Source organism: Salvia splendens, chromosome 19, assembly GCF_004379255.2.
Source record: "Salvia splendens isolate huo1 chromosome 19, SspV2, whole genome shotgun sequence".
Classification (NCBI taxonomy): domain Eukaryota; kingdom Viridiplantae; phylum Streptophyta; class Magnoliopsida; order Lamiales; family Lamiaceae; genus Salvia; species Salvia splendens.
In genome coordinates, this window is record NC_056050.1 from 543,447 (window position 1) to 601,956 (window position 58,510).

At 38.9% G+C, this 58,510-nt stretch overlaps 4 protein-coding genes and 1 pseudogene across 10 annotated transcripts; 1 reads left to right on the forward strand and 4 right to left on the reverse strand.

The window, feature by feature from the left end:
- Positions 1 to 18,372: 18,372 nt before the first annotated feature.
- Positions 18,373 to 25,221, forward strand: LOC121780074 (annotated as a pseudogene).
- A 3,928-nt stretch (positions 25,222 to 29,149) lies between these two features.
- On the reverse strand, positions 29,150 to 31,023 carry LOC121779680 (transcription factor TCP23-like). The gene has a single exon (XM_042177051.1). It carries the CDS (start codon positions 30,686 to 30,688, stop codon positions 29,450 to 29,452), a length of 1,239 nt encoding a protein of 412 aa, XP_042032985.1. The 5' UTR covers positions 30,689 to 31,023; the 3' UTR covers positions 29,150 to 29,449.
- Positions 31,024 to 35,691: 4,668 nt separating this feature from the next.
- LOC121778234 (probable alkaline/neutral invertase D) lies at positions 35,692 to 39,313 on the reverse strand. Of its 3 annotated transcripts, none has more exons than XM_042175549.1 (5): positions 39,168 to 39,313; positions 37,819 to 38,264; positions 37,313 to 37,744; positions 36,653 to 37,211; positions 35,692 to 36,190 (listed from the first exon to the last, which is right to left on the reverse strand). In XM_042175549.1, the coding sequence occupies exons 2-5, from the start codon at positions 38,227 to 38,229 to the stop codon at positions 35,895 to 35,897; spliced, it is 1,698 nt and encodes a 565-aa protein (XP_042031483.1). In that variant the 5' UTR covers positions 38,230 to 38,264; positions 39,168 to 39,313; the 3' UTR covers positions 35,692 to 35,894. The 3 variants fall into 3 exon arrangements, with proteins under 3 accessions (XP_042031483.1, XP_042031485.1, XP_042031484.1); XM_042175551.1 differs by lacking the exon at positions 39,168 to 39,313 and adding an exon at positions 39,024 to 39,044; XM_042175550.1 differs by lacking the exon at positions 39,168 to 39,313 and adding an exon at positions 38,769 to 38,889.
- Positions 39,314 to 47,510: 8,197 nt separating this feature from the next.
- Positions 47,511 to 51,027, reverse strand: LOC121779969. Of its 5 annotated transcripts, none has more exons than XM_042177462.1 (7): positions 50,886 to 51,027; positions 49,899 to 50,806; positions 49,412 to 49,499; positions 48,887 to 48,960; positions 48,714 to 48,817; positions 48,546 to 48,611; positions 47,511 to 48,128 (listed from the first exon to the last, which is right to left on the reverse strand). In XM_042177462.1, the coding sequence occupies exons 3-7, from the start codon at positions 49,474 to 49,476 to the stop codon at positions 47,838 to 47,840; spliced, it is 600 nt and encodes a 199-aa protein (XP_042033396.1). In that variant the 5' UTR covers positions 49,477 to 49,499; positions 49,899 to 50,806; positions 50,886 to 51,027; the 3' UTR covers positions 47,511 to 47,837. The 5 variants fall into 5 exon arrangements, with proteins under 5 accessions (XP_042033396.1, XP_042033395.1, XP_042033397.1 ...); XM_042177461.1 differs by having other exon boundaries at positions 49,412 to 49,508; XM_042177463.1 differs by having other exon boundaries at positions 47,511 to 48,095; positions 49,412 to 49,618.
- Positions 51,028 to 51,375: 348 nt separating this feature from the next.
- LOC121780075 lies at positions 51,376 to 52,914 on the reverse strand. Its single transcript, XM_042177599.1, has 3 exons — positions 52,779 to 52,914; positions 52,350 to 52,553; positions 51,376 to 52,181 (listed from the first exon to the last, which is right to left on the reverse strand). Exons 1-3 carry the CDS (start codon positions 52,912 to 52,914, stop codon positions 51,376 to 51,378), a joined length of 1,146 nt encoding a protein of 381 aa, XP_042033533.1.
- Between the last annotated feature and the right edge of the window lie 5,596 nt (positions 52,915 to 58,510).

A 58,510-nucleotide genomic window follows, 5' to 3' on the forward strand; every position in this document is an offset into this window, starting at 1 on the left:
TCATAGAGATTTTAGTTTCTATAATCCATGCACATGTAAGTTAATTGGTGGAATTTTTCAGGAATCATTGCGTATATTTTGTCTCAGAAAAAGTATATATTCCCCAACATATATATACTATCTACTTTAACCAAATCCAGAAAATGAAAATCTTGGACTATTCAGGCCAATAATTTGAACAAGAAAATCGAAAAATGGACTGTCAAAATTATATTCACTCGTCGTTCATGTGATTGATCATGGAAAAATTGAAATTTGTAATAGTGGAATATATATACAATATATGCTGTGGGACATGACTGTGGCTAAATCCAAAATGTTTCCACGAGGGGTGTCTTTTAATGATTAATTATAGAAGACAAAAAACCTGGATATAGTAGTTATTGGGTCGTGTTAAATAACTTTCAATTTTGTATGTTAAAATTATCAATACAAAATTATAGTTTTATCAATCAACATATAAATTTAAATATCAACAGAGATATAAGTTTTTATCAAGAAGGTTGATAAAATTATGTCTTTGGATCTTATTAACCAAATTGTTGCATTTTGTGATGTTATATTTTGTCCTCGAAAAATACTTTTTAAATTTCTAAAGTCTGAAAATATTAACATGACTTTCATAAAAAGCCTCTCACATTTCAGGTCATTTTTCTTATTGAATAATTTTTCTTTTGATTTTACCTCTGAATCCTTTATGGCATAATGTTTTTTTACACTAATTTTCCTAATTTTTGTATAATAATGATTAAAGTTTATTTTATGTTTGCATCTCACACTTTTTACCTGAATATATTATTTTCTATTCACACTCTTGCATTTAAATTCTCTAACATGAGACTTTCCAAATTTCATGCCATTTTCACAAACAAACTTCATCAATCTTTCGAAATGAGTATGAATTATGGAGTAGTAGTAACTTTCTGCATATTAGGGGTTGGCGCCCGAGGGGCAAAAATAACAAGAAAGATCAAATTAGTGAAAATGACTTAAAATGAGATTATTACTTTTTTCCGAAGATCTGTGATAGTAATATTTATCAATTGCAGAGATCTAGGAAGTGCAAAATGCATTTTTTAAATACGAAATTTGAAGTTCATTTTTTCTATTTTACGGTCATTATACAAATCTATGTTACAAACTAGAATATGTCAAAAGTAACAAATCAAGCGTACCAAATCAAGCATGATTAGAGGAGAATATATTTGATTGATATGAAATAAATGTGTAATACATAGTCTAGAATTAGATTGATCTATTACCTTATTTACATTGTACAATCTCCCTATAAATTGGGGAGAGAACCGAGAGCTAATCAATGAAGATATACAATTCTCTTCTCTCAAAAGCTTCTAATATGCATCGCCTTTTCAAGTCTCTCGATTACCATCGTTAAGATGGTATCAGAGCGGGGCCAAGTCGATGATGGATTATATCTCTTTATCTCTTCTCTTGCCTACCCACGTGATGGAAGTCCGATGTGTCATTCCGGCCCACACGTGAGGGGGCGTGTTAAAATCCATAATTCTTATCCCACATCGACTTAGTAACGATCCTAGCTCACCTATATAAGTGTGGATAACCCTCCCCCTTATGAGGCCTTTTAAGGGGTGAGTGGCCCATTTCTAATATGTTCGGGACTCATAACAGATTCATCATTGTCCCAGGCATACCTTTCCCGATCCTTCCCAAAACCACCAAGATGTCAAAATTTGACAAAACCATAACCAAACCCATAAAAAACATCCAACTATCCAATATGACTTCAAACACATATCTTGCTGCACAATTTGCAGAATTTGTGAAATGGCAGAGGGCAAGGCAAACCCGGAGTGGAGGCCGAAACGACGGAGGCCGAGGAGGCGGGAGAGCCACAGCGGCCGCCGCACATCACCACTCCACCAACACCGATCCTCCGGCGGGCGGCAGCAGTGGCGGCGCTAACGAAAATGGCAGCCATGGATCCTTGTTAATCCAGCCATGGCAGCAACGTGAAGCTCGTCGGAGGCGGCGCTGCAGTGGGAGCAGCGTCTGCAATGCCGGAGGTCTTCGTTGCTGGACAGCAGTTGCTGCTGACGGAGACAGCAGCCGTGGATCCATGTCGATCCAGCAACGGCAGCGATATCTTCAGGAAGTCAGCGTTAGAGACCACTCCGATCCAGTGGGAGCGACTGCCGGAGGGCGCGCGATTGAGGGCAGTAGCGACGGCGCTGGTAGCGGCGGCGAAGGGGCACACAGCGAAGGGGCAGCTCCGATCGAGGGCACCATGGCAGAATTGAGGGAGGCGGCTAAGGAAAATCCCAAATTGACTAAATCCCAGATACTCCAAATTAAACCCCACCCAAAAGTTATCTATCCAATTACACCCCTAAAGTCCCGAAAATCTCAGTTTCACCCCCACCGAAAGAAAAACACAAAAAACACCCCCCAAACTTCCGAAAAAATCCAAACTGACCCCCCACTTGCAAAAACTTTGCAAATTGCACCCCAACTTTCCGAACAAGTCAACTATCAGCCAACCATATCCTGCCGGAACTCCTTTGACGCCTTAGCCTGTTCTTCTACATCTGTTTTCGGCCCAAAAGACCCTCAATGGATTTTCGACTGTGGGGCAACAGACACGATATCATTTGAAGCCTCAGATTTTGTGTCCATATCCAAATCAAAAAAATCCTATGTCCAAACTGCTAGTGGGGACCTAGCACAAGTTATGGGGGCAGGCACAATCAATATCTCGCCGAACTCTATGCCTCTCTAATTGTCTTTTTGTTCCGTCTTTATCACACAAACTGTTATCAATAAGTCACGTGACTAGAGAACTGAACTGCAAATTACTGATGCAACCCCGCTTCTGCATGCTACAGGATATCAAGACGGGGACGATAGTTGGGCGTGGCACTGAGCGAGACGGACTGTACTATGTGGACGAGATAGCCCAACAGAGTGCTGCAATGATGCTGACTCCCGGACCGACAGATAGACAGGCTTGGCTTTGGCACCGTCGGTTAGGTCACCCATCTTTGGGATACTTTCGTCTTCTTTTTCCTGAATTAGCTAAATCCTTGAAGTCCTTTCATTGTGATACTTGTGTGTTGGCTAAGAACCATAGACATTCCTTCAAATTGAACAATACGAGAGTAAAATCTCCTTTTGCTTTAATACATTCGGATGTTTGGGGTCCCGCTCCTATCCCGGGGGGACAAGGTTTTCGGTATTTTGTGCTCTTTGTTGATGACTACTCCCGCATGACCTGGATTTATTTCTTAAAAAATAAACATGACGTGTTTGATAAGTTTGTAGACTTCTGTAACCTTATTCAAACCCAATATAAACACACCATCCAGATCCTTAGATCCGATAATGGGGGGGAATTTGTCAATCATAAAATGCAAGAATTTTTTAGGAATACAGGGCTAGTCCACCAAACCTCATGCGCTTACACTCCAGAACAAAATGGGGTTGCGGAACGGAAAAACCGTTACATCTTAGAAATCACACGAGCTCTTTTAATTGAGTCCAAAATACCAAAATCCTTCTGGCCCGAAGCTGTCGCCACTGCCGTATACCTCATAAACCGTCTTCCAACCGGAATACTCAACTTTAAAACGCCCCTCGATACCCTTTCCCAACATTTTGAAATCCCATCATCCCTATCTCTTGAACCTAGAGTGTTCGGGTGCTCGGTCTTTGTTCATATTCCCAAGCAAGACCGTTCCAAATTCGACCCTTGTGCCCTTAAATGTGTATTCCTTGGCTACGGTAAAAATCAAAAAGGCTATAGATGCTATGACCCAAAAACCCGTAGGATACACACCACCATGAATTGCGATTTTGTGGAAGGGGAATATTTCTACACCCAATCTAGCAGTCAGGGGGAGACACAACATTCAGACCATAGTCCTCACAACGACCTCCTAGATTGGCTGCCAAGTATCCAAAATAACCAGTTAGGGGGAGAGCCTCAGACAAAGGAACCACAGATAGGGGGAGAACCTCAGACGAGGGAACCACAGATAGGGGGAGAACCACAGCCAAGTCCTGTCTCAAACGTTGGTCCAACTGAGGAAGCTAGCAACACCGCCGGGCCGTCAAGTCCTGTAATACAAAATGAGGAACAAAGTGACACTACCCGACCATCAACCCCGCCTTCGATTCCCGAGGTAATCAGTTCAGATGTTGATACTAATCTTGACAGGAACAGTGACGACCGTGAAACTAGTGGAGACATACATGATCCATACGAACTGCCCCCACGGAGAACAAGAGGGGTACCTCCTAGACGATACTCACCAGATTGGAAAGGGAGAAAGGCAAAATACGCAGTTTCCAATATTGCGCAGGGTCACTTATCAGAAATGGCCCGGGCCTTCGAGATGGCTTTATATGAGGAATAAGACATCCCACAATCATTTGAGGAGGCAAGCAAACACAAACACTGGAGAGAAGCTATGAAGAAAGAAATAGACGCTCTAGTCAAGAATGGCACATGGGAGAAATGTACGCTGCCCAAAGGAAAAAAACCAGTTGGATGCCGGTGGATATTCACCATAAAAAGAAGAGCAGATGGTTCAATCGAGAGATACAAGGCGAGACTCGTGGCAAAAGGATACACCCAAGTATATGGGGTAGATTATGAAGAGACATTCTCTCCTGTGGCTAAAATGGAGACTGTGCGAACACTGCTATCGGTTGCGGCATGCAAAGACTGGAATCTACACCAGTTTGATGTGACTAACGCCTTCCTCCATGGAGAACTGGAAGAGAACAAGGAAGTATACATGGAGGTTCCACCAGGTTTTTCTGGAGAATTTGGAGATGGAGAGATATGTCGGCTGCGGAAGACCTTGTATGGGTTGAAACAGTCCCCACGGGTCTGGTTCGGCAGGTTCTGCCAAGCCATGCTCAAGCATGGATTTCAACAAAGTCAGTCTGATCACACACTCTTCACAAAAAGAAGAGACAACAAGGTAACTTGTCTGCTTATCTACGTTGATGATATGATTATCACAGGAGATGACATAGAAGAGATCCAGAGGTTGAAGGAGAATTTGTTCAAAGAATTCGCGATGAAAGATTTAGGAGCACTAAAATACTTCTTGGGGATAGAAGTGTTGCGATCTAAACACGGAATATTCCTAAGGCAGAAAAAATATGTTCTAGATCTATTGGCGGAAATAGGTCTCCTTGAATGTAAGCCCGCAGACACTCCAATGGTCCCTAACCATGGTCTGAAGATAGAGGAAGGAGCAGAGCTCGCTGACAGAGAGAGATATCAACGGCTTGTCGGAAAACTTATCTATCTCTCACACACCAGACCCGACATTGCATACGCCGTGGGTATTGTAAGTCAGTTCATGCACCTACCTCAAGCGAGTCACATGGAAGCTGCATTGAGGATCGTGCGGTATTTAAAAGGAACTGTAGGATATGGGGTGTTCCTAGCAAAGAGAGAAGACTTGGAGATTGATGGATACACCGATGCTGACTGGGCAAGCAACCCGGTGGATAGAAAATCTACTGGAGGCTACTTTACTTTCATAGGGGGAAACTTGGTTACTTGGAGGAGTAAGAAACAGAAGGTTGTAGCTCTATCTAGTGCCGAGGCAGAGTTCCGAGGAATGAAGAGTGGATTCATGGAAATCCTGTGGCTCAGGAGACTGCTCACAGAAATTGGCTTCCCACCTACTCGGAAGAGTCAGTTGTTCTGTGACAACAAAGCTGCCATTAGCATCTCAGAAAATCCAGTCCAACACGATAGAACAAAACATGTGGAAGTTGATCGACATTTCATCAAAGAGAAACTAGACGGAGGCATCATTGAATTCCCGTTCATCCGCTCAGAAGAACAATTGGCAGACATACTCACCAAAGCTGTTAACCCAAGTTTGTTCAAAGAAGTGTTGACCAAGTTAAGCATTGGAGATACCCTTGCTCAACTTGAGGGGGAGTGTCAAAAGTAACAAATCAAGCGTACCAAATCAAGCATGATTAGAGGAGAATATATTTGATTGATATGAAATAAATGTGTAATACATAGTCTAGAATTAGATTGATCTATTACCTTATTTACATTGTACAATCTCCCTATAAATTGGGGAGAGAACCGAGAGCTAATCAATGAAGATATACAATTCTCTTCTCTCAAAAGCTTCTAATATGCATCGCCTTTTCAAGTCTCTCGATTACCATCGTTAAGAGAATATATATACAGATATCACTAGTATTAGTTAATGGCATTGAGATGCAATATCATAGTACATTGGAAATATATAAAATTAGATATCTCATGAAGTGTGTGCATACATATGCTATATATTGGTGTAATGTTTAAATCTATTGAACCATCGTTTAAGCCCAATAAACCCCTCTTGGGCTAATTTTAAGTTACGTTTGTTGGGGTTAATTTGTGTGATACTAAGTGTTAAGCCCAATGGGTCCAATAGAAATCAAGTACTATAAGCTATCATAACTAATCCAAGAAAATAAAATACTTTTGAGAACATTATTGAGGTTCTCTGTTAGGGTTAGGGTAGGGGAACCGATAACCGAGCCCGACGAGATCCATTAACCGTAACCGAGCTTGTACCCGATACTACGGTTGCGATAATCAACTTTAATAAATTCGGGTATCGATTAACCAAGATAATGGATGACACATTTAAGCACCCTATTCTGGCGTGGTTGGCTTCAAATTGCCGATGATTATTTAAAATTAGTATTTTAAGTAATACTAATTCTGTCCTTTAAAAATAGAAAAGAAAAATAGGTAAATTAAGAGAGAGGAAGAGAAAAGTCAATGGAAATAGTATTAATAGATTGTGGAGTTCACAGCCTAAAATAGAAAAATTCAAAAGTTTCAATTTTTAAGCAATGGTCTAAAATAAAAGTAGTTTCTATATTAAAGTAGTAGTAGTAATTAATTTAAGAGTGTAATGCTATTCTAGTTAGGTAATCGATTGGGTTGTTTAAAATGCAATGAAATAGTATAATTTAGAAAGCCCAATGGATCCACTAAAAAGCAAGTTTGAGGATTCAGATGGGATGCATAGTGATGATTTAGCGAATTTTTGATGGGAATAAATGCAAGTAATAAATGAAGATCACAACACTGAAAATTACGTGGTTCGATTTACTGAGGTAAATCTACGTCCACGGGAAGAATAGAGGGCAAATTTGTATTGCTTGATCTAGCTTACAGATTACAATACTGATTTGCTATATGAGATTCAGGATCTAGAGAACTTAACCCTGGTCTATCTGATCTAAGTTCTATTTATACATTCGAAATAAGATCGTGGTTTGCAGCCCTGGTAGGGGGGTTGATAACTGCTTAATACCACTAAATAGATCGTGGGTGTAATGGAGGTCGTGGAGATCCTGCATGGGTCCACTATCTCCTTGTTCGGTCGAATACTGAGACCGAACTGCTGAACTTTGCCGATCAGCTTTTGCCGATCTGAGAGTTGAGCTCGATTGGTCGGCTTTTACCGAGCTATAGGCTGTGACCGTTTTGCCGATCTGAGAGTTGAGCTCGATTGGTCGGCTTTTACCGAGCTATAGGCTGTGACCAAACTCTTTGGTTGTGCCGAACTGATACTCTTTCTTGGGTTTTGGGCTGATGGGCCGTCACTGCTATTGGGCTCGCAATTATTGTTTAGTTGTTTAGTTCGTATCCCATCACCACCCCCCCCGAAAAGCGAAGTGAATCACTTCGGCATTTTGGATAAGTGTAAGGGGGAGGCTAACGTCAGGGGACGTGCTCTGCACGTGTCTGCATTAAATGTGACAGCAAATCCGGCCAGAGAATCCAGAAAAAGTGGGATTTGAAACGGTGCGACGAATTTGAAACTCCTCTGCGAATCTGATAAATATTTCCTTTCTTCATCATTGGAACACTTTTGCGATTATTTCTTCTGCATTCTCTCTCTTTTTCGTAAAATTTTCTTCCGCTTCTTCAAGAATTTCTTCAGAGACTTTCGACCATCAAAGAGTAAGAATCATGTCTTCTTCTTCTGAAACTGTTTCTGAATCAGGTAGTGGTAGAAAGGGGGGGTAAGGGATCTTCTGGCCGGAAAAAGTCCGGGGAGAAGACGGTAGAATATTTTCACAGCATTTTGAGTAAGGATACTGTGATATCCTTACACAGAAAATATTTTCTTCCTGGGGGGTTAGTGGTGATTCCCGACGACACTCATAGGGCTAACTCGCCGCCGGAGGGTTATGCCACCGTTTACGAAGCCTGCTTAGAATGCGGGCTTCGTTTCCCTCTTCCCCCCGCCTTTGTAGAGCTTCTTGATTTTTTCCAACTTCCTTTAGGTCAGGTGACTCCAAATTCTTGGAGGCACTTATCGGCCTTTGCTGCCGAGCTGCGTAGACTAGAAAAGGATCTGTCTCTGAGGGCAATCCTTAATTTCTTTCAGTTTAAGAGAAAGGGATCCTGGTTTTACTTGATCCCTTTACAGCCCTTTAGAGCCTTCTGTAAAACCAAATGGCCGATGTGGAAAAATCGCTTCTTTTTTTACAATAGGACAGCGGCTCCGGACTTTTCCTGGAGAGGGCCGAAGTCCGTAATTCCTCATCCTCGGGTAGAACCGTTGGACGAGCTCGAGGGCGGGCTCAATAAGATTCCCATGATTAGGAAACAATATTTGGAATCTGAGCTCGTCAAGGGTGACTTCGTGTTCGACTCCTCGTCTTCGGACGAAGAGACTGAGGGTGAGGATTTCTTTTTTATGCTTTACTGCTTTAGCGGCGAAAACTAACTTTGTTTTCTTGCTTTTTGGCAGTGAACATGCTATGCAAGCTTGGTCGCAAATCCTCCGATTCAAAGGAGCCGGAGAAACAGAAAACCACCAGCTCGGCGTCTGATGCCGAGAAGAATCTGAAGAGGCAGAAGACCTCTTCGAGTCAGTCTTCGGATCCAAAAAAGCCGGGATCGACCTCGGCAAGGGGGAAGGCGAAGACTCAGAAACCCCCAAAAGCGCCAGAGAGAGACATTGTCCAGGGGGGTTATGGATCAGGAGTGGTTACGGCCACTTCGGAACATATCTCTGAGCCCTTTTTATGGCTAAAGGACTTTGTAGAGGTGAATTTTCTTCTTGATTTTCTGGCTTTGCTTCTTTCCTATATTTTTTTTGTGGCCCCTCTGTTGACTTTTTCCTTTTTCCATTTTCAGAGGAACAATATGCTCTGCAAACTCGTCACAGTTGAACTCTCTAAAGCGTCCAGCGATTATGATGAGATGCAGAGGAATTTGAATGCTGCTCGTCACCAGGCCGAACAGGCTCGGGCAGACTTTGAGAGGGCAAGGGCCGCTATGATCTCGGCTCAAGATGAAGCCCAGCGTGCCAAAGACCAGCTCATCATCCAGAGAGAGCGGTCGAAACAGAGGGAGGCGGCTGCCGTGGTTGCTCAGGGGGAGGCTCTCCGTGTTTACACGGAGAAACTCTTTTTGAGCAATCAATTTTCGGCCCTTATCGGTGATCTGCTGAAATTGATGACCGATAATGTTGAGCAGGAACCCGAAGTCGTCTTGCCGCTGTATGGCCGAGAGATTGCAGCGCGTCTCCAGAGTCTGCCGCTCCTTGAGGAGCTTGCGTCTTCATCGGTCCTGCTTTCTGCTGAACGAGTCCGTAATTGCCGTGCTGACCGTGACGAGAACATGGAGGCCATCTTTGCCTCCTTGGGGCCTGTTTCACCCGCTTCAATTTTCAAAGAAGAGGGTGAGCAGGAAAATGAGGCCGGCAAGGAGACCGAGCAGAAGGATCAGCAGACCGGCGACGGGCACGCCGAGCAAGAGGTGCAGCAGATCGGCGATGGGGGCGCCGAGGGAGGAGGGAGGCCGAGGCTGAGACCGAGGTCGATAAGGAGAAAGAAGCTGAAACCCACAGGGAAGCCGGAGACGAAACTGGCGGAGTATGATTTCGTCTCCCTTTTCTTAGTTTAGTTTCTTTCTTTCTATTTGTAAAATGGCCTTGAAGCCCTCCTTGTGTAAATTTTTTCTTGTGAATAAAAAAAATTCTTCTTTCTACACTCGTGTCTTCCTTATAGCTTTTCTTAATCTCTTTTACTCCTATTGTGGTTTACTGCCTGCTCGGTAAACTGAAATGCCGAACTGACATAGCTGCTTCGTATTCTTAACTCTAAGGAGCTGGAGGTACTTCACTGGAAGCGGCTATACTCTTTGGCTTTAAATGAAGCTGAGAAAAAAGCTATAGATGACCAGATGAAGTATGATGAACTCTTGGCTCGTTTAGTGGAGCTGGAGTCCAACAATAAGGACTTAGAGTCCATAAAGAAAGATCTGGAGGCCGAGCTGAATACTGTCATCGCTGAGAGGACTGCATATGAAGATTTCATCTGCGGACGCGGGGGGAATGACTATATCTGAAGTTCAGAATCAAGTTGATGAACTGTGGGAGAAGCTTCATGTACTCCGGAAGAACAATGTGCTGGAGAGCTCGGCTTGCCAACAAGTTGTGAAATCATTGCGGCGCTTGGCTTCTCTGTACGACATCATTCTTTCCCGGCGTCCCTCAATCGAGAGATTCCTTAGCCGTTTCCCGCTAACAGATGCTCACACTCCAACTCAAACCTCTAATCCACTTACTCAAAATTCTACTCCAAATCAGCAACGGACTCAGGAGCAACCGGAAACGTCAAGACAAGAACGCCCTGAAGTTCGTAGAGGAGTTGTGAATATGAGTGAGCAAGATCAGCGAATGCTTCGTGAAGAGACTCTTCGCCGCCGAGGTGCTAGAACTTCCCGGACTCAGGGAAGAGGCGGTAGGTCGATCAGAGCATCTCGTCCACCTACTTATTCTTCAACTGCTCGGAACGCCCGAACTCAGCATCATGAGGATTTTTCGGATAGGTGGCTCAACTTTAGCAATCGTAGACAGTAGAATAGTCCTTTGTAATGGTGTAACGCATTCTCGTAGGGCAGCGGAATTGTATGCCCCACAAGACTTAGTAAATGAAATTTTTTCATCTCGCTTCTATCACTGCGTATTTACAGTTCAGCGATTTTTTATTTCATTTATTGTACTCGTCCTCGGTCTTATGAAGTAAACTCTTCTTTGACCGGACTTAGTTAGTGTCCTTATTTGGCGAGTTTTATCGCTTGGATTGGACTTTCCCTAGTTAACCGGAGTGGTTTTCGGCTTATTGCAGTTCGTTTCAGACGAATTGCTTGTTTCTTAAGCTGAATTGTGGAATCTTGTATCTTCCTTAGAAGCTTGGACTCACAATTGTCTTTAATACATGATCTAAAAAAAGGGGATCAGCCTTTAAGGAACAATATACCTCAGTAACATTTATAAGAGACAAAACGCACATAACCTTAGGACCGAACTAGACACAAGAACAATAAAAATAAGAAAGCACATAACCCTAGGACCGAACTAGACACAAGAACAATAAAAATAAGAAAGCACATAACCCTAGGACCGAACTAGACACAAGACTGACCGGACCTTGTCTCTTACAAATAGAACTTCTTGAGGTTGGAAATATGCCATGTTCGGGGTACTTGTTCTCCTGACATGTGAGTTAATTTATAAGACCCTTTTCCCAGGACTTCTGACACCCGATACGGACCTTCCCATGTGGGTTCAAGTTTGCCCAGCTTTTCTGCTCGGCTTACTTCATTGTTTCTCAATACGAGATCTCCCACTTGAAACTGCAGCTTTTTCACCCTTTGGTTATAATACCGGGTTACTTGCTCCTTGTACTTGGCTTCTTTTATGAAGGCCAATTCTCTTCTTTCTTCGGCAAGATCTAGTTCGGCTCTCAGTCCGTCGTCATTCAGTTCTGTTGAGAAATTAAGGGTTCGGGGGCTGGGTATGCCGATCTCAACCGGAATTACGGCTTCAGTGCCGTACACTAGACTGTACGGAGTTTCACCGTTGGAGGTTTTTGGTGTAGTTCGGTAAGACCATAGGACTTGAGGAAGATTTTCTACCCATTGTCCTTTGGCTTGTTCTAACCGAGTTTTTAATCCTTTCACCAAAGTACGGTTTGTTACTTCCGTTTGTCCGTTTGCTTGTGGGTGAGAGACTGAAGTGAACCGCTGTTGAATATTCAACTCTTGGCACCAATTCTTGAATGTTTTGTCAGTAAACTGAGTCCCATTATCTGAAATGAGGATATGGGGTATGCCAAATCGGCAAACTATGTTCTTCCAGACAAAATCTAATGCCTTTGAGCTTGTTATCGTAGCTAATGGTTCAGCCTCCACCCACTTTGTGAAGTAATCCACGGCAACGATCAAGAATTTCATTTGCCGGGGAGCTTGTGGTAGTGGTCCTACTATGTCTATGCCCCATTGCATAAAAGGCCAAGGGCTTTGCATAGCACATAGATCAGTCTGCGGCGTCCTTGGGATATTTGCATGGATTTGGCATTTCGTACATTTCTTAACTAGCTGTACTGCTTCTTGTACCAAAGTTGGCCAATAATATCCCCATCTCAGAACTTTTTTAGCTAATGCTCTAGCTCCGATGTGGCTACCGCAAGATCCTTCATGAACTTCTCTAAGGATGTAATCCGTCTCTTCTGGTCCTACACATCGCAATAACGGTTGAAGGTAGGACTTTCTATATAGGACTCCTTCATGAAGTTCATACCGACGTGCTCGGCATGTGATTTTCCTTGCTTCTCTCTTATCCTCGGGCAGTTGTCCTTGATCTAGATACTTTAATATTGGCGTCATCCAGTTTGGTGAACTGGTTACTGAGTGTACTTCAGCTTCATCAATGCTTCTGTGCGGTAATTCCTCCACCTTTGAGCTCGGATATGAGGCCAACTTACTTAAAGTATCTGCTCGGCTATTTCCCGCTCTGGGAATGCGGATTATCCGAAAATAAGAGAAATTTCGGCTAATACTTTGCGCTTTGTCCAAGTATTTTTTCATCCTTTCACCACGGGCTTCACTTGTACCCAGCATGTGATTCACTATGACTTGTGAATCACAATGAATTTTGAGAGATTTGACAAGTAGACGTTGCGCTAACTGAAGTCCGGCAAGAAGGGCTTCGTATTCGGCTTCGTTATTAGTGGTTGGGAATAAGAACCGAAGTGAATAAGTTACTTCGTGTCCGTCGGGAGCGATAAGTAGAATACCAGCTCCACTTCCTGTCTTATTCGAAGCTCCATCTACGAATCCAATCCAACAGTCCGGCGGCTCTACTTCGGGTTTCTGGGGCTGTGTTAGTTCATCATTGGTAGGATTTTTCTGTTCGGCAATAATAGGGATTGCCTGATCGAACTTTGCCTCTACAAGAAAATCTGCCAAGGCTTGTCCCTTGATGGCTTTCCGAGGTAGATATTCTATTGAATGTTCTCCCAACTCTATGGCCCACTTGGCAATTCTGCCTGATGCTTCTGGCTTAGTCAAAACTTGCCGAAGTGGAAGATCGGTTAAGACGCATACTTTGTGAGCATAGAAATATGGCCGCAGTCTCCTTGCTGCATTTACTAATGCCAGAGCAATTTTTTCCAGAGGTTGATACCTTGTTTCGGGACCTCTTAATGCTCGGCTTGTAAAGTAGATAGGACGCTGTTTTAGGCCTTCTTCTCGTACAAGCACCGCGCTAATGGTTTGATCTGATGCTGCTAAATATAAGAATATCACTTCGGCATCTGTTGGAGCAGAGAGAGTAGGAAGTTCGGTTAAATAACTTTTGAGTTCGTCAAAAGCCTTTTTCTGTTCGGCTCCCCACTCAAACTTTGGTGCCTTCTTCAAAACATTGAAGAACGGCATTTGCTTTTCGGCTGCTTGGGAAAGGAATCTATTCAGTGCGGCTAGACATCCAGTTAGCCTTTGCACATCATGTATGGACTTCGGCATTGCCATGTTCTGAACAACTTGAACCTTTAGGGGATTTGCCTTGAGTCCTTCCTTTGAAACCCAACAACCCAGAAATTTTCCCGAATCTACCAAAAGGTACATTTTTGGGGATTGAGTTTGAGGTTGGCTTTTTTGAGCACGTCGAGAGTGGATTTGAGATTGTTTTCGTACTCCGAAGTGCTTCTGCTTTTAACAACTATGTCGTCAACATATACTTCAACCTCTTTTCCGATCAGGTGCCGAAATAGCTTATCTACCATCCTTTGATATGTGGCTCCGGCATTCTTTAAACCAAATGGCATCTTTTTATAAGCAAAAATACCGAAGTCAGTAATGAAAGCCGTTTTTGAAGCATCATTCTCATCCATTAAAACTTGGTGGTATCCTTTATACAAATCAAGAAAACAGAAAATTTCGAAGCCTATCAGAGCTTCTACTTTTTTATCTATGTTGGGAAGGGGGGTAGCAATCTTTAGGACAGTGCTTATTTAGATCCGTAAAATCTATGCACATCCGCCATCCTCCTTCTTTTTTCTTGATCATCACAGGATTGGCCACCCAAGAAGGATATTTTACTTCAAATAATACATCCGCTTTCAGTAATTGGCGGACTTCGTCATGGATGACTTGATTTCTTTCTGCCGCAAAGAGTCTTTGCTTCTGTTTTATAGGCCGGACTGAAGGATCAATATTTAACCGATGTGTAATTACCTCGGGAGACACTCCAGTCATGTCCAACGGAGACCACGCAAAGACATCTTTGTACTCTTTGAGGAGCTGGATGGTCTTTTCCCGGAGTAGAGGTGTTCCCGCGAAACCGATCTTGACCGTTCTGGATGGATCATCTTCGTATAACTGAACTTTCATCGAGTTCGGCTCCGGTGTGACTTCGTTCATTTCGCCTGCCTCTGACTCCGGCTGCTGTGATTGCTATGCTTGATGGTGCCGATCTGATTGTTCGGCACTTTTAAGCGCAATCTGCAAACATTCTTTTGCTCTCTTTTGATCACCTCGGATGACTGCTATCCCTCCTTTAGTGGGGATCTTGATTGTGAGGTGATAAGTAGAGCAAATGGCCCGAACTGTGTTGAGCCAGTCTCTTCCCAGTATAATGTTATACGGGGATCGAGCTTTTACCACAAAAAACTCGATCACCGTACTGGAGCTAGTAGGCGCTCTTCCTACCGTAATCGGAAGGCTGATAATACCTTCAGGGCGGGTGTCCTCCTGGGCGAAACTTTTCAGATGAAGTGGGGCCGGACTGAGCCGAGCTGGATCCACTTCCAGTTTATCAAAACATTCTTTAAAAACAATGCTAACCGACGCTCCTGTATCCACAAACACTCTGTGGATCAGTTTGTTTGCCACTCCAGCTTGAATGACAATAGCGTCTTGATGAGGAGAAATGGCCGGGACGGGATCTGCATCTGAAAATGTAATTACTTCCTCCTTCTTCAGCCTTTTATGTGTTGGCTCCTCTCGATTGAAGCCTCTGCGCTCTGATTTTAGAGACGATTTAGTCTTCCCGGCTGGGAGAGCGTCAATAGTCTGGATTACTCCATCATATTGGGCTCGTCATCGTCTTCGGGATCCTGTTGCCTTTTAGGATCCTGAGGAGCGCAGTTCGCACTTCTCTGTTTCTTATTCTTTTTCGGCGGCTTGCTTTGGTATTTTTTTAACGTCCCTGCTTTCACAAGAACATCAATATCTGCTGCCAAATTTCGGCACTCCTCGGTATCGTGACCGTGGTCTTGATGGAAGGAGCAATATTTATCCTGACTTCGGCGCGTGGCCGATTTCGTCATCGGCTTTGGTTTTTCGAACATATCAGAATGCAGTTCGAAAATTTCCGCTCTCGACTTGTTCAATGGTACGAACTGAGCGGGTGGTTTCTCAGGATTGAGACGTGGTCCCAATCTGTCTTGTACCGGTGCCCTTTGAATTCTTTCAAAAGGAGTTCGGCGAGGATGTCCCTGATCGCTATGATCGGGCTTCCTCTTGTCTCCTCTGGAAGAGCTGTCTAAAGACCGTTTTCGACGGTCTGCCTCATCAGCACGAGAAAACTGGTCCGCAATGTCCCACATCTCTTGAGCTGTTTGCGGACTGCATTCAACGAGCTTTCTGTAGAGAGCTCCTGGCAGAATTCCATTTTGGAATGCCGAAATGACAAGTAGATCATTGAGATCATCTACTTGTAGGCATTCCTTGTGGAATCTTGTCATGAAGTCGCTAATCTTTTCATCGCGACCTTGACGTATAGAAAGCAGCTGAGCCGAAGTGATTCGGGTTTCAGCTTTCTGGAAGAACCTCCTATGAAAAGCATCCATTAGATCTCTGTAAGATCTAATGCTGCCTTGAGGGAGGCTATCAAACCACCTTCTTGCGTTCCCGATGAGCAACTCGGGAAACAGCTTACACATATGAACCTCATTGAGACCTTGGTTCGCCATATTATACTGATAGCGTCCCAGGAAATCATGAGGATCCACTAACCCGTCATAAGTCACTGACGGAGTTCGGTAATTCTGTGGCAACGGAGTTCTGGTGATATCATCCGAAAATGGAGTCTTCAGCGCTCCATACATAGCGAATCCGACATCTCTACGGTATGGTGGAGATGGAGTTCTCCTGTGATTTCGGTAACAAGGAGGAGAAGGAACATATCGGTGGTGAGGATTCTTTCTCCTGGAAGATACGACACTACTGCGGTAGTGACTTTCATGTCTGGAGGGGGAGGGAGAATCCGCCGTTTTCTTCTCCGGCTTCTGGCTCTTTTGCAGGAATGTTAAGAACTCATCCTGCTTCTCAGCCAAGAACAACTTGACAGCCTCATTCAAATCGAGCTGCTTGGGAGGCTCGGTGCGATGACTTTTTGAGTGGTTTGTTCTTTCACCGTGAGAACTGGAGGCAGATTTCTCCCGAGGCTGTTTTCCAGACCTACGGGCTGGACTAGCTTCCCCACGTTCATCACGGACGGAAGTATGGGTATTATGTGATCTGGTACGCATTTTTTGGTGGAAGAGGATCAAAAACTCGCTTTTATCACAGTTTTGGTTTTCTGTTTTCCCACAGACGGCGCCAGTGATGATTTAGCGAATTTTTTATGGGAATAAACGCAAGTAATAAATGAAGATCACAACACTGAAAATTACGTGGTTCGATTTACTGAGGTAAATCTACGTCCACGGGAAGAATAGAGGGCAAATTTGTATTGCTTGATCTAGCTTACAGATTACAATACTGATTTGCTATATGAGATTCAGGATCTAGAGAACTTAACCCTGGTCTATCTGATCTAAGTTCTATTTATACATTCGAAATAAGATCGTGGTTTGCAGCCCTGGTAGGGGGGTTGATAACTGCTTAATACCACTAAATAGATCGTGGGTGTAATGGAGGTCGTGGAGATCCTGCATGGGTCCACTATCTCCTTGTTCGGTCGAATACTGAGACCGAACTGCTGAACTTTGCCGATCAGCTTTTGCCGATCTGAGAGTTGAGCTCGATTGGTCGGCTTTTACCGAGCTATAGGCTGTGACCGTTTTGCCGATCTGAGAGTTGAGCTCGATTGGTCGGCTTTTACCGAGCTATAGGCTGTGACCGAACTCTTTGGTTGTGCCGAACTGATACTCTTTCTTGGGTTTTGGGCTGATGGGCCGTCACTGCTATTGGGCTCGCAATTATTGTTTAGTTGTTTAGTTCGTATCCCATCACATAGCCTCTCCACCCAGTGCTAGATGAATTTATTTTCTGATTAATATAACCGAACTAATATTTTCTGATTCATATAGTTAATGTTTTTGTACTCCCAACAAGCAATCCCTTCCAAATTAAAATAAACCTAGCTTAATTATACACAGAATATTATTTAAATAGCACTAAATGTGTATATATTTAGAGGAATTCAGATCGAATTTGATAGTAGGAAAATATTAATGCTTGATCAAAAGACACACTATAAAAGATGTATTAAAAGTTGATGCTGCCGGCAGCTCCGCCACAGTCCGCCGTAGTGATTACTAAAACTACGGCTGAGTTATCAATGCGGCGGTGAATTTAAAGTCCCCATTTTATTTAATTTTCACTGGTTGCATGCCGGCTTCATATCTATATTACTACTATTCATTTAATTCCATCTCGAATTTAATTTGAAAAAAGCAAAAAATCATGTCATCTCATACTCCAGTCATATTCGTGCTCGTTTTTGTGTTCGTGTCCGTGTCAGTACCATCGCACACCTTCCCAATAACAAAACCCAACGGCGACGACCGCTGCGGCAACGTCACCATCCAGTACCCCTTCGGCACGTCCCCCGAGTGCCACCGCGCATTCGACCCCCCAAGCTCTTCCTACTAAACAACTCCGCCGAAATTACCAAAATAGCCCTTGAAGGCCAGGTTTATAAAAAATATATTTTTTTTGTGATTTCAGTTTTCTTTTTACACTGATTGCGACAGTTATATTTAGGCCTGCAAATTTAATCCGCGGGTTTCGGGTATACCTGACCCACACCCAATACTCGAATGGTTTTGGGTAACCGAAACCCGAAATTATGGGTTCGGGTATGGGTTTGGGTAGTTAATGTTAGGATCTATCGAGTTTAGGGTACCCGACTAATACCCGATTAAAACCGATTATTATGTATTTGTGAATCTGTGATAAATATTTATGTTCTTACTTGTTATCTTTTGAAAATATATATTTATGCTTTCTCTATTTTATTTAGATGTTCATTTAATGTCTTAAAAAATTATTTTAATCTCTTTTATGTTTCAATTTATGCCAAACAAATTTTTATTTTAAAATTAAGTAGTGTCTATTTGTCTAATGTCTATAATATATTTATATATAGTCATAGAATCATAATCTAGAAAAAACAAAAACATCATAAATTTAGAATTGAAGTTTAGACTTTTAATAATAGTCAATAAATAGTAGTATTATGTTATTTTTAATAATGTCTATTCTCATCACAATATAATTTATATAAAAGAATAAATTTGAAATATAATAACTTCAGGTTTATGGGTACCCGATTAGTTGGATTCGGGTACCCGCATCAGGTATTAGGGTACCTGAATTCACATACGGGTCGGGTATTGTGTATGATATTTTTGAGATTTCGGGTTCGGATTTTTCGGGTTTGGGTATCCGAATTTACAGGCCTAGTTATATTTATTTATATTTCAATTGCCAATTACATGTGACGCTCCTCCACCCCATCGCCCAGAGCTGCTACAACACCAGCGGCGGCGAGATCGCCGCCTCCGCGCAGCCGCTGACCCTCCCGCCGGGGCTGACGGTGAACGACACGGCGAACAAGCTCACGATCGTCGGGTGCGACACGATCGCCTTCATCTACGGGAAGCGCCTCGACCGGAGCTTCATGACGGGTTGCACCGCGATGTGCGACGCGGCGGGGGATCTGGAGGAGGGGCTCTGCGCGGGGGCGGGGTGCTTCCAGGCGGCGATCCCGGGCGGCGTCTGGGCGGCGGAGATCGAGCTCGGGAGCTTCTTGAATTACACGTTCGTGTCGGATTTTGATAGGTGCGGCTATGCGTTCCTCGTGGAGGAGTCTGGGTTTAATTTTTTGGAGCGGAATTTGGTGGATTTGGAGGGGGTGGATAAGGTGCCGGTGGTGGTGGATTGGGTGGCCCGGAACGGGAGCTGCGAGGCGACGAGGGGAGGCGGCGGGTATGCGTGTTTGAGTGGGAATTCGAGGTGTGTTAGCATTGGAAATAATGGAGATGGGTATAGGTGTGTTTGTGAGGAAGGGTATGAAGGGAATGCTTATCTTGTTGATGGATGCCAAGGTATGGAAATGATCGGGTTTTAACTCTAGACCTTTCTAATACCTATCTGTTATGTGGTATGTGGTAGGACGTCGAAACATTTTAATATCTTTAAATGAGATTTGAACTCTAGACCTCTCTAATATCTATTTGTTACATGTTGTCGAAATGTTTAGTATCGGGTGCGATACGAAAAATTAAAATGATTGATGTATTGGGTAGATAAAATGATTAATAAAATAATGGTGAGTAGAGAAAATAGTGAATATCATAGAAAGAATTTGTTGGTGAGGACTATATACTCTAAATTTTGAGTTTAAAGAGGGTAATATATTGTGAAGTATGGTTATAAGTGAGGTGAATAATAGAATTTAATTGTACCCTAATTCTTTTCACTAGAAATATACAAATTACAACTATATACTATGTGTCTACATAGAAGTTGTTTCTACTTACGGCATTAGCAGTGGGGCACCCTAAGGCGCGCCACGTCATCAGTTTTATCCTCCTACCTCCCCACCTGTAGTGGGGCGCCCTATGGCGCGCCACATCATCATTTTATTGTTTTGTTTAATTAATTTAAATGTTTTCAAATAACAAGTAACGAGTAAATAAAAAACGTCTAAATAATAAATGGCGACACATTAATAAAAAAAAGTTACACCATTCAACATACAAAAAAAACAACTAAGTCGGTGCAATTCCCAACTTCCGACGCAGCTCATCGATTAATGCCCAGAGATATTCGGCTTCGTCGGGGTCGGTACACTTCTTGAGGGCCTTGTGCGTCTGCAATAACGTCCTCGCCATCGACGCTGTTGCCAACGACTCAAACGCGGTGGCCGTCTGGGTCGGGAGCGTTTCCGGGAACGAAGATGGGTTTGCAGCGGTCGAGGATGAGATCGCGGCCGCCTTCCCCTTGGCCTTCGCAGCCTTGACGCCGGGCGGACGCCGGGAGGACACCGGTGTGCCGGAACTCCCTTCATCCACGTACGTCCAGTTGAGGTCAACCGGGTGATTGTCGTTGCCGCTGCCACTGCTCGTGTAATCACCAGCTTCGGTTGTCTTCGTCCTCTTCGGCGCACCAGTGTGCAGAATTCCACCTTGGAACTTCTGCTTGTCCCTCAAGAGCGCCCAGATGGCCTCGTGCTTGAAGTCGACGTACATCGACCGGTACGACAACAGCGCTTTAGCGGGCACGTCGCTCAAGCTCTCGCCGCTCCCCTGTGCCCGCGTGAACTTCTCGAACTCCGCCGCGTACAAGTTCACTTGCTTCTTCACTTGATCCCAGTGCTTGCGGAGTTGCTCACGTTTGCGCTTGTACGCGGTCGGCTGCTTGGCCTCATTGTAGAGGCCGGCGATGCGCTCCCAGTACGCGCCCTGCCTCTAGTTGTTCGCGAAAATCGGGTCTTCCGATATATCTACCCAACACCGGGCCAAAATAAGGGTTTCGTCGTCGGTGTAGTTCGTACGGCCGGGGGTGTACTCATCGTAATTTCCGGGAGGCGGCAGCAACTTCTGCGCCCGCTGCCGGTTCCGCTTCTTTTTGGCTGGGGAGGAAGCGGTCGCGGCGAGTTCGGGATCGGCCGCTGCGGCGTCACGGCGGGAGGGAGCGCTTGGTCGGTTTGGAGACGGCTCCATGTTAGACAACCCGTACGATTCCGTACTGAAATCGGGATCGGGTGTCGGCGTCGAACGAACGATATTCGCCGGGTTCTGTACCCGGCCAACGCGCCTCTCCGCTAAACATAAGACTATTGGACTTGAATCCATTTCGTAGTAATTATGTAAATGTAATAAGTTTCGAAAGTGAAATCGTGAAATGAAATTACAAATGAACTCTATTTATAAAAAAACGAAACCGCGTGCCATCGTCCGAGTCGATCGTCCGCATAGCCCTCAGTGGGCCGGACGATGGCCTATCGTCCGCGGCCATCGTCCGCGTAGGCCGCAATGGGGCGGACGATGGGCATCGACCGCGCTATACTCCGCGCCCTTAGTATAGTGCGTGACGATCGTCCGCGGCCTATGTCACGCACTCGCAATGGGCGGACGATGGCGGGCGCGGACGATGCGCGCCATCGGGCGTGCCATCATCCGCCCCATTGCGGATGGCCTTACATATTTTCCCAAAAATTTTTGTAGATATTGATGAATGTGCAAATAATGTTCTAAACGTTTGCATGGAGAAAGCAAGCTGCACCAATACAATAGGAAATTATACATTCTCTTGTCCCAAGGGATACTCCGGCAATGGAAGAGGTCCAAATGGTTGTATAGGTAAGATTTGGGCACACATGTATATTTTTTTCCTCGTGTTTAAATTCTCGAACTTTGATCTAATTTGTAATTTCGATCTTGTTTTAAAACATAAGTATTTATTTTCCTAACTTCCAATGTTATTGTCGTTCAAGAGATGATGACTGTCGACGTGCAATACTTACTACTGATGATAACACATTTAAAGGAGCAATTTCCAACAATTATTGTTACACACCAGTAAGTGTTGGATGTCGACACGCATGCCAAAACATTTCTCACCTCGAAATTGTTAATTAAAATTCCAACTTTAATTGCAAAATGTTGAAGTAGTAGTTACTGCTTTGGTTTCCATGTTTTAAAATTCAGATCAATATTACAAAATACTACATAAGAGCATCCACAACGGTGGACGGACGGCGTCCGTCCGTGCCGCTAGCAAGGACGAGCTCCGCCGCCGCTGCGCTCTTGCCGCTGGCACGGACGTGCTCTTACGCCGTCCTTCCGTGCCGCTAGCAAGGACGAGCTCCGCCGCCGCTGCGCTCTTGTCGTTGGCACGGACGTGCTCTTAGCTAAGAGCACGAGGCGTCGACGTGGCATGCTCTGATTGGCCAGTTGATTTATCATTTTTTAATTATTTTTTAAAAAAATTGAAAAAATCTGAAAATTTAAAAATTAATAAAAAAAATATTTCCCACTTCCTAATAAAATATATCCATTTTTTCCACACTCTTAATTTATTTTTTCATTATTTTTACCCCAAAATTCATACTTTCATCTATAAATAGTCTCATTTCAAACACAAAAAAATGACAATATACCAAACAACTCTCTCAATCTCAAATTTTAGGATTTTAATTATGTAATTTTTAATTTTTAGGAGTCTAATTATGTAATTTTCAGTATTTTAATTATGTCGTTTTTATTTTATTTGTCATTTGTAATATTATTTAGGTTTTTAATGAATTTTAATATTATGGAAATGTTTTTGTTTAATTGAATTTTAAATTGAATTGTGCTCGTTCTTGCGGAAGAGCACATCTGTGGGTGTTGTGCTCTTGCCAGAGAGCAGGCAGAAAAAGTGGGTCCGGGCCCACAACCGTGCTCGTTGGCAAGAGCACGGTTGTGGATGCTCTAATGACATTAAAATTCTGTTTTGTGTTTAAATGAAAAATACTTTCTCCTACTCTATTAAACATTCTATTTCGAAATAATGATGCGATAATTTACATGTTAATTTTGCAGATATTGACGAATGTAAAGATTCTAGTTTAAACAATTGTATGAAAAAAGAGTATTGCATAAAATACACTAGGTAATTATACGTGTTCTTGTCCCGATGGATACTCCGGCAACAGAAGAGGTAGAAGTGGATGCACCATCAAGGATAACAAGCTTCCCTATATCTTAATCGGTACGAGTCTCTTCGTTCGCAAAAAAATTGTTACTGTACAATTTACTTTTTCGTCCGTCGACAGAAAATTTGTCACTTCCACTAATACTACCACTTCGCGCACTACGCATCATTTTATTAAAATTCGTCACGTCTAAAACATGTCAACTTTTTGTTCATTCACTCCAAACTACAATCCAAATTCATATTAATTTCACCAGAAAATCATGTGTTACAATTTACTTTTTCGTCCGTCCACAGAAAATTTGTCACTTCCACTAATACTACCATTTCGCGCACCACACACCATTTTATTAAAATCCGTCGCGTCTGAAATGTGTCAAATTTTCATTCGTTCACTTCTGACTGCAATGCAAATTCTTATTTGATTTAGTACAAAATCATCAAAAATCCTCACAATAAAATGGTATTTATTGGAACATCAATCTTGATTTATCTTTTATATCACAATTTAAACAGGAATTTCATGTGGCATAACAACTCTCCTAATCGCCTCCATCTTCTTCTACATGGAGCTCAAGCGCAGATCATCCAAAGCAAAGAAACACAGATTCTTCCTCAGCAACGGCGGCTTTCTCTTACAGCAAAAGCTCTCCGCCCGCGAAAGATCCCCCGACGCAGTCAAGATCTTCCCCTTCTCCGAGCTCCACGCCGCCACCGCTGGCTTCAGCGCCGGCATGATCGTCGGCCAAGGCGGCTTCTGCACCGTCTTCAAAGGCACCCTCTCCGACAAAACCCCCGTCGCCGTTAAAAAATCCAAGTGGACCCCACGGAAATCGAGCAGTTCATCAACGAGGTTTTCGTCCTCTCTCAGATCAACCACCGCAACATCGTCCGCCTCCTCGGCTGCTGCCTCGAGACCGAGTCCCCCCTCCTTGTCTATGAGTTCGTCGTCAACAGCACCCTCTCCTCCCACCTCCACAAAAAAAACAGAAACAGACACGGCCCCAGGCTGCCCTGGGGCGCGCGCCTGAGGATCGCAGCAGAAACTGCAAGGGCGTTGGCGTACCTGCACTCTGCAGCTTCTGCTGCGATCATCCACAGGGATGTCAAGTCAGACAATATATTACTGGATGAGAATCTGACGGCAAAGGTCTCGGATTTTGGAGCCTCGAGGCTCGTGCCTGCGGACATCGCGCAGCTTTCGACGATGGTGCAGGGGACGTTCGAGTATTTGGACCCGGAGTACATGCAGACGAGCCAGCTGACTGAGAAGAGCGACGTGTACAGCTTCGGAAAGGTCCTGCTCGAGCTTCTGACGAGCAGGAAGGCCGTGAGCTTCGACGCGGCCGAGGAGGAGAGGAACCTAGCTAGCTACTTTTTAAACATGATGAGGGAGAATAGGTTGGGTGAGGTGGTGGATGGGAGTGTTTGGGGAGATGGGAATATGGAGAAGGTTTGGAGAATTGGGAGGCTTGCAAAAGAGTGTTTGAATGTGAAGGGAGAGAATAGGCCAAGTATGAAGGAAATGGCAATGGAATTGGAAGGGATGATGATGGTGGGAGGGAAGCATTTGTGGAGTAGAGATGAAGGTGTAGTTGATGATGAGAAGGTGGGATTGTTGTTTGATGAGGAAGGATTGATCAATGTGGTTGATTGTAATGGTGGAGAAAATGGAAAGATTTGTGATGGATTTGATAATAGTTAGTTGATGGAGGAAGATGATTCTTACTTTATCGGTAGAGAAAATATGTGTGAAAAAAGGTAATAACATGCGTGTCACTCTTATATATTTATATTGTAATGAAATACGAGTGAAAATAATTCTTTGAATTTTTGGGGTGAGTTCCCTAGTTTCCAAAAAAGTGTGAATAAGATAGAAATGAGAAATGACTCGAGACTCGTTGTCTATATTGTCCTCATGTACGGTTAATATTATCGTCAGATGTCAAGAGTTGCAACTAAAATCGTTGAGAGCTTCTAACTCTTCACCACCAACTGTCGAATTAGTTACTCGGATGCCACAATTTTATTTGATTAATAACCATTCGTTTGACTATCAAAAATACGGGCACACTTCAAACGATTTGCAGGACTAGATCAAACGATGCAAGGATATTACGCAACAAACAAGTGTTCTTATGTTGTGTTAGGAATCTGATCATAGTCGCGAGCCAAATGGACTGAGCACCATTAGGCTCGAGCTTGCCTTGTTTACTATCAAATTGAGCTCCAAACGAGCTTTTTTCGAGCCAAATCTCAAATTGCTCGCAAGTAGCTCTGTAATTTACAGCCCGACCTATGCCTATGGTGTGACCGTGCGGGATGGAGGTTCGATACATATTCCAATGGTGGCATAGAAGTTCAAAAAGATGGAATTTTTTTAGTTACAACATATAACTAAACTACTCATTATACTATCATCCTCTTGACAATCTATGTATGTGGTGAAATCTAGATACTACTCCATTATTTATATAGTGCTTTGAAAATCTTACTACTCATGAATCATGTGGCTTGTTGAATATTTTTGTAGTACTAATGATTTGTTATTACATGTATATGTATATATTATCATTCCCCAAAAGATTGGTATTCCATACAACTAAGTGATGTCTTGCTGGATGTACTGTTGCACAGACATTACTTTTTGTAAAAAAAAAGTTCTGTACAAGAATATTGATGCCCTGTAATAAGATGCTCCAGCTGTACACACACACATACATAAATATACATATGTTTGCATATTTTATTCTTGGAACTAATTTATTTATACTCCCCCGTCCGCGAATATGAGTCTCATTTGTTTCCGACACGAGTTTTAAGAAAAGTAGGTAGAAGAAAGTTAGTGAAATAGGGGTCTCACTTGTATATATTAGGTTTAAATGATATGTGAGTGGAATTAGTTAGTGGAATGTGGAGCCTCTTTACCATTTATAGTAATTATGGACCGAGACACTTATTCGCGGACGGACCAAAATAGAAAAACGGGACTCCTATTCGCGGATGAGGGAGTATTTGGGTGTGACATATCCAATCCAACCACATCTTGCCTGTAATTATCAGTACATACAATTTCTATCCATGTTTCATTAAGTTCTTATGATTTAATATAGATTTGAGAATCTTCTAATAACTTCCTTTGTAGGGATTAAAAAATGGCACTGAACTTCTTTCATTGACAAGTTTTTGGAATGAAGTTGTTAGAATCCCAAGATTAATTAGTTATGTGGATTACTTCTGACCTATAACTGGATATATTATATAGATACATATGAAAGGTAATATTTCATGTAGTTTCATATTTTCAATATATAAACCGTACTCCTTCGTCCGTTATTAAACGTATTATTTTGTTATTATAAGATGTCTTTCATTACATTGTCATATTTGACTTCAACTATATTTGGTAAAAAAATCTCATATTCCGCTAACTCGTTTTATTTATATTCATTATAAAATTTATATAAAAATGAAACTAAATTTTTGATTAACTTTTTCCACTCAAATCTGTGTTAATTCCAAATGGACAATTAATCATTGACGAAAAAAATAGCTAATAAAAGCTCAAGATTATTTATCTTGAACCAATTTTAGCATGTGATTAGATCTACGAAGATTCTAGAATTAGACATACGATATATAAATTTCACGTTGTGCATTGCACTGGCAGATTCAATTAAGAATAAGAGGGTACCATTGTATCCCCAAAATATGGAAGTAGCTTAGTGATATATGCATCACCCTTCCACAGCACTGACCTGGGATCGATCCCTCCAAAGCACGTTTTTGGCCTCAGACACATTTCTGTCTATTTAGACATATTTTAATTGTTTAAACTTTAAACATAATCATTTATTAATTGTTTGCTCATTTACTTCATATAGTTTCTAATTATTTGATCAAATATAGCTATATAGTTGAATATAATTTAGACATATTTTAATTCTCAGGCGCATTTCTGTCTATTTAGACATATTTTAATTGTTTAAACTTTAAACATAATCATTTATTAACTGTTTGCCCATTTACTTCATATAGTTTCTAATTATTTGATCAAATATAGCTATATACTTGAATATAATCTTTATTGTATTTATAATCACTATTATGCTCATACTTGAGATTATATAGAAAATATGATGCATTGTATTTTTAGTTTAAATATTTTCAACTTTCTATAAGCTAATATAAATTCTTTGTTATATAAATATCTAAAAAAACTTATAATTTAATACTGAAATTTTTCAAGTAATAGCCCTAAAAATAATTATTTTTATTTAATGGAATGACTTGATAGAAAAATTGACATAGCCGAAAAAATATCGATTCAATTTTATATTTTCAAGTGAATATAATTATTTATCGCACCCCCAATATGAAATTTCTGGATCCGCCACTGGTGCATTGTCTCGAATATTTAATTAACTCGAACCATTTATGGCCGGTAACGAGTACATAGATGCTACATCCAGTGAAATAAGACGCACAATGTATATATTACACGGGGTGCAGTGTATCGAATACGTGATCATAGCCACTAAGGAGTGGAAAAAAAGGAAAGGTGAAAGGGATCCAATGAAAGTTGAAGGAGATTGGTGGTTATAGTAAAAAGAATCAAATGGAATAGAAAAAGTAGTAGCATGCTTTTCTGAAATTAGGCTGTGAGAAAGAGAGACAAAATAAGGTGACTCTGATTCCTTCTTTAATTCCAATCCTTTATTGCAAACGATTTTTTTTCATGTGCAGCTGTTACCATAGTTTCATGTATCACATCCTTTCTATTATTGAAGTCTTAATTTGTTGTATTTCATGTTTTGTGTTTAAATCTTGGCTTGTGAGAAAGACTTCTATCTACTTGCATGATTTGGAGAATTGTAAATTATTTAGGTCATTAAGTAGATAGTCGTCGACTTCGCAAGATATAGATGGTACAGTGATTATCGCTGGTAATGAATGTCGATCGAAGACCAGAAGTGAACACTATATCTCATAAGATTATCATGAAGGCAAAGCTGATGCACCGTGGTTTCAGTGACATATCCAAAAACTGAATTTAATGGATTGTTTTCGGCCCTCATGGTCCGGTATACGACTTTATATCGTAGAAGAACAAAGTAAATTAGTAAATCAAAAGACAAGGATTCCATTTAAAATCTCTCCAATAATATCTCACTATATTGTGAACACAAGGTGACAATTAAAGAAATTTTAGTGACATTTGGAGAGATAAAAGAGAGAGAGGATAGTGCATATAATAGTAACAATACAATCAATTATTGGAATAGATTTCAATTTCGAATCAATCAATTAAAATCACGTAATAGCGACATGCTACATGAGGCAAATATTATATTATTGCGTCCATTTTTCGTTATCTTCTCATCCCACTTTAGTAAATAACCATGCCGTTTTCTAGAGATCTTTTTGTTCAAATAATTCTTTATTTATTTCATACACTATTATAATAGTATGAGAAAAATATTGTACGCAATCCTTCTTTCTTTTCATTTATAAAGAGAAATTCGTGATGCTACAATGAAAGCTACCTGTAAATATGTTGTAAGAATCATTCCTATAAAAAAAACACTACTCTTTCATTTTTATCCATAATAATTTAAATTGCATTTTTTGTCATACAATATTCTAATAATTTATTTTATTATCTTTCTTTTCTTTTATTAATTTTACATTAAAATTGAGAGGAGAATAGAGAGTGTCGGCATGAATGGTATCAACAATTTTAGATAAGTTAATCAATAATATCTCAAGAAATTAAAAAAGTCAAAGCAATTATAGCAACCAGACTTACACATTTCTCCAATCAGAAAAATCATACCTTGATTGCTCACCAAATGAATAAGTACTGTCACACATTAAATAAAACTAAGCACAAATTTCAAAACCTATCAGGTTTTTCTGCACTGAAATATTTACTTCTAAAAATATAAAAATCATACACAAATCCCACAATTTTCTATTTTGAAACCAACATACTCAAATTTGTTGCTCCACAAAATGCAATGTTACCTAATTTAAGTACTCAAAAAGCCAATAATTAAATATATGCACACAAATATTAATCATTTTTTTACCCTAACCTATGATAAAAAATTGAGAAGGTAAAAAAAATACTACCAAGCAAGGAGAAATACAGAAATGGTGGTGCAAACTCTTCAAGAATTTTTATTGTAATTATTGTGAATCTTTTGCCGTTTCGTCGTCCTCGCCGCTGTCGCTTTGTTGCAGTTGACTCTGGTGGTGCTGATGGTGGTGGTGATCCAAATTCATGCCGAGATCAATTCCGTTATGGTTGTTGTTGTTGTTATTATTATACGCGTTTATGGACGCAAGCATTCCCATATTAGTCTCGGTCACGCCTAGGCCCAGTTGATGAACCGGCGGTTGTTGTTGTTGTTGCTGCAAAACCATCGACCCAAGTTGAACCGGGCTGAACCGGCCGGCTCCTTGGAACTCGAAGCCGCCTATCCTCTGCGCCGAGGCTGACGGTGCCTTGTACTGCCACTCTTGCTGCCCGGCTGCCGTCGCGGCGGCGCTCCCGGTAACCGGGAGCATCCAGAAGGCGTTCCCGACATTGGCGGCGGCAGGGGCCACCGCCCACATGGCGGGAGCCTGGATGTAGCTCGACGGCTGCAACGAACCGGGTTTATGCTCCTGACCCGGTTCTTGATCGTGGCCGCCGGCTCTCCCCGGTTTAGGGGAGGTAGCGCCACTGGCGTCTTCCCTAAACCGTTTCTTGAGGTAATTCTCATCCGGCTCCTGGCCGAAATGGGTGCCGGCTGCGAGCTGGTGGTGGAAACCGAGCATGCCGGCGGCGCCGCCGAGGAAGAGTGGCGCGGACTTCGACGGCGGGGCGGCGAAGGTGGCGCCGCTGCTGCGCATCGAGACGTTGAGCGTCGAGAAGTTGGCGGGGATGGTGCCGGTCCCTGTGGCGGCGATGATGGCCGGCTCGGCCTGGTGGAGGAGCCACTCGATGGTCTCGCCGTCCGACTTGTGGCCCAGCTCCCGGGTGAGCTGGAAGACGCGAGCGGCGCAAAGGGCAGGCATCCTTATGCGCCGCCCGCGGCCGTCCACTTTGGTGTGGCGGTCCTTGGACGGTTTCTTGGCAACCAGTTTATTATTATTATTATTACTGGTCGCCAAGCCGCCACTGCTGCTGTTGGTATTGTTGTCGTTGCTATTAGGAATTGCGACGAGAGCAGTAGTGGGAGCGGCGGAAGAAGCAGAAGAGGGAGAGTGGGATAAGTTTCTTGGTTGTTGGAGAGAGATGGAGCCCATCAATGGACCATGGGGTGGGGCTGAACCGGGTTCGGTTTGACTTTGGAGGTGGAGGTGGAGGTGGCGGCGGTGATCGGCGGAGTTGGAATTGTTATTGGGTGCTTGATTTTTGGGGTGTGGCTCCATAAATTCCATTTTTTGGGGAGAGAGAAAACAGGTTTTTCAAGAAAACATGGCTCCAATCATGGAAGCCGTTGAAGAATGCACAGAGAGAAGGATGCAGATTTTGATGAGAGGCAACTGAACAAGTGGAAGAAATTGGTGGAGCTATTTCTCTCTTTTATTTTCCACCAATTTCTCTCTTTTATTTTATCTTATTTTATTTCTCTGCTTCTCCTTCCTTTGTGAATGGTGATTGACTGGTGTCTTTGGAGAGAGAAAGAGAAGCACAAAAAGGATGAATAAATGAGAGCAGAAGAGGAGCCCAGCCGTGGGTCATTCATCACAGACACACTGCATATTAGCTGGCTAAGCTTGCGCCTTCCTTTTCCATTTATATTAAGTATATTTACAATACTGAAACTATTACTTCATGGGGTCAAATCCAATTAAATTGGTAGTATAATATTTTAGAGATTACTTTCGTTCAAATTATGAAGTATTTTTAATTTATTGAAAATGAATATATAAATACTAAAGGGCAAAATTGGTGCGGCTCATTTTATGATTTTGGTCATATATTTTATCTTTTGAATTTTTTGTCCTGTACATTTCAAATCGGATCACAATTGGTCACAATTCCGTTAATATTTAAAAGATAAAGTTTATGACCAATTGTGATTCGTTTTGAAATGTACAGGACCAAAAAATTCAAAAGATAAAGTTTAGGAACAAAATCATAAAATGTGCATATGTTCAGGACCAATTTTGACATTTACTCTATATTAAACTAGTATTCTCTCTGTCTCAAGAAAGTTGAGTGGCTTCATTTCTTGCACTCGTTTTGAAAAAATCGTAATAATTAGTTATAGTGAATAAATAGTAAAGTAAAATCGAGAATAACGTAGATAAGAGTCTTCTCTATATTATTTTCGATTTTACTTTACTATTTATCCACTCTAACTATTTTTATGATTTTTTAAAAATGAATGCAAAAAATGAAGCGACTCAACTTTCTTAGGACATATGGAATAGTATTAAGTTTAGCTAAATTATATTCTCTCATCTCAAAAGAGTAGTATTTTGTCATTTTTGTTTGTCCAACAATAAGAGTTTTATTTCATTTTTACCATAAATAATAAATAGATTCCACGTTTCACCAACATTCTCTCGTTCCATTTAAGTATGCTGATTTTTTCAATTTAATTTGAATAAAATCTTAACAACTAAATTGGAGTATTATTACATGTGTTTCTCGATTGGTGATCATTACTGGGAAAATTCAAAATTTCACACTCTGTAGATCAGAAATTGACACTTTGTCTCGTTGCTTTTAAAATAATTGTCGCATGGAGAAATGCAAACGCATTACAAGTTTAAATACTGATTATTATTAATATACTATTAATGTTTAATAAAATTGTATTCAATCTCCAAATTAAATGTCAATTAATTAAGCCTTATGTTTAGTTACAAATGAAGAGCTCTTCATATCAATGTTATAGTAAAATTTAAAATTCAAGTCAGCCAAGCCCAACATTTAAGAGAAATTTCGGAATATGGGTTTAAATTCGCTGATCTTTCGAGATAAGGGATTCGATTCGCTTACCTTTCGAAATATGGGTCCAAGACATGCGAATTTTTCGGAATAAGGGTTTTACACCTTTTTATATTTATTCTCTTCATTTTTCTTATTATTTCCCTTCCAATAATTATAGATTTACTAAACTATCCTTTAACCCATCTCTCAAAAATTTCATTTTACCTCTCCGTGTTACTAGATTTTCTGGAAACTAGCCCGGATTAATCAAGTTCACTGGTCTAAATGAAGAAAGGAATAGATTGTTCAAATTCCAAATGGTACTGCTTAATGTGAACAAGTTGTATTTTATATTCCATCACAACCCTTTCTTTTCTCAATCAACTTAAAAATCAGTTTACAATGTTACATAGTATTGACAATTGATGAAATACCATATGACTCTAATGTTGTTAATGTTAATGCAGCTTAACGTCGGTATATTTTATATGACCATTTACTGGATATTGATAGGAATTCATGCTTCTTAATTATGCGTAGTGAATCATCACTCTCTCGTGAGAATTTGAGAGAGAAGATTGACTTTTAAGAGTGGAGCGCAAATAGTTTGGAGGGAGGTAAAATGAAATTTTTGAGAGATGGTTAAAGGATAGTTTAGTAAATCTATAATTATTGAAAGGGAAATAATAAGAAAAATGAAGAGAATAAATATAAAAAGGTGTAAAACCTTTATTCCGAAAAATTCGCATGTCTCGGACCCATATGTCGAAAGGTAAGCGAATTGAATCCCGTATCTCGAAAGGTCAGCGAATTTAAACCCATATTCCGAAATTTCTCAACATTTAATTCGTAAAGCAAAGGGCTTTCTTGGCTGTCATAAAATCGAAGATCAAGGAGATGTATCCAACAAATTTGAAAGAAGTTCGAATATCAAATGAAATACAATATTTTGGTTTCAAGACTAATTTGCTAAATATACTTTTTATTGGAATTTTCAAAATTTGTTTGTGATATTAGAAATATTTTGTCGTGTTTCTTTTCTAATATATTATATAAAAAGAAAAGGGATGCGATTATCATGTTAATAATTGTATGATGAGAAGGCGGCTAAAGATATTCGAAGGAGTGAAGGTTGGAAAATAGACTATGAAAAAATTATGAAGATTAGGAGACATTCTCAACCCAAAGTTTAGGCTAAAGTCTTTGTCTAGCTTTTGTTGCTTTCATTTATATATTTTTTTAATCCAACAAATGTTACTTATTAGATTAGGATGACTGATTTTCTATGTTCATTCATTAATTATTGTATATTAAAAGATGTGATAAGGACCAATCCGATATGTTTGATTTTCAATATGCTATTATGATTGCTCTTATTATTGTTGTTATAACAAAATAAAATTGCTCTTACTATACAACGACAATTAAAGAGATTGTTAGCTAGGATATTGGCATATGGACACAATCATTATGGAATTAAAAAATTTAAATCTTATTAAAAAACTTAATAAAGTGTACAATAATTTGTGTATATACCCACACTTTTTTTTGTAAAGATGCATACCTTTCTAATGTTTTTTGTGTACATTAGAAATTGTTATACTTACAATATACAATAAGGGTTTTTGTATTTTGTTAATGATTAATAGTGCTATAAAATGTCCTTCGCTTTAATTTTCCATTAAAAAACCCTTAATTTTCAGCATTTTTCATAAAATATTTCGAATCGTTCATTTTCTATACAAAAACCCTCAAACTCTCGGCATTTTTCATAAATTGCTCCAAATCTTCGATATAATATAAAATTTGGTGACAGAAAGTTAACTCATTTTTTTAAGGCAGATCGATTCGTCATATATAAAATGATTGAACTCCATATAAAAGCGAACTCGGAAAAAATATGATGGTTTCAAACTCAAAGGAGATAGAAAGATAGAGAAGTGGCAAGTTATACTAATAAATATACATCTATCAAAAATCAAAAAGTAGATATGAAAAAATTGAATTTGAAAGTGATGTGTGTATTCTAGTTGAAATGAGAGAGATGAAGATGGAGCAATGAAGGTGACAAATCATAAGTTTGAATAAATGAGTCCATTTCTTTCTGGCAAAAAGCTAAGGTTGGCCAACTCAGCCAAACGCATTGCAACAAAATCAACATCTCATCCCTACCCCTATCCCCACCTAACTCCCACTTTTATTTTTATTTTTTCTTATGTATTTTATTAAACAAAAATCTTTAGTGTCCCAATTATTTTTGAGAAATTTCGGAATATGGGTTTAAATTCGCTGACCTTTCGAGATAAGGGATTCAATTCGCTTACCTTTCAAAATATGGGTCTGAGACATGCGAATTTTTCGGAATAAGGGTTTTACACCTTTTTATATTTATTCTCTTCATTTTTCTTATTATTTCCCTTTCAATAATTATAGAATTACTAAACTATCCTTTAATCCATCTCTAAAAAATTTCATTTTACCAACCTCCAAGCGATTTGCGCTCCACTCTTAAAAGTCAATCTTCTCTCTCAAATTATGCGGTTTTGTGTTTGAAGCCTTTTTTTCGTTTTCTAATTTTGATGTATTTGATCTGTTCATGTAATTTTATTAGTTCTTGTAATTGATCTGTTTGTGTAATTCTAATAAAACAGAGGCAGCAAAACCAATTAGGAAGAATGATCTGCAATTTTCCAATGAGAAGTAGGAGAAATTCAGAGGTTTAATATCAAATTTGAAGCGCATGATTAATAGAATTAATAGGATGAAATTAGTTCATTTTTTTCTGCAATTCTTAACTTTTATATATATTGTTATGGACATTTGAAGAATCATTCATTCCTTATTTTTGTATCAGCGGAGGCGGAGTGAACGTGAGAATTTGAGAGAAGATTGACTTTAAAGAGTGGAGCGCAAATCGTTTGGAGGGAGGTAAAATGAAATTTTTTAGAGATGAGTTAAATGATAGTTTAGTAAATCTATAATTATTGGAAGGGAAATAATAAGAAAAATGAAGAGAATAAATATAAAAAGGTGTAAAACCCTTATTCCGAAAAAATCGCATGTCTCGGATCCATATTTCGAAAGGTAAGCGAATTGAATCCCTTATCTCGAAAGGTCAGCGAATTTAAACCCATATTCCGAAATTTCTCTTTATTTTTATTTTATTTGAGGTGGGGTCATATTTTATTCTATTTCCGCATTCTATATTCCATCAATTTTTTTGTGTCTCAACTATTTATAAGAGACTATGGTCTTTCTTAAATGATTTACATTGTCATGTCGTTAGATTAAGAAAGAGGAAACTTCATATTAATTCTATTGCTAACTAAATTAATTTCAAACTATGTTAACTAAATTAATTTCAAACTTTATTGTAACCATCATTAAGATATGAACACAAAGAGACTTTAAAAGCATTCAAATTTCAAGCAAGATATTGACTGCAAATACATCAAATGCAAAAACAAACAAACCCTTTTTCAATAACACAAAGCACATATAAATCAAATTGTCTTCTTTTATTTGGAAAATCAAGGGAAGAGATTAAAAGTCTTGCTAAACACTAATTTACACCCAAATCATGAAACCAAACCTACAAATAAGGAGAGAGAAATCGCCAAAGAATCATAGTTCCGATTTCAACGAAGCAAAACGGCGTCTCTCGTCTCTCTAACTTGAACTCGAACACGCTGCACCCTTCGATCAGCAGGTCCACGACGAGGATCTCTTGAGCACGGGCTTCATCTGCTTGTCCTCTTCGAGCGAGATCATGCCCAAGTGCGAGGGGTCCTCGAGCATCATCTTTGCCACAAGGTATCCGGCAATGGACCATGTCTGGTATTTTCTTGCTTGCTTCCCAATGTATCTTCCTAGCTTCCCGTCATAGTACTCGGGCCAGCTATCCTTCAGCAAGCGGCTCTCTGCAAGGTCGATTGCTCGTCTCGCGATTTGTGGGCGTCCAGTTTTGATGCACGCAGCTGTTAGCAACCATAGAAGCACTGCTCCAAATATGCAAATGAAAGAGTTTAGCAAAAACATGTAAGAGTGTTGAGTGAATGGATCTGGACATGTTTGCGTTTTATCGAACAGGGAGTCTCGTGTCAGACTACTGTACAACGGGATAAAGATTCGGGTCCAAACACTAACAAACCCTTTCGACTCAGGATATCTACATAACTACCGAAGGTTGTTCAAGCGACTAATTCTTGCGTTGAAAACAAAGAGATTGCTCGAGCTCTCGTTTCAATCTAATAATCAACACTCGACACGCCCTTGATGTTAACAAAAGATCTCAAAGTGTTATAAAAGCCTTGATGTGCGAAACATTTCTATAAGCTAGTGCAAACAACATAGTATGAGGCGTACTAATATCGATCTTCTTAACTACTAAAGGGATATAAAACATGGATTGCAAGAGATCTAAGAATAAGTAGCGAATAGAGAGAGGAACGTCGACTAACCTGGCCAAGAACCTCCGTTGTGATAGCTCCATCTCGTGTTCTTTGGATCACATCCGGTCACAATGCGCCACTCGTGGCTCTCAATAGCCGGATAACATATCTTCAAGGGCATCTCTCCGACAAGCTCCTCCCATCTCTCCTCGAAGAGGTCCATAATTGCGGAAGCTTGTTCGGGGGTGGCAAGGGAGGACAGTATAGCAACGCAATTGCCGAGAGCGAACCATCTAAAATCCATCCTCGCAGGGCTAACATTTCCGATGAAGTAACCACCGCGAGTTGGCATGAAGTCGAACACCCAGTCGGGGATCGAATCAGGAATCACATTGAACTTGTTGACAGCAGTGTGAGAGTATTCCTCGGTTTTGTACCGGTATATGTCGTTCAGTTGTTGAAAATCGAGCCAGAAGTAGCTCCTCATGTGGTAACTCAAGGCGTGGAGACGCTTCACTATTCTCTCAATGAACTCCTTGCCTTCTGCGTCGTGCTTCAACATGGCTAGAGCAGCTCGCAGTGCCATAAAGAAGAGTGATTGGATCTCGATCGGGTAGCCATAGATTCCCTGCCAAAATTCAAGATTCGAAATTGATATAAGCATGAATATACATCACAAACAAGCACGCTAGATTTCGTCTATAGCAAGGGAGTTGTAAGATATCTCACCATTCTACGATCAATCATCGAGCAACCGTCAGCACACAGCAATGTCGGGAATGTATCAAAGCCTTCGGACAGACACAGTGCCAGGATAAGCCTCATCCCCTTCTGGCACTCAGGTGTCTCAGCCAGAGAGAGGTCTCCAGTCGACTTTGTGTATGCACGGAGTAGAATGATCCACCAGAATCCGGAATCAATCGGAGCCACTCTTCCAATAGCACTTTCACCGAAATCTGCCACAATAGTGTCAGTTCTGCGAACAGGGTCGTGAAGCACTTTGAAACTAGCCGGCATAGCGCCCTCGCCAAGCTTGAACCGGTCGATTCTCTTCTCCCATCCTTGAAGTTGAAGCGTCTTTAACAAGAAGTTCTTCACTATATCTGGCTCCCCGTTCATCAAGAAGGCCAACGCACTCGGCACAAAATCACGAACAAACACCTGCAGCAATCAACAATTACATATATAAAAAAGATAGTAATGTTTAAGCTGCAAAGATATGCAATTGTCAGCACCTGATCGTAATTCAAGACCTCCTCGGAAGCGTGATCATAAGCAGCAATAGTGCCAACTGGCTGGCCACGAAAGTGCACCAACGAGCGCCTGAGGGCTTCCCAAGCATCAGCAACCATTGGATGTGGCTCGAACGAGTTCCTAGCAGACGAGGCAGGGGTGTCCAACGCTGACCGCCCTGGGGAGTAAGCACTCTCGTAGTGATCCAGACCTCGAGACAGACCAACTGATAGCTCACTCAATGACCTCTCATCGAACGACCTCTGCCTCTCAATGTTCAATCTAGGCCTCTCAAGTAGCTTCGAGAGATCATAATCATCCATCTCGGAAATCGAGCAGTGGGAGCTCACATTCTTGAGCCCCGACTCCACTCCTCCCTTTCCCCCATCAAGAAGAACCTTGACACAATCCATAATAAACTACGACTTCCGGACACAAATGCTACTCTCTGTATCACCAAGAATTACTAACTATCAGTGAAAAATGAGATATAAAAACACAAGGACACAATACAAAACATTTGCACTTAAAAATTAAAACTAAATATATAAAACAAAACAAAACAAATATCGTTAAACGTAGAATGATGCTCACATAAAGTATGTAGCGTAATATATTATCTCTATATATAATATGCTTATCAAGATATATATTGTCTAAATTAGAATAAAACACACTGAGACTAACTGTAATGCAGAAAATGATTAAATTAAATCGAAAATATCAAACTCCACAAGAAATGAAAGAATAAATAGGATCCAATAAAATGAGTACGGCACAAGAAATTAACTAATTACCAAAACAAACACGATCTTATTCAAGAAATGTATAAAACAGAATTAACAAGAAGATATTTTCCATATAACCAAAATTCTTATCCATACTTCCATCTAATCCACATCCTTATCCACAAAATAAATAAAACTAGCAAGTAACATAGAAAGGAAATTACAGCTTAAATTCGGAAAATTGGCAAGAAATCAATATCTACAGCTTGCAAAGATATAAAGAATATGAAAAAAGCAAGAAAATATTTTCAAAAATAAGATTAGTAATTAAGAATTAAGAAAAATTGCATCTTTACTACTCTGACTGTCCCCCCAAATCGCGGGACACTGAAAGAGACGGCAAAATATATTATTATGAAGTGAAAATGTGTAAAGATTGAATCTTTATGCAAAGACAAGAAAGAGAGAAGCCACATTACAGAAATTGGAGATGAGATCCACTGAAAAACAGCTGAAATTTTGAGAAAATCGAAAAAAATGGAAACGAAAGATGAGTTTGGTCAACAATTAGTAGATCTAAATCTCTCTCGTTAGAGATCAAGAGAAAGAGAGAGAGAGCTGACCTTGGAGATATATGTGTTGAGAAATGGAAGGAAATTAAATAGGTGGAATAATCCGGCGGGAGAGGCGGCCGGCGGCGGAGGGAGAGAGAGAGGATGGAAAAATTGGAGAAGAGAGGAAAAAGAGATCATGGTGGGTGAGGTTTAATTTATAGAGGCAAACCAACCAACCAACCATAGATAGAGATAGGAAATTGTATTTAATGATATAGTAATAGTAATAATTCTTTTTTTGTAATTTACAGGTGTTTTGCCGGTTTGTGTAGTAATTTTGTTGACCAAAAGTTTGTGGCTCGTGGCTTACCTAACTCCAAAACGAGGGATTAGGATTTGAGTAATGTTGGGTACAAAGATGTGTTTGTGATATGTTTTTAATATGGATCTTGATTTAGGGCATCAATAACCCCGGCCCGGTTTCAGGTCTCAAGTTCCCTACACGTCATCATTCCTCTACAGTTGGGCCCAGGCCCCAACTGCTCTAACCCTGCAGGCCACAACCCGGGCCGCAACTAATAAATAAAACTATTCACAACGTCAACATATTTAACTCGTAAATGCAATTCGTTGAACAATTGAAACCGAAAAAATGCACTATTCATTAGAAATTAACATTACATTTCATAGACGAAGCAAATTAAAAATACTAGAAACCCGGGCCACAACTACTACTTCTTCATTTGGACGCGAAGGTAGGTGATCATCTCACGGTGCAACTCGAGATCGAACTCCGACATCGTCGAGGTATCCCTCGATGTCAACTCCGTCAGCTGGCTCATCCGCCATATAATACTCATCTCCGACAAAGAGTCGGGCATCTTATCCAGAGACGGATTGAACGGCGGTGGCACCATGGCGGAGTTGCTCGCAGTTGCCTTCCCCTTTGCTTTCCTCTTTGCCACCTTTGTTCCCATCGGGCGGCTCTGAATGCTAGGAGAGGAGCGAAGACGTCGTCGTCCGTCACGTTGAGGTCGATCGCCAGACCTCCTTCGCTAGAAGAGTAGTTTCCGGAGGCGGAAACTTTGGTCTCTTCGCCGCCCCAGTTGCCGTCGGCTCGGCACCGCTGGTGTACTTCGGGCTCTTCTCGACGAGCTTCCAAACATCGAAGTACTTGAAGGCCTTCTTCCCGTCAGCGAAGAACGCCTCCTTCGCCTTCTCGACGAGGTCCGCCTCGCTGTGCCCACTCGGCTACATCCGGGCTACGTTGGCCCACTTTCCATTCCACTTGCTCATATCCGCCTGGACCCGACCCCAATGCTTGCGCAGCTTCACGTAGCTACGCTCGATCGACCCTTTAGGACGCTCAGCGTTATACTTCTCAGCAATCCGCTCCCAGAAAACCTTGCCGGACTGCTGGTTGCCGATGATAGGATCCTCGGCGACGTCGATGTAGTTCCTCGCAAGCCACATTGTCTCTTGCGGACTGTACTTCTTTGGCCCATCCTCCTCGCTGACCTTGCCCTTGCCCCGCCCTTCAGCGGGCTCCATCTCACTGATCTCGAACTCTTCGATGTTGAACGGCGATGTTACGTCGACGTTGCTACCGACTCCCGGACTAGGCGTCGGCTGCGATGGTGGCGACGCCGGAATGTACCAATTGTTCGAGTTAACGAACTCGTCCATCCGACGTTCATCGCTGTTGAACCACTCCATTGACGCCGAAACAAAGGGTATAATAGAGGATTGAAATGGATAATGCACATAAGAATGATGGACGATAGTCTCGTATTTATAGACACAATCGAAAAAAAAATTTGGGGACTTGCGGCCCGGCTCGAAGATCATGCAACGCTGGGCCGGGACTCGCGGGATGCGGCTCGTGACGCGTTAACGCCGGCCAGGCCGGGCCGCGGGACTGTCACGAGCCGCAAATGCGGCCCCGAGACCGGCCTGGGCCATGACTCGCCTCCATCCAACGCTTGGGACGGGCCGGGACTCGCGATTTGCGGCCCGGCCCGACACGTTATTGATGCTCTTAGTGATAGTTATTTTATGTTTTAACATTGGTTATTATTGACGTGTGAATTATAATGAGTTTTGGATTCGAATATTGACTCGACTCATGTTGAAATGATTTTATATACGACTCTTTTTATTAGAGATAATACGTGTGCGTAAAGAGTAAAATAAGATGAGTGTCGGGTTAAGAGTGAGTGAGTGGGTGACAATATATTTTTTATACCTAATTTATAAGTTTAATTTATTACAATTATCAAAATTTATCCAGATTTCTAAAATGTGCAAAAATAAAACGTTGATCATGTTTGAAAAAGTGTCACATAAGATTTGACATATCAACATGTAATTAGTTTATACTCCTTTGATTCATGAATATGAGTTTCACTTGTATATATTAGTTTTAAATGATACTTATATGAGTAGAATGAGTTGATGGAATATAGAGTCTTTTCACCATAAATGGTAATTATAAACTGGGACTCCTATTCACGGATGAACCAAAATGGAAAAATGGAACTCCTATTCACATACAGATAGAGTAATACTCCCCTCGTCCCATAATAGATGACATACTTGGGAATTGTTGAGGGGTTGTTGTTTTGTGTGAGGAAGAACTTTTACTAAAAAAATAAATGTGACATTTTTTGTAGGACAAATTAAAAATGAAAGTGTGATATCTACTATGGGACGGATGAAGCAGTAAATAAATGTTACTTTTTCCAATGTAATAATAGGATTAATTGCAAATTAAATTACTCTCTTAAACTCGATTTGCAATTCCAATGCCACTTAAAAAAACATACCTAACATTTTAGTTTGTTGCAAAACCATAATCAACCCTCTAAATTCGACCAATCCCCTTAATTCAAGACATCCACTACCCCCAAGTCCATCAAATCAAAAAAAAATCTTTCATTTCTCGAACCAAACGATCGAGCCATGGAAACGACCAAATCGAAAGGCCGGATGGCTACCGGCTCTTCCGGTGAAGCCAGTTGAGAAAACAATGCTAGCAAAGAATGAGAAAAAAACGAAGGGATGTCAGTACCTTTTCATAGGGCTGGCAATTTTCGACACGACACGATAATCCGACACGAATCCGCACGAAATTATTGGGTTGGGGTCAAGTCTTATTGGATTCGTGTCCTTATCGGGTTGACCCATTAAGAACCCGATAATTTCGGGTTGGGTTCGGGTCGGATGCGGGTCGGATACGGGTAACCCATTAAGAAATAATATTATTATTTTTATTATTATTTTAAAAAATATATATTACTTTAATGTTTTAATTTCTTATAAATTAGGTTTAAATAGTATAAAACGAATTTTAATTGTGTAAATTAGGTTAAAAATTAAGGTTTAATCGTGTAATATTAGGTTTTAATCGTGTAATATCAGGTTCGGGTTGTTATCGTGTCGTGTCAACCCATATTATATCGTCTCGGGTGCGGGTCGTGTTCGGATTTGAAGGTAGCAGGTCGGGTTCGTGTTCGGATTTACAGTTTCCTTAACAGGTCGGGTTCAGGTTAGGCCTTATTGGGTTGGGTCATTATCAGGTTGACCCGATAACGACCCAATCCGCACGACTTGCCAGCCCTACCTTTTCATTTCGGGCAACTGATGCCTTTGTTAATTCATAAATATATTCACACCTACTAAATCTCTCGTGAGATTCGTCAAAATCCTAAATATAAAAGTTGTGGTAATTTTTTTTGGTTTAATTGTTGATAATTATATACATATTCCGGGTGCTAGTAATTGGCGCGAGATTATCGGAGATTGAGTAGGGTAGTGTTCGGTTGAGTAGATAAAATAGTATTAAGATATAATCTAGGATTGGGTTGTAAGATTATCTTAGTTATAGAGGGTTAATCATGACTAATTATCCCATGATTATGAGATTGAATCTCATGGACCAAACACACTACATATTTAATTTTGGGATACAATTTTACAAACTGAACACCTCTAGGAATATCACCTTTGTCGTAACGAAAATTTCTTCTGCTCGTTGGATTTTTGTTGGCTATGTTGGGCATGTTTTCTTACTTTGTCTCTGTGTTGTCCTTTAGTTGGAGTGCTTCGTAACCTTGTTGCTTCAAGTATTTTTGCTTTTTTTTCCTCTATATTGCTCACTACTTATTGATAATTTGAATATTTTGCAGTAATAGTAAAAAAAATTAAATACCTATAATAAGGTATGACTAATTTTATGTACTTTTTCTTAAGTAAGTATTAGGTCGAATTAATCTAATCAAACAAAACATAATACTTCATTCGTCCCTAATTAATTGATACTAATTTTCTTTTTTATTCGTCTCCTATTAATTGACTCACTTATTTTTTACTACTTTTGGTATGAACTACATATTCTACTAACTAATTTCATTCACATTATATTATAAAATGAATATATAAAAATAGGATTCACGTTCCACAATTTTTTTTAATTTATTTTCTGCTATATATATTTCTTAAAACTCGTACTAAGTCAAATAGTATTAGTTAATAGGGGATGGAGGGAGTATTACTGTCACATTTAATCTATCGATCTGAATACTTAGTATATGGAGTAATATTTTATAATAATGTTACAAATCTCTATACAAATTCTTAGAATATTAGTAGTAAACTACTAGTAGTATTATTTAATTTTTTTGACTAAAGTTTGTCAGCTGTTAAATAATGTTGTAATTGTAATTGTTATATTATAAAACCGATGTGTATATTACAAATTAAGATAAATTAAAGCAAAATATTTTCACAGATATTTCAACTTTTTAAGATGATTACGATCCATATATAATTTCAGTAATTTATTCGACTATTCCAAAGCTTTAGGCAATATTGCCGACATCCAACAACTGATGTAACGATTAAAACTTGATTCTCAATCCAAACTAGAGCAACCATATTTTTATTGTGATGATTAAAGCAAAAAAAATATATATATAGGAAAAGGAAAATAATAAGCCTAGTGTTGTTAGGTGGAAATGGAAAAAAATAAACTAATTTCATAAATTAAAACATAAAATCCCTGACGTTTTATGGAGCACGACATTACGAGTTGTAACATGTGGATGATTAAATTATTGCTTTTTGTGAAATATATTATAGGTAGAGACGGTAGTGATAATGACTGGGGAACAATTTTTGACTAAACATAATTAATTAAGGACAATAATATTGATTACAGTAAATAACACGTGAATAATATTAGTATTATATAATTGATCTAGATACCAAAAATAATTAATACCGTTAAGATAGATTATTGGAGTTCTCATGTTTTTATAATTTTACATATAAATGTAGAGTTACTTGACAAGAAAATTTGATTGGTCTACATATAACTTGCTCAAATAAAATTAAGAGATGAATTATCACATAATTTGTTTGCATTAATTATGAGGTGGAGTAGGTTTCAATAATATTTGTGCAACATCGTGCTTCACGAGTTGTACGTCACATCATTTATAAGTATGTTCAGAAAGTGGACCACAATGAACCCTAGTGAAGTGGGCATCTTAATTTTAATTTATTATTTGTAATTTTATTTATATGATTGAGAAGAATAAAATTAAAATAACAGTCATTGTCATGCTATGTGGACCTCTTCTGATTTCAGAAATATAAATTATAAAATTAATTGTTTTAAATTAATTTTATTTTATGTACAAGTTAATGCAGATACGCCATACTTCACATGAGAAATATAGATTGCATCGAAATCGAATGAAAAAGGTTATATTTTGTGGGGCAATTTTGCATATTTATTCTTGTTTCCTAGTGTAAATTAAAACAAAACAATTTCGTGATCTATGATGGGGGTGAATTTAATCTAAAATAAATCCATGTGGGTTTTCCAAACAATGAAATTATCCACGCGTAATTATGTACATATATAATGTTTATTTGCTTGTAATTTCACTACTTTCGGCAAATTTTAAATTTACATATCAATTATAAAATATACGCAATAATTATTGAACTTGTAAAATGGAGTAATCTGATTTTGCAATTGATTAAGAGATCCAGAGAATATTAAGTAATTGTTGTGTCAATATTTATCTCACATAACATATATAATTAGACGCATATACATAATGTTGTATTACAAAGATCGATAAGTGAAAATGTGAAATTTACATTAACTAATTAGGATAAATATTTGTCAAAATCTTAATTAGATGCAACATTATATCAAATCGAAAGTTTATTAATTAGCATGTTGGTTTTAGAAAAAATTACCTTTATGTAATTAGGAGAATTTACATATAGTATATAATTAACAATTTATAGTCTCGAGTGTTGCCTTTCATTTATAAATTCGAAGATAAAAGGAAAAGGTAAATTTAATTTGTGGTTCCATTTATTTTTATTTTTATTTTTATTTTTATTTTTGAGAAGTCTCTTAGTGGCTCGATAATATACGGAAATATGTACAGTAGTTCCAATTTTAATACACTATTTTTTCAGAATAACTTTAATCTCCGCCGAAATAGAATATTAGAATATGGTAAAGCTCTATTTATTTATTTATTTATTTTCTTTTTGTACGTTTAGGGCATCTTTGAATAGCATCTTAAAATATATACCAAGAGTTAATCAGGATAACATTTCCTTATTTGATTATTCCATATTATCCACATTTATTGGGTTATGTGGCCTTGATTTCCTAACAAAAAGTTCTTCCAATTGTATTCTTTAAATTGGTAAGAAATAATATTTTAATTGTTTTTCGTATATCGAGTATACTTAACTTGTTTGATTTAAAAAGAGTTTTTATCACCTAATCGAACAAAATATTATACAGTAATTTGCTAAAATTAATTAACTAATTAACTTTTTCTTCAAAATATTAATATTCAATGGAGGTTTAATATAATTATAAGTAGATATAAGTTTTGTTACTTGTTCTTTTCAAACTATTGAACTACACATCTGTTAATATAAGATCTATAAATAAAGCTCTTATTTGAGTAAAATATAATGCCAATATAACTAGTAGACTCAACAAAATCTTGAAACAAAATCTATTCATATTTCTCCATCAACTAGTACTAGCATAATTTAAATTCAAATTCCATACGATTAATTTTATATTTCTAACCCTATTTAATTCTTTCAAAATTTTATAGAATAATTAAAAAAACTATAATAGTTGGAAAATCTAAATGAGCCCAAATAAATCTCCTCTCAACAAAAGAAGAAAATAAAAATAAGTTATGTAGATACTATAATTATTGCTTAAAACCGAAGAATGAAGTGGAGATCTTATCCACTGCAGCATCAAACAAAAACTAATTAAAACACTATTTTATCATTTTACACAATTGTGATTGTGACTGATTTCATAAAGAAATAAATACAAATATATACCATAAAAAGTGCCTTTCCATTGAAAATGCATTTCTTTCACTTTCATAGCATCCATAGAAACAGACTTATTGAACACACACACACACACACACACACAAGCACGTGATTTTTTATTTGTGATTTTCAGTAGTAAGTTAAGTTATCAAGAAAAAGGGGATATTATAATTTAATTGGAGTAGTGTGTCCTACGCATTTAATTAAATTTGTATTATTGGTACGTGAAGATAATGCAATTTTTTGCAAATGATTTTTTTTTTTTTGTGAATTATACTGTCTTTTGTGTACTGTTGTCACGTTGTTTTTGGTACTATGGATATGGATAAGAAACTCATAAAGATCATTTATGAATCTTCATTTCAACCAATATTTGACTTTTCAAGCATGCCATTTTGATGGTACATTTGGAATATTAGTAGTAGTAATTTTATAATGAAAATAAATTCTTATAGGAGTATCATAAGTGGAATTACTTGATATTGCTATAATATCAATTGTTTAAAATTTGTGAATTTTGGTCATATTCGTCTCATTTGCAACTTTAAAAATCTCGTTGTTTCTAATCTGTACTAAAAAGGAAGGTTTTAAAGAAAATAATATGTCATTATATATTTTTTTAATAAAATCAGGAAATGAATTTTTTTATGCATTTTATAATAATTAGAGAAAGTGGAAGTGAAAATTAAAGTTTCGGGACAAACCGAAATTTAACTATAATTTAACTATGTAGTTGAGTCATATTCCTTTTTGAATTGTCTCATTATAACTGAGACATTTTTTTCTTTTTAGCAAAAAATAGTACTTTACTATTTCTTCATCTTTCTACCTTTTTCCGTTCCACTTTATTCTCCTTTTACTTAACTCATTTCAAACAATTTTTCTTAAATCTCGTGCCGAAAAGAAATGTCTCTACAACAGAGGGATGAAAGGAGTACTTATTATGCCAATTTAAAATGAATTCCAACTTTTAAAACAATAAAAACACGAGTTTATAAGTAAATGCACGGAATGTTTAAATTACAAAAAAAAATATAATTAACATTAAGAAGGCATCAATTTAAGACATAGTAGTACTTAATAAAGCAGAATTTTAACAATCTAGTTGGTAAGACTTTCCCCTCCAATTAATAGGTCGGAAGTTCCAAGTTACTATGGCCACATGGTAAACGAGGAACCATCAAAAACTTGCACTACTAGAGAGGTAGAAAGTGTAAAATCAATTCGACATGGTCATCTACGTCGAATAAATAACAAATCTCCCGAACGCACCGAGAAAGCCCTCGTCACCAAAAAAAAGAATTCGGCGAAAATTGTTATGTGAGATGTAATGTATGAAAATCATACCCAAATGCTAGCAAAAGCTTCTTCAAGAGCCCTTTTCTTGCTTATCTCAAAACTCCATCCACCCGCCCTAGCGGCCTTCTCTGCTCGGATTCTCCTTGTTTCTTCATCTTCGTATTCAAGTCCCATCATGTCATGACCTGACCCAAGTGGGTTAGGTATGCCCATCGGCCGAGGCTGTGCAATTCCTCCAGCAACTGCAGGTGCGTATTGCCCCTGTGGAACGTTGCTCGTGCCTGCTTGGGAGCCGCAGGACTGTATTGATGAAGTGAAACGAGATAAATGACACTGAAATGTCCAAATGTGAATCACATACACTATATGTCGAAAAGATTCAATTCAAGATAGAACATATCATTAAACTCTTTATGTTGCCGGTAAAGAGCACGAGGACTCTTTCTTGACCAGTTATATCGACAACTAGATATATCACCGCCTTTCTTGGATATGATTAATACCCTTTAGCTCTCTCATAACCGCGACAAAATAGTTTGAGAAACCATTTTGCATGACTACTATCCTAAGAATAGGCAACTACGACTACAAATATGACCAAATTCGGCAATGTATGTTAAATGAAGAAACCTATTTTGGCCTTCGTATAGTTAAAGTGCTCGAATCAAAAAGGTTGGAGAAAACCATATGAAATATATAGGGAAACTCGAAAAAAAACCAAAATAATTTTACACAATAAGAAAAACTCACAACATCGATGCCAGTTGTTTGAACTTGTCCTTTGCTTGCTGCTAAAGCAGATGCATATTCCTCAGCCTAATTCATTATATAAAACTAAGCAAGTGATGGAAAAAGACTGACTTGCAGGATAAAGTTTTTAGCATAAAACAATGGGACAAAACAAGCGAATTAAGGCACCTTGCGAGCTTGAGCGTTCATGATCTGCTCAGCGTTTTCTCTCTGGTACTCGGAAATTCTTGCTTCGATAGCGGGAACATTTATCCCCTCAACTAAATTAATTACTGCGAGCCAATGCATTTCAGTTATATGCTAATGTAACAACATCTATTTCAATTTGTCGATATACTTACTCATATCTTCTACCTCTTCCAAGTAGTCATTGTATTCACGCAACGATGAAAAGTCATCTTCTCGTTTATTGTATCTGCAGAAATAAGCTTAAGAAATTCCTAAGGATGAAATTACAAGAACTCGAGCAACTCGAGAAGATAACAGTAACATAGTCCACCATTCCACATCACACGAAAGCAAAAACAACATTACATTTCATTCCAAGAGCAAAACGAAAAAAAGGAATGAACATACTATGCCATACCATTCATTCGTTCAATCCTTATCCATCAAGATTCAATACTCAATCAAGTTAATCAGATATCAAATTAAATTTTAACCCTAATATCTTTGACAAATTAGAAATCAAACTAAACCAGAAACTGCACTGATATTCCAATATTCCAACACACAAATTCAAGAAACAAAAAAGCTAAATCAATCCCAATCTCCGTTATACATTCGATCAAATGCACAATAATGTTTAACTTCTAAATTGCATTCATACATTCAAGCAGTTTCATGGAAAGAAAAGCTTCACATACATGCCAGCAATCCTTTTCCTTATGCTCATTTCCTTGGCGAAGGCGTTCGCTGCAGAAACCACCATCTCTCTCTATTATCCAATCCGGCCTGAAAAATCTATCCTTTCCTTTGTTCAGTGCTTAAAAACGGAAATGCTTCAAGAAAATTCCACCTAAAATAACTTGAATCGCCACGATTTCTATAAACCAAAATCTCCAAGCAGATATCTACAGATAAAAGGAAAACAAAGAAGAAAATTCATAAACATAAAGCTCAACATTCATCGAGATTCAAAGAGCTCCCATGATTAGGTTATTACTCAACAAGTCAATCGAATATTTGAAACAACAGCATTCAAAGGGGAAATACCACAAATTAACTTCATCAACATACAATCGTCAAAATCAAATAACGGGAAGCTCAAAACTTTATTCAATAATGAATGCCCAATAAAAATCCTACTGAAAATTGTGATCAAAATAAACTTGAAAAAGATAAGATTATTACTGGAGAAAGAGGGATTGGCTTCTACTTCCCACAGTGGCGAAGCCGGCAGCTGGAATTCGTGCAACACGGCGATGCGAGGCGCTGCAAATCGATTTAGCGGCGGCGGCGTCGGTGGAGAAAGATGGAAATTATATTCATTATTTTTTTATTGTTTAGTTTTTATAAAGTTTACTCCATCATTTCATAGTGAAATATAGAAATTCGTTTCACTTTTCTAAAAATAGAAGTAGTATTTTAAGAAATAGGCTTCACAATTTAATGCACTATATTCATTATTTTTTTATTGTTTAGTTTTTATAAAGTTTACTCCATCATTTCATAGTGAAATATAGAAATTCGTTTCACTTTTCTAAAAATAGAAGTAGTATTTTAAGAAATAGGCTTCACAATTTAATGCACTAATTTCATTATTTTCTCGGGACAATTAGTAATAGGAAATCAAGAAAAGCCAACAACAGGAGTCGAACCAAGTAAATATGACAGCTGATGCAGGACAGTTAGTAATAGGAAATCAAGAAAAACCAGCAGGAGTCGAACCAGAAAAGCCAACAATAGGAGTCGAACCAAGTAAATATGACAGCTGATGCAGGACAGTTAGTAATAGGAAATCAAGAAAAACCAGCAGGAGTCGAACCAAGTAAATATGACAGCTGATGCAGGACAGTTAGTAATAGGAAATCAAGAAAAGCCAGGACAGTTAGTAATAGGAAATCAAGAAAAGCCAGCAATGGGAGTCGAACCCAACATGATCTGGTTACAAGTCTGCATCGCTGGCCAACTAAGCTAGCTAATTGTATTATACTACATCGTTGCATAATTATACGATATATAGTGATAACAAAAATGGGTGGGGGTTCCTTGAAACCCCCATGACACCACGTAGGTCAGCCTCTGGAGGCAGCACAGCACTGCAGCAAAAAATACAATAATGAGCAGAACCATACACAAAATTTTCGGATAAATGAAGTTACAACGCAAGCATCTCACTTCAAAAGTCGCGAGCTACCATGGTTGAAGCGAGTGATGCTGCCGAAATGTATGAAGCTTCGTGGTACCAGCCCACCATTTATAGATAAGAAAGTGTCCTACTGTATTAACTATGAGGTTTGAGGAATGGTTGGGTTATAATGGTTGTACATATATGTCCACATGAAAATAAATGTTATGTGTGCAAATTATTATACACTAATAATTCCCAACACAATTGCAAAATATGCAATCAAGCAAAATTAAACAGAGACTAGAAAGAATTTACTAGACAATGCATCACATCGGCAGTGTGCATTTCTTCTGAGAGTGCCCTAGCATATGGCACCGGCCGCACTGTACGACCCTCTTCGAGCCGCAGAACCTTCCGCGTCTTTGGAGGCCGAATGGTGACGTCAACTTGCGTCCGGGATCGGGTGAATCACCTGCAAGTAGCTGTGGACCGTGAAGCACGTCTCCGCGATCAAATGTGCCTTCTGCCCGCAAGAGATCAGGGCTGCGGCCGCGTGTACAGCTGCCAGCGGCGGCACGAGCATATCCGGATCCTTACGTCCACGATGTTTGTCCGCTCGGAGGAGACGATCTCAAACTCGACCTCGTTCGCACGGAGCACTTTGTAGCAACTAGCGTCGGAGATGGCTTCCGAGATCCGCTTCTCGGCGGAGGGGACGAGGATCGAGGCGAGCTGCATCCCCACGTTGAGACGTTGATGGAACCACGACGCCATTTGATGGCGAATGTGCTCCATCGTCTCCACGATGGGGAGCTCGTGGCACTCCAATGCCCAAATGTAGAGTATCTCAGTGAAGTTCAGCATGAAATGGCCGTAGCGTACGCCTTCCAAGTACGTCACGGCCCACAGCTGAGGGTTGAAATAGTGCAGCCAGGGCACGACTTCCTCCGAGATCTGCACCATCTCCGAGATTTTGGATTCGAATTCCGTCGTTGTGAGCGCGTAGGCAACACTCCAGAATATGTTCACCAGCTTCGAGTTCTTGAATGTGTCGCGGAAGTTCTCGCTGACGAATCGCAGGCAGAATCCGTTGAACGCGTTGGGGAAATGCGTCTCAAAGGCCTCCACCAGACCCGGTGTTCTCTCGGAGAGTATAGTGAGCCTCGAGATGCTGTCCGTGTTCACCCCAAGAAGCTTCCGCAGCTCAGACACAAACCACATCCAGTTCTCGTCACTTTCCACGTCCACGACAGCAATTGCCAACGGGAAGAGGTGATCATCGGCATCAACAGCAGCAGCGCAGAGCAATGTACCTATGTACTTCCCTTTGAGATGGACTCTGTCTAGCTCCAGCAACGGGCGGCAAGCATGGACAAATCCGTAAATCGCAGCACGATAAGCAACAAACAATCATTGGAACGAGTTTTCCTGTCCGGTAGCAACAACAGAAGCAATGCTTCTGGGGTTAGTCTTCCTTATCAGTTCACAATACGCAGGAAGAAGCTTGAAACCTTCCTCGTAAGTCCCGTGTAAAGCAGCCATACTACGCTCCTTCCCACACCACGCCTGCATATACGAGACGGCAATCCCATGCTGGTCACGAATGTCTTGCAAGATCTCCTTCGGCTTATACTTCGGATTATCCTTTATCCGTGCCTCTACAGACCGCGCCACCCAACCCACAGAAGCCTGCTGGTGGTGGAGATTCTGAACCCCTTCACACGTGTGCTCCGAATGGTAAGCGTGGGAAGTCCCGGCAGTTTCGCAACATGGACTCGCCACGGACAGCCATCTCTCGAGCACTTAGCTATAAAACCTACTCCTATCAGACTTCACTATCCGAATCTCAAAATGCAACGCGATGGCTGTATCTTTCAACGTTCTCCTACAAGTATCGACATCCGCGAACTCCTTCCCTACCACCAATGCCTACGACACACTTGCATTCGTGCTAGCAACCGGTGTATACACATCAACGGGTAAAGCAACATTAGCATTCGGATTCGACACTACAGATAAGGGCAAAGCAGCATCTCCATTCGCGTTCGACTCTACGGATAAGCTCTGTTCTGACATTTGCATCATTCATTTAGACAACAAATGCCCTCATTTTAAAAGCCTAATTTTCCCTCTTCAAGATCACCACCAAATGCCAAAATTCGAAAAACCCAAATCCTTCAAGAAAAATCCACCTTAAATCAATTGAATCTCCAAACAGCTATCTACACATAAAAAGAAAGACACAAACACAAAATTCATAAACACAATGCCCAATAATCATCAAGATCCATCTTTAGACAAATGCACTACCTCAAATGAAAATCAAACAAGTTCCCAAATTAGATTACAACTCAATTGGAACACTATTCCACATTTCTTTTTCTTCTTTTACATAAAATTAGAAGCAGAATTTTTCAGAAGGAGAAAACAATGCAAATAAATGACATAATTCTACTGAAAATCCAATCAATACTAAATTGAAAAAGTTCAGATAATGACTGATTTCAGCTGGAGATTGATGATAGAGATGATGGGGTAAAATCTGGAGGCAGAAAATTGTTAATTTTGATGTGGTTAAAATCAATTTTGCCCTAATTGAACTGAGCTTCTATTTTGTGTTAAACATATCAAAATCTTATTAAAAACGTTTTAATAAATTATATGCCTATTCAATTGTACTATGGAATAAGAGGACTTGTAATGGGCTGATAATTCGGGTTTTTTAATTGCGTGAGAAAATATTATTAAATCATAAATTTCTGAAGCACTATTAATCATTTAAAATGCAATACATAACATTAGTTTAAATGCAAAATCTAGTCTAACATATCCATTACTTTGACACTATCTATATACTGATATTTAAACAAAAATTGCACTCGAAGTATAAAGACAAATATATATGCCCTTTTGGCAGCATTAATATTTTCCCTATCATTATCATGGATAAAATGGGCTTCATTATCATCAAGTCAGCAAACTTTGAACAGAAAAAGGTAAACTAAAATGAAATGCACTTAAATCATAAATATTTTCGTGGCTCAAAATTACTGAAACATTTCGTCGGGTTTTATATGATAAATAAAATAAATTAAGCTCCAAATTTATATTCATCAAGCTCTTCAATTTGATTGGTAAGAAAAAAAATATTACAAATACACTCCATTCTTTTGATAAAATGTTAGAATTATAATTTGAACAAAATATTTAATTTGAGTCGACTCAATTCGACTACTCAGTTGAGATCAAATATAATTGGATGGATAGTGAGAAGAGAGTGGATCCACCCACGCAACAAAAGCAGTCAAAACAATTACTACAATTAAATGAATGTTGGATCTTAACATTATATTACATGGAATGAATTTGGGAAGGCCGACTTATCACTCAATTTAATTAGTTTTTCTTTTTCATTTTATTCTTTGTCTTGCTAAACCTTTATTGTTTTTTATATTAAGGAATAGGGAGTGTATCCTAGCAATTAAAATATATCGCCTGAAATAAGATCAAACAAAAATCAATTCTATAATTCAAAATGATTAGTTGGATTGATGCAAATTTTTGTGGTATAATAGGTTTCACTATCGTATTTAAAATTATTTCTAGAAAAAAATATACTACTATTTTTAATGCAAATATTTAATTGATAAAATTAACAAGGAAAGTCGGCACCACGCCCATATATCATGGGCCTATGCCAACTTATTTACATATGTGTATATTATATCACACACTGAAATTATTGAATATGATAAGACAAAATATATGAATCTTATGAAAATTTTGTGTATCCATGAAAAGTTGAAACATCAATAGTGACATTTGAGCGAGCACATTTCACACACTTATGAAATAGTAAATATACTAAATTAAAAAACAAAATTTAAGCTACTCATCAATAATGGATGTGAAATGTGGAGTGTTTGTTTTTTAAGCAAGAAATGTGGTAGAAAGTAGTGTAAGACATGTGGATACTTTTATACAAACATGCATTTACGATGAAACACGATGTTGCTAGTAACACATTTTCCTTTCAATCAATAAATCAGTCATTCGAATAGTTATTGTATAAGTATTTTATTTATATTAAAGTAGTACTAAGATAATACTAAGTGGTTATTGAAAGAAGAAGAAGAAGAAAAATTGTAACCAATTTTAGAATATGCCTAATTGTTCTCATTCTCTTTTATATTAAGACATAAAAATGTGTAGATGTGGATATGATTTACAATGGAATTATATGATGAAGTAAAATATAAAACTGAAATTAAAGTTAACTTGATTGGGACCTGCTGGGGGAATTAATTCCAAAGGAAAAGAAACACAAGTTTTAAATATTTTTATTTTGTAGCAATAAACGACAAGGATTAAAAAGAAAAAAAAAAGATTCTTTCTTGCAACACCAAGATACTTGGACATTGGTGCTTAAAAGAAGTTAAATCCTAATCTTCTAGAAAATTGCTTTTACAAAACTCAAACATCAAAGTCAGTCTCAGATTTCAATTGAAACCATTTTGTTATTCTATATGCCTTAGCTAATATAGGAGTATTTATTTTCTGCAATATGAAAACCAAGATTTAAAATAATTTTTTTCATAATTATTCCCTTATTTACTCATCCACAATAAGTTTGTTCATTTTAGTTTAAAGAATATTAAGTAGTAGTCATGAATTAATAGTAAAAAAGCATAAATGAAAGAGAGAAAATAAGTTTAGAGATATAGAGTAGTATTAAAATATACGTAATTGTGATGTAGAAGTGTATATATGTGGTTGTCTGATGGAGTACGTACTAAACAAGCCCAACAGCAGTAAAGCCCATCAGCCTAAAGCCCAAGAAAGAGTATCAGTTCGGCATGACTAAAGAGTTCAGTCCGGCACAACCAAAGAGTTCGGCCCCAGCTTACAGCTCGGTAAAAGCCAACCAATCAAACTCTGCTCTCAGGTCGGCATCAAGCTCTACTCTCAGATCGGCAAAAGCTGCTCGGCAATAATTCAGCAGTTCGGTCTCAGTATTCGACCGAACTAGGAGATAGTGGACTCATGCAGGATTTCCACCTCCACTACACCCACGATCTATTTAGTGGTGTCAAGCAGTCATTAACTCATGCAGGATAGTGGACCCATGCAAGATCGCCACGATCTCCACGACATCCACTACCTAGTAAATAGCTGCATGCCACGATCTTGGTCCTTTGTATAAGTAGAACCTAGATCAGATAGATATTTTTTACTTTCTCTCGATCTCTAGAGATAAAATACAAAATAGCAAGTCTGTATTGTAAGCTGTAGAAAACAGATCAAGCAATACAACTCTGCCCTCTTTTCTTCCCGTGGACGTAGATTTACCTCAGTAAATCGAACCACGTAAATTCACTGTGTCGTGATCTGTGTTTTCCAGCATTCACTACACCAAAAATTCGCCGATTCATCACTGTCATTATAACAAATAGTGAGTGGCTAAAGTGATATGAACAAATAATCCAAAGATAAAAAGGTTATAACAATCAATAATGCTGAATTGCAAGTTGAAAATAGTGCTGGCCCACAATTAGGAAAAGAAAAGGAGTAAATTAAATCAATAACCCACTATTGAGCAAAATCCAAAAACTCAATTTTATGTTTTTTTCAAATTGATCCGTGTCAATAAGGTGTCATTTGAGATAAAAATAAAAATTTAACTCAACTTACTGAAATTTAACGAATATAAAAAAATCTAGTATACTTTCTTGATATTATTTTTTAATTGTAACCAATGATACTTACTATAAGCTATCTTTCCCATGAAAAGTGAACAATGAATGATGTGAAAATTTTATTGAAAGTCAAGAATTGTGTGACTAATAATTGGATTGACCTGGTCAACTACTGTGGTCCACGTCAGATTCACATTTTGTTCATCTAAGTCGCATATTATGCCACTAGTTTCAAGTTTCAATTTTCAACATAGCATAATGTCATGTACCACATAAATTTTTTGTGATATTTGTTCTAGATTAAAACACATGAATTCTAACACATTTAGAGAACCAGCAATGGCATTGTTTTAGCCTATCCCAGTCATTCAGTAACGGATGACGGAATAAGTTTGTAGCTTCAGTCTCGCCATTTTGGATCCTTCACATGAATTAACATTGAAATTCTTAATAGGCCGAGTTTATGCCAAACAAAAATTTAGTGATCCGAACATATTAATACATGGTATGTCTAACTAATCACAATACAAAAATATTTTATTTTATTTTTTCATTTTTTATGTAATTATGATTGACTTAGCGCATCAAATTACAATATGCTCGGACCATTAAATTTTTATCAGACTATATCACCATATATCCACTAAGCTTTCACAGTTTCACGTAATGATCCACTCAGGCCATCTCCAATCATATTGCATATCCCATTTTTACTGTTAAAATAGGCTCCAACCATACTCCAAAACCTATCCCAAATTGTACTTTTTTTTGCATTTTTGAACAGGAATACCCCATCTTTAGTGTAAAACTGTAGCAAACGCAAATTGCTTTTTGAATTTCAGAAAATTACAATTAAATCCATCTTGCTTTGTGTATTTTCGGATTGAGCAAGAAGATGTGTACCTGATTTATGGAAAACTTGTTGTATGCAAAAGTGGAGGAAGAATATAGAGAAGCATAATGGGGGGAGAAGACTGAATGCAAGAAATGAACGGCGATTTAGTTTAGAAATTCTTTTAATAGTTTAATTTATATTTAAATCAGTTAAATACAGTACTTTAGATTTTTTACTAAATTTGGAAAATTATTTACTGAGTGTGGTGGGGTTAATGTGTAATTAAAATTAATATGCAGGTAAAATTTAAAAAGTAAAAAAGTAGGTGAATATGGAATATTCTTTTGTGTTTTGAGTTTGGTATAAATGGTTGGAGTAGAATCACTGTTTGATGTGACAGAACTGGAAAAATGGCTTTGAATTTTGTGTAAATGGTTGAAGATGACCTCACATAGTATATTATTTATCGCCTATGATATTATCCCCTATTTTCTAATGATATTATGGTTTAGTTGCAAATTTCACATCAAATACGAATATATTCTCTCTCTATATATGCTAAGTAATTTTTTAATATATTCATTCGGTGCATTCATTGCATATGATTGTATATTTATCCTTTTTGCTTCCACATGTTTCGTATAAAACTAATTTTATATTGTACGTTTCTTTCATATAAATACTAAGTATATTTTATTAATGTATTAAGATAATATCGATTTGACTATGGAGTCGTTTTTCTATTTTCTAGATCTTATATATGTTGTTATTATTGTGATAATAAAAAACTGCTTTTTCTTTGTATTCATTTTTCTCTCCCACTTTTATTTCAAATTTAATTACTGTTATAAGAGAAAATTAAACCGTGTAAAATATCTTCTTCAATGTGTACTTGAAATTCGATGGCTTCACACGTTTTACTATATAACACAATGCATATTGATGGGGTACGGACTAAACAAGCCCAACAGCAATGACGGCCCATCAGCCCGAAGCCCAAGGAAGAGTATGAGTTCGGCATGACCAAAGAGTTCGGATGAGTTCGGCATTACCAAAGAGTTCGGCCTCAGCCTACAGCTCGGTAAAAGCCAACCAATCAAGCTCTGCTCTCAGGTCGGCATCAAGCTCTACTCTCAGATCG

Coding starts and splice junctions, on each gene's coding strand:
- LOC121779969 (XM_042177462.1), bottom strand. CDS start 49,476: ATGGTGGTTTCTGCAGCGAACGCCTTCGCCAAGGAAATGAGCATAAGG. Junction 48,961..49,411: donor AGGAAAAGGATTGCTGGCAT/GTATGTGAAGCT, acceptor TTATTTCTGCAG/ATACAATAAACGAGAAGATG. Junction 48,612..48,713: donor TGAACGCTCAAGCTCGCAAG/GTGCCTTAATTC, acceptor ATAATGAATTAG/GCTGAGGAATATGCATCTGC.
- LOC121780075 (XM_042177599.1), bottom strand. CDS start 52,914: ATGTCAGAACAGAGCTTATCCGTAGAGTCGAACGCGAATGGAGATGCT. Junction 52,554..52,778: donor GGTTGCTAGCACGAATGCAA/GTGTGTCGTAGG, acceptor ACACGTGTGAAG/GGGTTCAGAATCTCCACCAC. Junction 52,182..52,349: donor ACACGGGACTTACGAGGAAG/GTTTCAAGCTTC, acceptor TGCTGGAGCTAG/ACAGAGTCCATCTCAAAGGG.
- LOC121778234 (XM_042175549.1), bottom strand. CDS start 38,229: ATGGATTGTGTCAAGGTTCTTCTTGATGGGGGAAAGGGAGGAGTGGAG. Junction 37,212..37,312: donor CGATGATTGATCGTAGAATG/GTGAGATATCTT, acceptor GAATTTTGGCAG/GGAATCTATGGCTACCCGAT. Junction 36,191..36,652: donor CAACGGAGGTTCTTGGCCAG/GTTAGTCGACGT, acceptor TATTTGGAGCAG/TGCTTCTATGGTTGCTAACA.
- LOC121779680 (XM_042177051.1), bottom strand. CDS start 30,688: ATGGAATTTATGGAGCCACACCCCAAAAATCAAGCACCCAATAACAAT.